Source organism: Hibiscus syriacus, unplaced genomic scaffold (assembly GCF_006381635.1).
Source record: "Hibiscus syriacus cultivar Baekdansim isolate YM2019G1 unplaced genomic scaffold, ASM638163v2 tig00111377_pilon, whole genome shotgun sequence".
NCBI classification, from domain to species: Eukaryota; Viridiplantae; Streptophyta; class Magnoliopsida; order Malvales; family Malvaceae; genus Hibiscus; species Hibiscus syriacus.
This window is the reverse complement of record NW_024063073.1, coordinates 170,612-238,257: the sequence shown is the minus strand read 5'-3', so window position 1 is coordinate 238,257 and position 67,646 is coordinate 170,612. Positions and strand designations below refer to the sequence as shown.

Sequence of the window (67,646 nt, the reverse complement as noted above, 5' to 3'; positions counted from 1 at the left end):
AGCTGAGCCTAGTTCCAGACTTGGTGCTTCCACCAAAGTTTAAAGTTCCTGAGTTTGAGAAGTTCGACGGGAACAGTTGCCCTTCAGCCCATATCACTATGTTCTGTCGAAAGATGACAGGATATGGCGGGAATGACCAACTCCTGATCCATTGCTTTCAGGAGAGCCTATCCGGTTCAGCTATTCGGTGGTACAACCAGCTTAGCCGGACTCATATCAAGACGTGGAAAGACTTAGCCAAGTCTTTCTTGGATCAGTATAAGCATATCAACGATATGAGACTAGACCGGGTCATGTTACAAAGCCTATAGAAGAAACACAATGAGAGTTTCCGACAGTACGCACAGAGATGAAGGGATTTATCTGTGCAAGTTCATCCACCCTTGGATGAAAAGGAAACTAGAAAGCTGTTTGTACAGACCCTGAGGGCACCTTACTTCAGGCATTTGGTAGCAATCACGTCGGGGAGTTTTTCAGATTTAGTCATGGCCGGTGAAATGATCGAGTTGGCCATTAAACAAGGAAATATTGAGGGAGGAGACTCCAGTAAAAAGCCTCCCATGAAAAACAAGGAGCGAGAGATCAACAATGTGAACACCTACAACGTCAACAAGGGGGTTACGATCTCAAGTTCAAATTCCACAGCAGCTGTACCATCCGGTACTTCTAGACAGAACCAGAGGGAACCAAGAAGAGAAAGGGAAAGGGAGCAGTTTGACCCCATTCCCATGACGTATAAAGAATTATACCAACAGCTCTTCGACACTCATGCAGTGTCGCCTTATCCTATGAATCCAATAAATCCCCCTTACCCGAAATGGTATGACGAGAGCACCCACTGCGAATACCATGGCGGTGTGCAGGGGCATTCGATTGAAAGTTGTCTCGCGTTCAAGAGACTTGTGCAACGAATGCGTAACAAGAATTGGATCACTTTCAACTCCGGAGCACCAAACGTCGCCCAGAATCCCTTGCCCAATCATCAGGAGACATGAATCAATGCCGTTACTACCGAAGGGGGCAGGAAAGTTAAATCGAGTGTTTCAGAGATCAAATCTCCTTTGGCTTGGGTATGGAGCCAAATGATGAATGAAGGGCTTCTTGCACCATATCCAGATACGACAGAAAATGAAGATGGTAACCATTGTTGTTACCACAACGAAGAAGGATATAAAGTACAAGATTGCCCAGAGTTCAGATCGTTAGTCCAACTTATGATGAACCAGAAAGAGCTGGAGTTTTACGAAGAAATTCAAGATTCTTTGGAAGCAGATGTTTGTGCCACCGGAGAATCATCAGATAGAAAATTTGGTAGGAGTAGTCCTTTGATAATTACCCCTAAGGCAAGCATGACAGTGACAACACCAGCCAAGGTGGTAATCTCCGCACCTCGGCCTTTTCAATATAAGGACAATCGGCAAGTGCCATGGAAGTACGAGTGTCAGGTGAGTACTTCCGGAGGAGGTAATAGTAAAGTGGGGCAAAGACCACTGGAGCCGTTCAAAGAAGATGTGCTAGTTGTCAATGAACCTATAAAGGAGGAAGAAGCTAAAGAGTTCCTCAAGATCTTGAAGCACAGCGAGTACAAAATTGTAGAACAGCTCCACAACTTACCTACACGTACTTCAATGCTAGCACTATTTTTAAGCTCGGAAGTACACCGAGAAGCGTTGTTGAATGTCCTTAATCAAACGTTCGTGCCACAAGACATACCAGTCAGCAAGATGGATCGACTGGTGAATAATATTCAAGCTGATAATCTCATCTCGTTTTCAGATGATGAGATTCCATCAGGAGCAAGAGGCCGAACGAAGGGGTTATACATTACTACCTACTGTAAGGGGCACGCTTTACCAAGTGTCTTAATCGATAATGGTTCAGCCCTGAACGTGATGCCTTCGATTACATTGAAGAGGCTACCAATAGATACCTCTCATATGAGAGCTTGTCAGAATGTGGTCCGAGCATTTGATGGGACCAAAAGAGAGGTAATCGGAAAGATCGAGGTACCATTGACCATCGGACCATCCACATATGATGTTGAGTTCCTTGTGATGGATATCATGCCGTCCTATAGCTGTCTTTTAGGAAGGCCGTGGATTCATCAAGCAGGTGCAGTACCCTCCACGTTGCACCAGAAAGTTAAATTTGTCATTGACGGGGCCTTAGTAATTATCAACGCTGAGGAAGATATCGTGGCAAGCGTGACCACGGAGGCTCCATACATCGAAGTAGACGAGGAAGCAGTAGAATGTTCGTTCCGCTCCTTAGAGTTTGTGAATGCCACATTCGTGGCGGAAGGAAAGAGAATCCCAAGACCTCGACTCTCCAAATGCACAAGGATGGAGATCAAGCAAACCCTGGGCCAAGGCGCCAGAACCGGGAAAGGTTTTGGGAAATATTTGCAAGGGATGATTAATCATGTCCTTCCTATCTCAAAATTAGACCAATTTGGGCTCGGTTTTCAGCCCAGTTATCATGAAAAGAGAAAGGAGATCCAAAAGAACCGGGAGAGAAGATTGGCCAGATTGAATGGGAACGAACTCCAATGGAAGCCTATGACATTCCCGCCGCTCTTCAGAACATTCAAGTCAGGTGGTTGTGTGTTTGAGACCACCATATCCGAGTTAGAAACGACTCTGGAAGATCTGAATGTTAATGCCGTGACCACAGAAGATGTTGACAACGGAGATAGATCCGGGATATGCCTTCTGCCACATGGGTTTGTGCCTAGCAGTTGGTCGGTGGAAGAACTACCTGTGGTTTACAAGAATCTTTCAGAGTAATATTCGAACTATCCCTATTTGCCTATACCCGGGGCAATAGGTGATCTTTTGTAAGGGTGAATAAATATTTTGTTTAAGTTTAATAAAGGATGCATTTTTCTTTTCCATGGAAAACAAAATTTTCTTTTATTCATTATCTATCTCCTTCATTCCAGTACTTCATTTCCAGTTACTCTCAAAGTTAGTTCTTGACCATTCCGTGTGGGATATTATCCTCTCACACATACACATCTTCCTCATTTCAGGTTCCCAGATAACGATAATGTGGGCACTGATGATCCTGATCCGGAGGTGGATTTTGAATCAACCATTTGTCTTGGAGAATTTGAGGAATGCGATAATGAAGAGGAGTACAACTTGCCTACCGAATTATTGAGAATGATAGAAAGAGAAGAAAAGCAAATACTGCCACATGAGGAGGCGATCGAAATCATAAATTTGGGCACTGAGGAAGATCGAAAGGAGGTTAAAATCGGCACAACTCTTTCAACTGAAGCAAGAAAAAACCTGATAGTCTTACTTCAGGAGTACGGAGATGTGTTTGCTTGGTCGTATCAAGACATGCCGGGACTAGACACAGATATGGTAGTTCACAAACTGCCAATCAAACCAGAATTCAAACCTGTGCAGCAAAAACTGAGAAGAATGCGACCAGAAATGCTCCTTAAGATCAAGGAAGAAGTCAAGAAGCAACTTGATGCCGGTTTTCTCCAAGTAGCCAAATACCCTGAGTGGGTGGCCAACATAGTACCTGTGCCGGAGAAGGACGAGAAAGTACGCATGTGTGTCGATTACCGGGACCTTAATAAGGCCAGTCCCAAAGACAACTTTCCTCTGCCACACATAGACACCTTGGTGGACAATACGGCCGGGAACGCCTACTTTTCATTCATGGATGGATTTTCGGGGTACAATCAGATCAAGATGCATCCCGAAGACATGGAGAAGACCACTTTCGTCACAATGTGGGAACTTTCTGTTACAAAGTGATGCCTTTCGGATTAAAGAATGCTGGGGCAACATATCAGAGAGCTATGGTGACCCTATTCCACGACATGATACACAAAGAGATCGAAGTTTATGTTGACGACATGATTGTTAAGGCACAAACCGAGAATGAACATGTCAAGAATCTGAGGAAGCTCTTCCAGAGATTGAGAAAGTTCCAACTGAGACTAAACCCTAGAAAGTGTACCTTCGGGGTGATATCCGGGAAACTATTAGGCTTTATAGTCAACAGAAAAGGCATTGAGGTTGATCCTGATAAGGTTAAGGCCATCCAGAGTCTACCTCCTCCGCGAACACAAAAGGAGGTCCGAGGTTTTTTTGGAAGATTGAATTACATAGCCCGATTTATATCTCAGCTAACTGACAAGTGTGATCCGATCTTTCGCCTTCTCCGAAAAAACAGCCCTGGAACATGGGATGAAAACTGTCAAATTGCATTTGAGAAGGTAAAAGAGTACCTGTCCCACGCTCCTGTCCTGATGTCCCCTATCCCAGGAAAACCTCTGTTTTTGTATCTCTCCATATTCGAGAGCTCCATGGGGTGTGTCCTGGGTCAACACGACGAGTCTGGGAAGAAGGAAAGAGCCATCTACTACTTAAGCAAGAAGTTCACCGATTGCGAGGTCCGATATCCTCCTATTGAGAAGGTTTGTTGTGCCCTGGTCTGGGCTACAAAAAGACTTCGACAATACATGTTGTATCACACCACTTGGCTGATTTCCAAGTTAGACCCACTAAAATACATGATGGGTGTACCTGCTCTATCCGGAAGGTTAGCCCGATGGCAGATGCTTTTGTCTGAATTTGACATCGAATACGTGAGACAAAAAGCGGTAAAAGGCAGCGCCATATCCGATTTTTTGGCAAGCAGAACTGATGAGAGCTATAAGCCGCTGGACTTTGATTTCCCAGACGAAGACTTAATGGCCATATCTTTAGAGGAAGCAAGCATTTCAACGGACAGTTCCTGAAGAATGCACTTCGATGGGGCATCAAATGCACTAGGACATGGCATCGGGGCAATCCTAGTCTCCCCAGAAGGGAGTCACTACCCATTTACCAGCAGACTGAACTTTGATTGTACCAATAACATGGCAGAATATGAAGCCTGTGTCTTGGGAATTCGGGCTGCACTGGGGCAAAATATAAAGACTTTGCGGGTGTATGGAGACTCAGCCTTAGTAATCTATCAGCTCCGAGGAGAGTGGGAAACCAAGGATATAAAGCTGTTAGAGTACCGAAAACTAGTGTTGGATCTGCTCGAAGAGTTCGACGAAGTTACCTTCCACTACGTGCCTAGAGAAGAAAATTAAATGGCTGACGCTTTAGCTACCTTGGCAGCCACATTCAAGGCTGGCGGGGAGTCTGAAATGATGCCAATTAACATGCAGTCGTATGAGTACCCAGCTCATTGTTACCAAATTGAAGAAGTGAAAGACACTAAGCCTTGGTACTACGACATTCTGCAGTATATCAAGCATCGGAGTTATCCAGAAAAAACCACTGAAATCGAGAAGAGAACCCTTAGAAGGTTGGAAGCTGGATACGTCCTTGACGGAGAGGTTTTATACAAGAAAAGCCATAACCAAGTTCTGTTAAGGTGCGTCGATGCTGAAGAGGCAAAAATGATAGCGGAAGAAGTACATGATGGAGTTTGTGGAGCACATGCAAATGGGCATATGATGTCAAGACAAATAATGAGATGCGGATATTTTTGGTCCACACTGGAAAGCGATTGCATCAACTATGCTAGAAGATGTCATAAATGTCAGATTTATGGAGACAAGATAAATGTTCCACCCCATCCGCTTCATGTAATAACATCACCATGGCCTTTCTCTGTGTGGGGCATGGACGTTATCGGGCAAATCCATCTGAAGGCTTCAAATGGTCACTGTTTCATTCTCGTAGCAATTGACTATTTCACGAAATGGGTATAGGCTGTGTCATATACCAGTGTCACTCAATCCACTATTTGCAAGTTTCTGAAGAAAGAAATTATATGTCGGTATGGTCTACCTGAAAGGATTATCACCGATAACGCAATAAACTTGAACAACAAGATGATGAGTGCTGCTTGCGAACAGTTCAACATAAAACATCATAATTCCACTGCTTACAGACCAAAGATGAACGGAGCAGTAGAAGCAGCAAACAAAAACATTAAGAAGATAGTAGAGAAAACGACTGAAACTTACAAAGACTGGCATGAGAAGTTACCTTTTGCTTTGTTCGCTTATCGAACCTCGGTATGAACTTCGACTGGGGCAACTCCATTTTCGTTAGCCTATGGAATGGAAGCAGTGTTACCCATTGAAGTCGAGATTCCGTCTCTCAGGGTCTTGTCAGAAGTCAAACTGGATGATGCAGAGTGGGCACAATCCAGATATGATCAGCTTAATCTGATAGATGAAAAAAGACTGAAAGCCATTCATCATGGTCAAATCTATCAGAAACGAATGATCCGAGCACATGACAAAAAGGTGCGCCCGAGAATATTCCGCGAAGGGGATCTAGTGCTAAAAAGAATTTGGCCAGTCCAGAAAGATTTCCGAGTAAAATGGACGCCAAATTGGGAAGGACCTTATGTCGTGAAAAAGGCTTTCTCCGGAGGAGCCCTCATCCTGGCTGAAATGGACGGACCTGAACTGCCACATCCCATCAACTCGGACGCAGTCAAGAAATACTTCGCTTAGGATGATAACCCGAGAGGGCGTCCTAAGTTAAAAAAAAAGAGTTAAAAAAACAACAAATAGAGAAAAACGTTTAGGGTGAAAATCTGAATGGGCGCCCTAAATTTAAAAAAAAAAGAACAACAGAAGAGAAAATAAGGGGGGTTCAAGATGAAAACCCGCAAAGGGCATCTTGCAACCAAGGATGGATCCAAGTTGAAAACCCGGAAAGGGCGATTTGGATATTAACAGTGGAAACATCCCGGCACATGAATCTTCTACGAACTCAACAAATCAGAGAAATGTTGCACTCTCCCAAACGTTATCGCATTCTCAAGGATCTTTTGGCAAAGGCTGCATTCAAAGTCATCAAACGGCTTTTCAGCTCAGAAGTGCCCACATTATCGAGATCTAAGACATTCATTTACACATCACCGTGTATTCGTTTTCTAGAATGTTTGCCATGTATTGTTTGTTCTTCTCCTCCCTTATGAATAAAGACCATCTTTCCTCTAATTCCTTTTGAGCATCTTGAATTAGATTTAAACCTAATGATTTATTTATTTTTATGAAAGATAATCGCATATTACTATACAAAGATTCATTGAAAAGTACAGGTACCCAAAAGCCGATTAAGGCTCATGCACATGCTTGAGATAGTTGAGAAGCATCTTCAAAAAAAAAATCATCAAACATTTGAAGAATTCAAGATCAGAGATCGGAACTTCAAGCTTTCAAAATCAAGAGTCAACAACGACAGGCCTCCGGAGATCGAGATTACTCTCCAGAGCTCAGAATAACATATGTTGCATATGCATTTTAGGCATACCTAAGAGCATGACATCCATAACGTCACATATATGCATATCTTTGCAGGTTTTACCCAAAGCCAATTCCAACTTCACAACGAAGGATATTGGACTCCAGACAACGCAAGTTCAACTTCACGACGAAGGGACCGCTGGTTGTCAACAAACATTTCTCAATTTCAGAGCCAATTTCAACTTCACAACGAAGGATATTGGACACCAGACAACGCATGTTCAACTTCACGACGAAGGGACCGCTGGTTGTCAATAAACATTTCTCAATTTCAGAGCCAATTTCAACTTCACAACGAAGGATATTGGACTCCAGACAACGCATGTTCAACTTCACGACGAAGGGACCGCTGGTTGTCAATAAACATTTCTCAATTTCAGAGCCAATTTCAACTTTCCAACGAAGGATATTGGACTCAAGACAGTACAAGTTCAACTTCAAGACGAAGGGACCGCTGACTGTCAACTTCTCAATTTCAGAGCCAATTTCAACTTCACAACGAAGGATATTGGACTCCAGGCAACGCAAGTTCAACTTCACGACGAAGGGACCGCTGGTTGTCAATAAACAATTTCCCAATTTCAACTTCACAACGAAGGATATTGGACTCAAGACAGTACAAGTTCAACTTCAAGACGAAGGGACCGCTGACTGTCAACTTCTCAATTTCAGATCCAATTTCAACTTCACAACAAGGATATTGGACTCCAGACAACGCAAGTTCAACTTCACGACGAAGGGACCGCTGGTTGTCAATAAACAATTTCCCAATTTCAGCTTCACAACGAAGTATCTTTGGCTAGAAGACAATCCATGAGCTACCTCCAGAACTCTGAGTTCGATTTCAACTTCACGAGTTCGATTTCAACTTCACGACGAAGGATTCAGGCTCAGGATTTTCCAATTTTTAACTCAACCTCACGACGAGGGGGTCATCTCGTGATTCATATTGGCAAACCAGTTCCCATATCGGATGTCAACTCTACGGCAGAGGATATTCGATGTGGCAGAAAAGTGTGTCTTTTAATCTTTGCCCTATCCCCGTTACACGACTATGGGCAAAGAGGGGCAGCTGTAGACACACTTTTCTTGACCGAAAGAACATATATTTATATATTATATATTATATATTACATATATATATTATATCAATATTATTATTTTAAACTAATACATTTACATTTTTTTTAACAGGTCTCTACAACAGGCCTTACAAATGGCCCGTCTTCAACAGCCCAGAAAGCCCAGTACAGGTGGCCCAAGCCCCGAATTGGGTAGGGTTTCCAGAAACTCAAACATCTGCTGCCCCAGCCGCCAAGCGCCTTGACCGTTGGATCAAGATGTGATCCAACGGTCCACAATAGGAGTCAGCTAGGGTTCCGTTTTCTTTCATGAGAGCGCCGCATCCCTTGCCTCACAAGTCCACACCGATTCTCACGCAACAACCCCGGCGAACGTGGAGCCTCTCCAACAAACGTGCAAATAACAAACACAATATTAGTGTTCTACGCGAGATCAAACTCTAGAATATTAGGCTATAAAACCCCTGTAAATAGAACACACAGGGGGAGGATTCAGATTACACGAGTTAACAAAAAATACTAGGAAACTCAAAGCAACCAAGGCGTTTTTGTAAGAATTTTTTTTGAAGTGGAAATAAAAGAAAGGTATATCTTTGCTTACCTTCTTGCTCGAGTGGTCCTTGCTTGTGTGCTTATCCGTCGCTTTTGGTTCAGATCGAACCCAAAAAAAAAACGTTTTTGGACGATGAAATTTTAGGGGAGGGATTGAGACTTTGATCTCGGATCTACCCTCTCCCGAGGCCTATTTCAAAAAACCGGTTTGAGATTTGAGTCGAGGGAGAGAAGGGCTTTCAAAAAAACTAATTTTTCAGGGTTTACCGCCGATGATCGGCGGCCGGCGCAGACCAATGGCGGCCGGCGAGGCGGCGTAAGGTTGTTTTCTGGGAATTCACGGCCAGTGTTCTTCATGACCTAAGAACAGATGAGAGAATAGAGAGAAAGGGAGGGGTTCGCTATTGAGAAAGAGAACGAATGATTTTTTTACAAAACAATTTTAAGTGATATACTAAAAATCCGCATGTTTTTTCCGTAACAATAGGGTATACCACAGTTTTGGTCCTCCGTTCTTTAGTTCTTCTATTATCGCCCCCAATTTCTCCTAAAATCGATACACACTTCTGTTTTTCATTCAATTCAGTCCCATGTATTTAAGTTTTAATTGTTATTGTTTCATCTATTTGTTTTATTTTATTTATATGTATACTTTTCTTAATATTTTATTTATTTATATTACTATTATTTTCTTTTATTTATATTCTATTTCTATTCTTTTTATATATGTCAATATATATATAAACTTTTTAAATCATTAGCTTTTCTAGTTTTATTTTATTTTAACTATACATATACATATATTTTTATTGTTTCTCTAATATCATATGTATACACGTTTTATCATTTTCATTTGCTTTGTATTAAAAAACCATATCTTATTATTATTATATACATATTATATTATATATATAACCTACCCCTCTTTTAGCTGACCAAACCTTTATCCTTTTTTCAAATCTGTATCATTTTTTTTTAAATTCGTATCCCTTTTTCTATTTTCGGTGGAGTGGCGTTTTTTTCCTATTTATTATTATTATTACTTAATAGTTATATATATTATCATTTTTAGTCTTTCATATTTTATTACTATTTTTTTATTCTATCCATTTTTTTCTGTGTTTATATTTGTATTTTTTTTACTTTCGCTTAGTTTTTCTAACTTGTTTTATTAATTTATTGATTATGTGTTTGTTTTTATTTTATTAATTTATTATCTTATTTATTTATTTATCTTAGCTTTTTTTTTTACTAATTCTATCTTCCTTCTTGCTTGGGTTTATTTATTTTATTCATTTATTCCTTACTTTTCATCTAACATTTTCTGATTTTCTTTAAAAGGCATGATTTAAATCCGTCAAAGGTAAGTTTGGGATCGCTATTTTACCTTTTAATTTAAAATGCAATTTTCTTAATCAAAGACAACTGGAAAGTGCGTAGTACCGAAAGGACGGTTCAAGGGTGCTAATCCTTCCTTAACCGTAACCGACTCCCGAACCCGACACATCTTTGGAAAGATGTAGATCAGGTAAGAAATAGGGTATCCGATCAACCCATTTATTTTTAAATAAATGATCGGTGGCGACTCCAATCCACATTTTTTAAGTCGAAGCCCAATTCCGGGGCCCACCCGAAAGACGGTTGCGACAATAATCATTGTTATTTACTTAAGATTCAATAATATTATATTTAACCTAAAAATGTGTTATATTTTTTTTGAGTAGGCCAAAGTGATTATAAGGTAGTATCTACCTTATAATTGAGGCTATTTTTTTGTACTAAAAGTTTAGGTCACGAGTGACTCCCCCAGTCCAGCTTAAGGCATACCTAAGACCCAAATTTACAGATTGCACACTAAGAGTGACGATAGTAGGATTTGAACTTTACTAAGCTCAAATTCTTGAATTCCAACCACTTGTGTCAACACTCGTTGACATTGTGGCCATTCGATGTATTTAAAAACTATGTTATATTAATATGGGTAAATACAAGACAGTATATGTTCTAAGATAACTCTCAACCTCTTAACATTGAACGCTCATACCCCTGATATTCTCGGTGCTCAAACTCGGGTCTACGATAATCGTTCCTTTTCCATGTTATATATATATATGTGTGTGTGTGTGTCATATTTTATGTTTCTTTTCCATCGTGATATATAAATTTGTGTTTTTATATTTTTTTATTTAAAAATGTCTATTTTTAATTTATTATATTCTATTTATTGTTTTTAATCAGTTCAATGGTGAATATAAAATAATATATATTAGAAAGAATTTCATTTTTACTGACTTCTTGATGTATGCTGAGGATTATTATGAGTGGTTCAACAGTAACGGGAAACCGTTTCTACTTCCCGAGGATGCACGAGGGCAGACATTTTCACGACGTCGACAGAGACGTTCACCGACACAGCACCATCATCCCCCGACTCGTGGACGAAGAGCAGGTGCTTCCGGTTCATCCTCGGCTACACAAGCATGACCTTCCCAGCAGCTACCACAGCCATATATGATGCCGCCATCGCCTTTCCGTTACCAGATGCCACCGCCGCCGCCTTCACCTGGTTTTATGACCCCGCCACCGCCACCGTCACAGATGACCCCTCCTGGAGGCTATTATGGGTCTATGTTTGCAGATCCGATATGGGGTTCATATGCTAGATATTTGGCGGGTTTAGCCTCATCACCTATGGCCGCAGCACAGACACCGCCTCATATACAGTTTTCACACTCAGCGATGTCTGGGTTTTATGAGTTTTCCCAGTTTTCGCAGGCCGGTGGGCTAGTCAGTCATACACCTCCAGGGTCTTTATTCTACGGAGGTGCTTCATCGTCATCAGCTCCTCATCAACCTAATGTACCTGCGCAAGACGACGACGACGACGACGACGATGGTGATGATGATGACAGCAAGGAGTTAGAACCAGTGATACGAAGAAATCCTCCTCGAGACCGACAACCACCGCCATGCGGAACACATTCGCGTCACAGACATCGATAGATTTTGTTTTTTATTATATTTGTATTTACTTTATTTTGTTAAATTGTAATTTTTTTATTATTTCTCATTTAATACTTACTTTATTTTGTTAAATTTGTTGGACTTTTTTAATGTATTTCAGTTCGTTTTGTTTATTACCATTTAATATCAGTTATTGTAATTTGGTTATCATTTACCATTTAATACTTATTGTTATTAGTTTGTTAAAATTTAATGATTGTGTTTGTTTTTTTAATCTTCATCGGTGATTATCAAATGACATTAACTTGAAGTAAATGCAAATTAAAGTACAAGAATTATTATTTGATAATAAAATACATCATTTCCTCATCAATTGTTACTTGATGACAACAGAAGTGGACATGTTTTTCTAGTGTGTCCTGGGTTTCTACAATGCCCACATCTTCTGTATTGTCTAGATCTTTCTCTAATATCCATATCGCAATGAATTCGATTGGATTTTGGACGACCACACTCCCTCAATAAACTCGGATTTGGTACAATCGGAAGTCAATCTTGAACCTCATCAGGGTCTTTGTCATTACCTATGGGGGGAAACTCAAATTCATATACCCTAAAAACTTCAGATAGTAGGTATACGGGATCCACAAAATGGTTATAGTCTTGACATGTATGCGAGCAAACTGCTATCACATGAGAGCATGGATACTTCAGAGCTTGAAAAAACCCGCAGTCGCACGTTCTGTCCCTTAGATTTACTCTTAACGACACAGCTTCAATCCCTTGAAGAGGTCGCGACAACTCTGTGACACGAAACATTTCATGCCTTCTAGAGAAGCTTGTTACAGACATTCCATTTGATGCATCAATTTTTTTTTCTGTAGATCTGCAACTAATCTAGGGTGATAGACATGACCGCCTTGCATCCAGGTTTGAGCTTGTCCCCCGAGGTTCGCAAAAAGTGCCCCCAAACGAAAATATGTAGTCTTTACCAAAGTCGCTACTGGTAAGTGACGTGCACCCTTTAAGGTTGAATTGATTGTCTCTGCCAAGTTGGTTGTCATGTGTCCATATCGATATCCACCATCATATGCGTTCGTCTACATTTCTTTATCGATGAGGCTGATGTAATCATATCCTTCCTCGTTCTTCGCCCGCAACTCTTGAAACATTGATTCAAACATTCGAGGAAGTAGTTCGTAACTTGATAAAAAAATGTATAACTTACTAACTTGTTGTCTTTGCAAAATTAAAATGATCGAAAGAAAATAAACTCGCTAAGTTTCACTTACCCATGCGCACAATTAATTGACGCTCATCATTCTTCTTGTACCTTCCATGGTAGTTTGCGACAATGTGTCGAAGACAATACCTATGTTGGACAAAGGGTGGTTGCCACATTGGACCCAAAGACTCCATTGCTGCTTTGATCCCAGCTCCGCGATATGAAATGACACAGATGTTTTCCCCGTAATAACATGTGCCCGTAAATTTCGGAGGAAAAAAGCCCAAGAAGCTGTATCTTCTCATTCGACAAGAGCAAAAGCAACTGGAAGAATGTTGCGATTGTCATCTTAGACAACTGCCAATAATAAAACTTGCTTGTATTTTCCATACAAGAAAGTCCCGTCGATCTGGACCATAGGCTTGCAGTATTTGACAGCATTAATGCACTGTGGGTAACTCCAAAAAACCCGATAGAATTGGCATCGATCGCGAAGAACTCAATCATTATGGTATGCATAGGAGGTTTCGAAGTCCACAATTATCCCATGATTCAACGTTCGCACCAGCCTAAACCAACCTGGAAGTTCGTTGTAAGATGCATCCCATTCGCCATGAAGTTTGACAATGGCATTTTGTTTTGCCAACCAAGCCTTTTTATAGGAGATAGTGTACCCATATTGCGATTGTATAGCTGAAATCAACACCGCAACAGCTATATGAGAGCTTGCTTTGACCATGGACATGATGGCTTGGCATATTACTTCAGAGTCCAAGTTGGGATGATCTTGGTTGACCCCTCCAGCACAACATGTGTGAGGACCGTTGTATACTGTTAGTTCCCATATGTTGTTTTTCCTCTTCCTCTTCGATACGCGAACCATCCAATTGCATCCGTTTTCACGCTGGGCACAATAGCATACATATTTTTCAGTTGTGGAGCGGTCTACTCTGGACTGAACAGAATTACGGATATTGTAATTTTTGATAGCCATCATCGCTTCTTCTTTGCTTGAAAACTCAATGCCTAAAGATAACTCACCATTATTTATTGATGAGTAATACCCATAGTCACCGAGATGAGGCATATCCGCAAATTCTGGCCCGTACATTGCACCATAATCAGCTTCATACATGTGTGCAGGAGGGTCAACTTGTGCCACATTTCCTAGAACTTCATCATCATCGGAGTTGAATTGCGGTGATTATGGGTGAATGAATAGTCCAGTCTCAGCACCATCTGCACCAGGCTCACGAAGCGGTTCTTTTGGTGGAGATGATGATTCCTCCATGCTCTCCACATTTAGGTCGCAAAATCTACTACTTGCACGCCTTCCCCTTGAAATGGAAGGCATATCGACATTGAGATTGAAAAAGCTCGCAGTCGAATGCCTCCCCCTAGAGCTTGAAGCCATCGCGTCAAATGGAAACTGCACAGATGGTTACGTCGATGGCATCTCCATATTAAAGTCAAAGGGATTTGCAGATGAATGCCTTCCCCTTGAACTGGATGCGATGTTGTCATACGGATTGTTCGTCGACCTACCTCGGTACATATTGTAAGGAGTTGCGGATGAATGTCTCCCCATTATGGCATTAAAATCATTACACATTACTGTCGTTGGGCTGTCAACTTGATCAACTTGTTCAGTCAGCCCATAGTGGGAGCTTAATGATTGACCCCTAACAACACACACTTGAACAAAATGTGCATACATCTCAATAGCGGCGTCTGAATAATTACTTTGAGCTTCAACCATCATTTCAACATCATCATTGTTCGAAAGTTCGAACGCTGTATAAGTTAATGACAACAATGATGTTGGAAATCTATATTGCAACGACGACACTCTTCTACTACTTCCAACATGAATCTTCTTCGAAATTTTCGTTATCAGCTCCTCAAGAGTTATGTTTCTCTTGAATGATATTTTAACACGCTCATTTGATACGAAAACAACGCCTGTTTCATCTTCTCGAATTTCACCATCATAATAAACAATAGCTGAAAGTCGTGCCATTATTTGAGTTTAAAAGTGTGGCACTATTATATCTGCAAAAAAAAATAAATGAAACAAACATGATTTAATAAATTATATATGAATGAACATATAACACAATAAAATTTTTATACATCAACGTAAATAAATTAAATAATATAATTTAATATTATTACCTGCACCGCAAAACTATTTCGACGTATGCTCCCGCTTTCCAATTTTACAAACACAAAAATTAATTGAAAATAATTAGTATAATATTTTTTTCAAATAATCATAATAAACAATAAATATAATAAAAAATTATAACAAAATTACCTTATAACGAAAAATTGCACGAACTTATAAATAAAATATGAGAAGATTGCTAGAATTATTGACTCGTTGACGGAATTGTTGTATTAATTTATAAGTTGAGAGGAGAGATGTGAGAAACTTAACCGGCGGAGAATTGTATTTATAGCGAGGAAAGTTATACAAAACGCGGTACCTGCCATGCGCTATATAAAATTATGTCAGGAGTAAAGGTATGTCGCGGTACCTGCCCTGCGCTATATAAAATTAAAGGTATGTCGCGGTACCTGTCCCGCGCTATACCCTATGTGGCGTATAGCGCGCTGCAGGGGCCGCGCTATACCCACTTGTATGCCAGATCATCGTATAGCGCGGTGCACGGGCGCTTTACTGCTAAGGGTGTTAGATCAGGAAATGTAATATGACTGGTGTTAGATCGGGAAATATACTGTTCACCAGTGATATATCGGGAAAATCGCCTATATTTTAAGGGTATATTTAATCAAGAGTAGTTTAGAAGGAACATAAACGGTAGATAGCAAAACTAATTTACCTATGCAACTTCAAGTGTTGACTGTCACAATCTTCTAAAAGTTATGTTAATCACTTAATTCCATAATCCAAAGCCATTATGCACTCTTCCTTTTCGGCTATGATGCTCTTTTATTATACCTAGGGATGACAGTTAAACTCGAAATAAATATGATTCGACTTGACTTGATCTTATGGAGTCGATTTTCTTAAAAAAATTGGGTTTAAATTGGGTCAGATTGGATTTTTAAGAGGTAAGGTCAGGCCGAGTCGAATTAGAGTAGAGGGTGGAAAAACTCTGATCCGAGCATGGGGCTAATAATATAAGTTTTTTAAAAAATTATTATTTTTAATTAGGTCATTCTTTTATACGGGATCGGATTGAATTGAGTTATATTTATACTCTAAAAATTCGGATTGGATCAATGTTGGATGGATGATATATATGTTTTGAGTCAGGTCTGATCGGATGGAGGATATATAATTTTGGGGTCAGATCGAGTTTGGATGAAAGATACATATTTTCAGATCGGAGAGGATTGGATCGAATTGTCCAAAAACCTGACCCGTTGCCATCCCTAATTATACCCATACAAATTGAGAAAAATGATTATTCTAGTTTTTATTTCAAAAAAGATCTTTTAAAAATATGTTTTTACTAGTATATATATAATATCAGGTTTAACAATATTTATAATCTCCATATTTATAATATTTAAACTTTTAATCATTTTTAATTTGACACTTTAACTATTATTTTTGTTTTGTTTTGGTCATCCAACTATTTTTGTTTCAAAATCATACATAACGTTATGTTTTGGTTTCACTTTGGTCACTTTCCCTTAAAAAATTAAAAGTGATGTTGATGTAACGTTATAAGATAATGTCACGTCATCATTGATAATTTTTTTAAAACGTGACATTATGTATGATTTTGAAAAAATAATAATACTTGAGTGACCAAAATAGAACAAACTCAATAGTAAATAGTTTTCCGTAATACTTGATATAAATTAAAATTTATTTAATTAATCATTAAACTAAAATACTAGAAAATAGATTAATTTCTGAAGTTGAAAAGTGAAAACTCTTAAGTCTAAATTCGAATTTTGTTCCAATTAAATCTGAACCATTAATGGTAAGCCATTTAGCCTATTCAAATTTTGAAATACCAAGGTATGGATCTTTATGTTTGAAATCTTTAAATTCGAGTTTAAATTTTGAAAGTATTTTTAAAAGTGATTTTTAATTTTTTAGAATAATTTATATTTATAGTTTGAATATCTTTGTATGATATAAAAATAAATATTAAATAATAAAGATAAACATAATGAAACGGACAGGTAGAAGGAAACTAATAACTAAATAAATAGGTGAGCTAAACCATTTTTTAAAGTTATAATTATAAGATATCTTAAGCTATTAAATATATCAAAGGATAAATTAACAAAATACATTTTAGTTTTTTTTCTTTGAATTGCCCGTCCAGCTCAGTCGGTAGAGCGCAAGGCTCTTAACCTTGTGGTTGTAGGATCGAGTCCCATGATGGGCAATTCATAATTCTGACTGCCGGATGTCTTCCACTGAAGCTGCCCTCAACCTGGCGTTGGGGGCAGCCTACTACCTTACCTCCCTCTCATCCTATTACATATGAGAATAGGGTCAACTAATTTTTTTTTGTTTTTTTTCTTTCTCAATTAAGAATCAAATCTAAAGAACGAATCAATTTACCTCGGTGGTTAAAGAAATTGTTGTTGTTCTTAGATGTCACATGTTCGAGTACCAACGACTACAACAGAGTGATTGAACGTTTATTATCAAATGGTGAACAAACATTTTGTAATCACCTTAACAAAAAAAAAAATCAAATCTAGAAAAGGGAACAAATAATAAAAATATGGGTAAATATACATTTAGCACCCCAACATTTATTTTTGTTTCTTTTAATTAGTCAACTATTATTATTATTTTTAAATCGTACCTAATTTTACATTTAACTAACGTGACTTTTTTTAAATCTTTTTAATGATGACGTGACATTAGACATGTTAGAATTACAATTAATTTTTAGGTAAATTGTATTTAGGTATATTTTGACAATTATTTATTGAGCATAAAGACTTAAAATCTAGTTTCTTTTTAAATTTTCATTGTTTCAACTTAAAAACTTTTACCTTATTCATATAAAATCATAAAAGAATATTTAATCACTGCAAACAAATCCAATTTCAGTCAGTAAGTAGGCAGTTTAGAGCTACTCATAACCATATATAACTGTCTAAATATTGCTTAATTTAAAAATTATTTAAATATAATATTTATATTATTCATTCAAAAACACGAGTAAATACTAAAATTAGTCAAAACTAAAGAAAATAATAATAGTTACTATTACATATCATTTTAAAATAAATTCAATAAAGCATACCATAAGATGTAATGTGCATGCCACTAATAAATCAAAAATTTGATGTCTTATTGAATCTGTAGGTAGTTTTGACTTCCATAAGATGCTCAGATAACTCTTCACATCACGTTCAAAATTTTCACACTCCAAGTAAAACTTAGTGAGACAGTAATATAGCTAAAATGAGATAAAACGTAAATTTCATAAAATATTATAAACATAAATCTATAGTTTAAATACAAGCATTAAAACTTTCAAACCGAACTATTCATGCTGTTTTAATCTTGAAAACCTGAAAAATCATTATCTATTGATTTTATCAAAAATCATGCAAATCAATATCAAATATCATAAACAACTTATGTTCTTTTTATTCAAATATATTTCAGAACTTTCTTTTCAATTCCATGTTCATTTCTTTCATATTATGTCATAACTTTCACATATACTTTTATAGTCCAATGTATATGTAAGATAATACAATGTACATGAGTCAGACGAGTGTGCACAGTAAGCAATTCAATGCTATCATCTCAATCAAAACATATTAGCACACACATTGCTATTATATCAGAATCATAATATGCACACAAAGTGCAATCACATATGAAATATACTAGTGTATCCACTGGTAACACCACAATTATCATAAGCAGACACAATGCTATCATATTGGAATCATAATATGCACACAAAGTGCAATCATATCGGAAATATACTAATGCACTCACCAGTAACACCACAATATATTAATCACTCCACCTCATGGCGTGCCAATTATACTTACGACTCTCAATGCAATATATAATGGGTTTTATTTTAAATTCATATAATTTATAATTCAACATTTTCGATCAATAGCATTTTTCCAATATTATTCTCATAAAAATCATAATTTGGGCAATTCATATCCTGAACATTCATAAATCATTCATGCGAACATTATATAAATAATTCGTATTTAAAATAGAAAACATACTTTAAAATAATACGAGATTAACTTATCACAAGTCGTCCTCAATCAAATTAATCAAATAAACTATTGCACTCATTTTACAATTTACTTATAAATCAAAATATAAGTCTCACCAAGCTTTAGCCTTAATCTTTTGCTTTAAATTGCTTTAATTGCATAATTTTTTAAAATTTCATATTCTGATAGTTTGCACTACTTTCAAAGAAATATTATTTTGTATTAATATACAAAATGAAAATTATTTTGTTTGTACCAATGAAAATTAGACTCGAATACAAATCTAACCATATAAGGCACTTCGTCTAGTTCTATATATAATTTATAGCGAATTTTCAAAGTTGACTAACAGAAGTTGTTTTTGGCATAATCAGCTGCCCTGTTTTCTGACCTATCACTGATTAAAAATTCATATTTTTTTGTATACTCTTTGAAATCGGTTACAATTTGTTCTAAACGAAACTAGACTGATATACGAATCCAATGATATAAGATTCATCTTTAAATTATTTTTGTATAGTTTCTGGTGATTTTCTAAATTTACTATTCATAACATAATTTCTATGCATATTTCACGAACTTGCATTCTTAACTTATTCACTAATTCTATAGCTTACCAATTGAACATATAGGTTTGAATCACACTTCGCATAAACTAGGAGTCACTTCTTAACGTAACTCCAACACTAGCTCATCGCAAGCCAATGTTTGTTCGATAACATAAATACAAGTTAAATACACTCACTTTTGCCTCATAATTGAACATTTTCCACGATATTCTTCTCGATCTCACACTTTTTCCTCCCTTTACAAACTACTTGAATCACTAGATTTAACGTGATCTGATAACTTATAATAACATAAAATATTCAAACTATATGTTAATATTAAACTAACATAATCTAAATTTAAATATAAAATTCAATAGAAATAAATATGATACTTAAATTGATATAAAACTAAATCGTAATTCAATCGAAATTTTCAAACTTCTCAAAATTCTTATTCAATCCCATGAATATTTATTTTCACTATCAAATCAACCCTTTAATTTTTTGCCAATTACACCATCAAGCCATAAATTGTGAATTATTTTTAGAATTCATATTAACTTTCAACTTAATTCATAATGACCCTTCACCATTATGATCATTTTACATTAATCACATAAAATTTCTAGCACCTTACTAAAATATTCAAATCAACACTTAAACATTCAAAAGCTTAAAATTTCATCCTAAACTTTCTTAGACTTTTCAAATTCAACCTCATAACTTGATAAACTTGCAATTAAATCTCAACTTAATAATTAAACCCAAAAATTAGCATACTAAATAAAATTTCCAGCATTTGCAATAATTACTCAAATGATACTTCTACATTTAATAAACTTGAAATTAAGTCCCTATAATATTGGGACTTTTTGAATTCCACCCTCGACTTTACCAAACTTGCAATTTGGTTCCAATCAACTTTCTAACTTAAATTTCTAGCATTTCAACTATAAAAAATCAGCATTGAACCCTTCAAATATTACATTCTTGCAATAATTTCCCACAATTCTCAAAACTTGTATATTAACCCTTTTACTAGCTCCAGGCTCCAAATTGATATCCAAATCACACATAACACTTCTAATATTAATTCTAGACCATAGGAAAAAAAATTCCTTAATTTTCCCTAATGGTTGAATCTCACTATGGTCTTAAGGCTAACTTTTCATTCAATTCCAAGCATGAATTCAACTTCCTTACTTCAAATTCATGCTATTCTAATCAACACAACATCAAATTGAACCAAAATCAATCAATCACCAAAACCCTAATTAGGCCAAATCAAACTACAAGGCTTTACACATCACTTTAATAACCACAAATGCATTAGAATTAATCTCAAACATAAAAAACATAATAATCTTTCATTAAATCTTCAAACTCTAAAAACCCTAATAAACCCTAACTTTCAATATCAACACACAAGCATCTTCACCATGAAATATTATATCAAATGATAGAGAATTTCATGTAGATTAATTCTCTATATAGTAGCTTAATCCAAAAATCAAGTATATTGCTTTAAAAATCAAAAATAAAATCTTACATCTTCATGCAATGAAGTTTTGGCCAAGAGAGTTTTGAAGCTGAAAAATTGTTGTCTCTTGATTATTATAGTATTAATTCATAATATACATGGCATTTAAACTAGTTAAATTGAATTTAAAATTCAATTCTTGAGAAATTTCATTTTTACCATTAATGAACCTTAATAATTACCAAATACCATTTCATTATATTCCATTAAAATATTTCATAGTCAAAGATGTACAATCTTGACTTTGACTTTCTATTTTGGCCATGAAATTTTCAAAAATTACATTTTAGTCACTAAAATTTCATTGTTCAACCAAATCTAAAAAATTATGTTGATCTAAGTTAAATTTCTTTGACCTAAAATATGGAAATAATATTTCCAACCATTTCTAACATCCTTCAATTTTTTTAAAATTTTGGTTCGATCCGATTATCCGATTTCAATATCGAACTTTATCACTTTATAACTTTTAATACAAATCTCGTACTGAAAATATGATTCCCATGAAAATCAGTGTTTTAAGTCAAACTGTTCATTTACGGGATAAAATATATAATTTTTCAAAATTACATTTTGGTTCCTAAACTTTTACAAACTTTATACTTTAGCCCCAAACTTTTAAAACTTACATTTTAGTCACTAGGCAATTTTTTTGTATTACATTTAGTAACTAAACTATAAGTTTTGGTTCATTTTAGAACTTAAACTATCAAGTTTTTTTCAAAGCCATACATAATGATTATTTTTTTCGTTTTAGGACATCGACATAAAAATTTCACGGCACCGTATTTTTAAGGTAAATTAATTCATTCACCACTCAACTATCTTATCACTCCTATTTTGGTACTAAAGTTTCAAATTTTCAATTTAACTAGTCAACTTTCAAATTGCTCCTATTTTAATAACTCTAATTTATTTTATTAATATTTTTTATGACATGACATTTATTATTATTTTATTAATGTAATTAAAAATAAATTTGAAAGTTAGAGTGATTAAATTAGGAGTGATTTAAAAGTTAAGTAATTAAATTTAAAAAATTAAACTTCAGTTGCCAAAATAAGAGTGAAAAGATAGTTGAGCGATGGATGATGCAATTTATCCATAAAAAAGGTGTCACATGCAAATCACCATTAAGTTTTTAACTTTGAGGTACTAAAACAAAAAAAAACTAAACTTTAGGCACAATTTTGAGAAAAATGAAATTTTAGATATTAAAACATAGAAAAATTGATAATTTAGATACTGAATACATAATTTACCTTAAATTTTAATAGCGGGTGACCAAAATAAAACCAAAATGTAACATTAGCCATGATTTTGAAAATAAAAATAATTGGTGATCATAATGAAACTAAGTGATAGTTAGGTGCTAAAAATGTAATATACTATAAAAATATTTATATATTATAACACCAAAATCCAACTGAATCCATAAAAAAGGGGGTGGGGGAGGTAATATACGGTATTTATATAGAAACAAAGAAAGGAAAAGGAAAGCTGAACTGCACGCACTGAAACTGAGTGTGCAGGAATGTGATAAACCAAAAAGCAACTTCCTTAAGTACCGTTTCTCTCATTTTCTTCTCTCCGCCTGCCTTCTTTAATACCATTACTTCACTTCCTCTTCCTCCTCCTTCTTCTTCCTCTCTCTCTTTGTCCGGAAACGGAGACCAAGACTCCGGCAGATGAGTCGTTTGGCGCCGTTATCAGAAGAACCCATTAACGAAGAAGACTCTGCGAACAATTCAAAGAAAGGCTTGTCATGGAAAAACTGGCTCAAAACCCATATCTCTCTCGTCTTCAACAAGAAGTCTGATCTTAAAATCCTCTTGATCGTTTTGGGTTGCCCTCTTTTCCCGGTTTCCGCCCTCTCTAAACCACCCATCAATGAGGTAAACCAATCTCATTTTCCTCTTTTCTTTTAACGATTTTCAATCTCATGAAATGCTGTTCGATATTTCTTGTGCATGAGGTTTTTTGGTATGCGGATCACTTGATATTAGATTCACGTTTTAAGTTTTTTTTTAAGTCTTGTTGGATTTGGAGCTTTTTTTTCTTGGGACATTTTTCCTTGTTCTTTGTAACCAAAGTTTATATTATTCTTAGGCCTTAGGTTGGTGATAAAGTGTTACGGTTGGGTTGGCTTCTATAGTTAATAGTGGCTCTCAACTTATACGGCCTCAAGTCCCCACCGGCTTCCCACCATGAAAGCACCCAAAAGGAAAAAAAGTAACATTTTTTGTGGGTCCTTTTGTTTATTTATCAAGTTGAGTTTGTGTAAAACGGTAGGAGAGATTTAATTAATTAAAAAGTCATACCCCCCCCCCCCTTTCATTTTCTTTTCCTCAAAATTAGCACTTTCAGGATGGAATTTACTTATATCAATTGCTCTGATCTTGATCCTTTCTCCTTAGAATCATTGTTGAGCAGCATCCAAAGGCCTTTAACTTGCTCTAATTAAGTGCTTTCTTTTTATGGATGGAATCCTTGAGTTGTTATTGTTAGATTTCAAATATATTTTGTTGAAGATATGGTGAAAAATAAGAATCCAGATTTGCAGGGGCAAAGAAAATGAAAAACAATAGTGTGCTGATAACCATGTCTGACTTTGATCTGTTTCCCTTTGAGGTTGGTTTTAATTCAATCCAATACTCCATACGGCAAATGCTTCATGTTTTTCAATAACTTGAAACTGAAATTGTTGAAGGGATTTTCGGATTCAACTCGAAGCAATCACTCTTCAATTAAGAATCGGAACTCTTGTGCATAACAGGTATCATCCTCAGCTCAATACATTATACAACATTTTACAGCAGCAACAGGATGCCGGAAATCGGAAGGGACGGTGAGAAACATTTTTGTGACTGGAAAAGTAACAATGGCGATGGTAGATGAGCTAGGTGCAACGGTAGGCTCGGTGGCTGGAGCTGCCGGAGTTGCCCAAAAAGGATGCTTTGTTATGTGGCAAATGGTACCTAATAAATGGCTAATTGAATTGGTTGTGGGTGGTCACAAGGTTATAGCGGGTAGCGATGGCAATGTGGCTTGGCGCCGCACGCCATGGCTAGGAACACATGCAGCCAAAGGCGGTGTTCGTCCCCTACGCCGAGCTCTTCAGGCAAGTGATCTTTGTTTGATTTAATTATCTGGGGATCATTGTTATAATTTCATTTTCTCATGGTTTCCCATTGCTATAGCAATTAGTGGTCCCTTTTGTTAGCTTAAGACTAGTACTGCGGTCCCATGTTGGTATAAACAATTATTGGGGCGCTTTTCTTTACTTTTTTAATAATTTCTGAATTAGATCTATGCGATCTTGACTTGTGATTTTTTAGGTCCAACATGACAACTGCTTTACATGTAATCATCCGATGAACTTCAAGAAAGGAATCATTTGGAATCATTTATTTATTTTCTTTCGAGGATTAATGTGCATAAGATCAATTTTTTGATGATATTTGGATGACTTAAAATGTTTCCACTGAGCTGAAAGTCTAATATCGTAGATTTCGGAATCATTCTCTCGTATGCATATCTAAGATGTTTGTGTTCTTGTACACTAGGATGTTAACTTGTGTAAACTTGTTTTTTTTTTCTGTTCTTACAACATATAAAAGAATTTGTTATCCGGACTTTTCGATTTCCTTAAAGTGTTTATGTTCGACGCGCATCCTGATATGATATGGGGGTATGATCCCCGACTATATGATATTCCGGACTATGAAAATCATAGCACATTTTGCTTTGGAAGTAGAAAAAAGTAGTTTTGAGTTTTGACCATCAACAACCACTACCTAAAATATTCATCCGTTGATGTTTGCATTTTATGATAAAAAGTATCGAATAATTCTTGTAGGGACTGGATCCTATGGCAATATCAGCTGTATTTTCCTCAGCTCAGTACATTGGAGAGAAACGGATCTCCGGAACTGATTGTTTCGTGTTGAAACTATCTGCTGATCAAGTGGACTTGGCTGATCGGAGTGATAACACTGCTGAGATGATCAAGCATGTCATATTCGGCTACTTCAGCCAAAGAAGTGGACTGCTGGTGTTTCTAGAAGACTCTTACCTGACCAGGATTCAATCACCCGGAACACACCCTACATATTGGGAAACAACAATGGCTACCAAAATTGAAGACTATAGGTTAGTGGAAGGTGTCATGGTTGCACATTCTGGTCAGTCTAATGTTATCATCACGAGATTTGGCGATAATCTAAAGGCAGGCCTCTCAGTCACTCGCATGGAAGAGATATGGACCATCGACGATGTTGCTTTCAATGTCCCCGGACTCTCCATCGATTGCTTCATCCCTCCCAAAGAAGTTCAGAGAGATTTCCCGGACGAGAACTTGGATTGGCGGTCGCCTCTGCATCGATGATGAAGGCTAAACACTACTCGGTTGCTAATCGCTTTCGATATAAAGGCATTCGATCTCGACGCTGTTTTAACTTTTGACTGGAGTAGGCCTGACACTCATCTATAAGCATATGTATATAAAATCACATTATATATATTTTTGGGTCCCAGTGTTTAGAACTATAGTAGGCTTTCGTATTGCTTTAACTGATTATGGAATCATTTTGTATAACCCTGAAAAAAGAGAGTATCTTTCAGCAATTCATAGCGGCCAGCTTTGCTGATCTTCAGATCTTTGCAGACTATTTTGTATGCTTAAAGTCTATCAGGGAACGTACATGTGTTTGTGTTGTGTATTCTGGCCATTTATCTGACGTGTAATTTTGTTGGAAAAAGCAGCAGATCGCATAAAAGAATCGAACTAAGATCCCACATCGTTTTCTGATAATTTACTTAAAAGAGTAGGTAAGAATGATTTGTTCATTGAAAATTTTAACATGTATTAGGTGAATCCACTGACAAATCCAGTGCCTAACAAATTCTATTATCGATATAAAAAAGGCTTAAGGGTAACGTATGCCGATGCCAGACAGATAGCGATTATTCTGTAAGCTAGTTTCAATAGGTGATTCACATGAGAAAATTCGTCCAAAACCAGAGAAAAAAGTCTCTAGGATTTAACAGAATATTATAAAATCAAAACCATCCAAAAATCAGCCCACAAGCCAGACTGTTATAGCAAAAATCGTGTTTATCCGAATTTTACCAAAAATAGCAAAATCCCGAAAATCACTCTAAATTGAAATTCGAAATAAAATAAGCAATCTGCAAAAAATTCGACCCAAATCGGATTTAAATTGACTTCCTAACTGACAAGCGAAATATTACCATAAATAGTAAAAAATAAATAAAACTAGTGATTCGGAGGAGAAAACGGCAAATTTTAGGTCATGGTATCTGAGCGCCATCAAGGTACAATCTTACAGCTCAGCATCATCTGTCTCGGATCCCCCTGCATCATATGCTCTTATAGTATATTAAATTTATCAATTTTACTTATATCATATTTTCACATCAATTTTATCCTCGAAGTTATTTAATTGTATTAATTTGTACCTTTAATCGTTTTGACTAACATAACCATTAGTTTATGGTTACGTGGACGTCAACAGTTTTTACAACTAAAATTGTGATGTTTCCTTTTTCAGAGGATTGAAGTTGTGATTTCTCCTTTTATTTCTTATACCACCCAAAACTACGCAGTTTTTGGAACCAAATATGTATCACCATTTTAATATTTTTTTCATTTTATTTTTTCCCCTTCTACCTGTGCTCTTCACTCTGAGGCATTGCCCTATTGGTTTCCAGGTACTTTATCGATCGATCATTGGTGACCACTGTATTGGTCACCATCGTCGGTTGCCGGTCAAGATCAAACTTCACCAATTAGCTCGTTTTGTTCTTGATCATGGATGAATTCTATTTTTAAAAAATTTAAATATACACTTAAACGACATCGTTTCGAATTCTTTATTTCTCTTATTTTTTCTCTACTTTACAATAAGGTGTACCGGTTGATGCTGCAGCCACCACGTTATTTTTTTATTCCGGCCACCGTCTATTGTGGTCGGCAATTACTGCAATGGGTCATGAGAGATGTGTAGATCGTCTAATGTTCTCCCATCAGATTGACCCATAAAATGTTCCGGTAAATGCTTTTTCGTTTATCCTCAAAAAGGGGAAACTTGGGCTCTCTTCAAAGATTGGGACGCTAAGTGGATTTCAGATCCAGAAAAGCATAAACCACCGTACGACTATGATTTTAACGAGGAAATTGACATCGGGGTTGCACATTTCTTTAAAGTGAAAGGGTTTGTCAGTATTTTCCACAAACTAAACATGACGGGGTTATCTCATTTCATATATCATCATGTGAGCTTTACAGATTTTCACATCGAGTTCCCTCGTTCAGAATGACTGGCAACGAAAGAGAAGGTATTCCTGTGGGATTTTCGAGTTAGATCCCACTTCTCTTCCTGCCTATCCTTTTCGAGCTGATCGATTCTAGCGATACGAAGCTGGTAATCACAATGCCGAAAATTGTTCTGGTCCTAATCATCCTCAAAATCAAGCAAAAGCTACGATAGATTCGGAAAGTAATCTCACTTCTGTGAATAATCAGATGGGTGACGTTGAAAAGAATCCTCTGCATCCAGAATATCTACAAGGGAACCACGTTGTATGCTTAAGGATCATGGTCAAGTTGATACAGTTCATTAAAAGTTCGATGAATAAAATAAAAGAAAATAGCAAAATTCAACGAGGAACGATGTAATTTACCTATATATATTATGTAGTGTAATATTCGGTATGTAACGGTATGAAGATCAACTTAACCTATCAATGATGTTTCCAGATAAGTTGATATCTTCTCTCTTTGAAAACTTCCGAAAAAGCACATGCTTCCCCTAAAGCATTTGCAGACTTACAATCATCACTAAGGGGTGTTTGAATTAAGGGATGTGAGATTCTCATACGAATGAAATTCACATTCTCATGTTTGGTTAGCTGAGAATTTCATTCCCGGTAATATTTTATTATTAATAGTAGGTTTTTTGGTATATTATCGGGATTGTCATTACCTCCATTTCCTTAAGTATTATTGGATTATCGACATTTTGGACTAAAATGCCCTTAATTTTTTTTCTTCAAAAATATCATTTTTCTGTCATTGAATAATAAAAATTATACGAATGTTAAATTATAAATTTATCCTTAAATTATTTTAGATTTACAAAAAAATCTATAATTAAAATTTTATATGAAGTTCATGGGTTAAAATAAAATTTTACCTTTTCATTAAACCTTTTTATATTTTCAATTTTGTAAAAACAATATATATATATATATATATAAATTTTATGAATTTAAATTTGTTAAAGAAAATAAATAAATATTTTTCAACTTGTTAAAAAAATAAATATATAATAAGGACAATTTGGTCAAATATACATTCCAATAATCTTTTATTCCTTTAACCAAATACCGTAATCTTGCATTCTAAACCAACCAAACACAAAATACAACATTCACAGTAATCCTATTCCCTGGTAATCTTACATTCCGTGAACCAAACGCACCCTAAGGGAGTTTCATAATCCTGATTAAAATATTTTAGGCTTATTTATAAATAATGTCTAAACTATTTTTTTTTAGAGTGTTTGTTGAAAAAAATAAACGAGATTGTGACGGATTTTAACAATTTACCCTTTTACTTTGGATGATGGAGGGACAAAAGAAAATGAAAGAGTAGAAGAAGATGATAGGTGGACAGTTAGATCCTCATATATAGAGACAGAATATGTCCCTATCACAATCTTGCAAGACGGTTTATATAGAGATTTTTAATATTGATGTCATCATAGGATGAAAATGTTGATTATTTATAGGTTGACAGGATAATTATATATATTGTTAATAGATATGTGGACTTATCAACGATCATGTCAAGAGATCGTAACTGGTCAGAAGATATAAAATTCTAGAGACTTTGAGAAACTCTGAAAGAATAATAACGGAGAGATGTTGACGGAGGAGGTCTGATGGAGGCATAACGATTGTCCTCCATTGATCGAATGAATGTCATTAAGTGACTTTAATCGAGAATTACGTAAAAATCATACCAGATTATTTCAAAAAAAAAGTTGAAACAAAATCAATGATCTAATCATACTATATTATATAAAAAAAAAAATTTGAGATCATCAACAGGTTTAGTAAAAAAAATTCATATCATATACCCATGTTTAGTTTGCCTCATTTTCATCGAGAAAAAAAGAATATTACTAATAATAAATTTTTTTGTTAAGATTTTGAAAATCTTATTACCATTAATTTCTTAGTTATTTGCATATATTCTTCGTATTAGCTAATTTATTTATATTTTTAACTAGATGATTAATTATTTTTGGGTAAATTTATTAAATATTTTCTTCTAAATTAGTTTAATTTTTAATAAATTAGTTTAAAATTAATTTAAATTATTAATTTAGAGTTAAATAATATTGAAGATACAATATTAACAAAAACACCATTTAAATATTAAATATTAAGCTAATTTATTTTCAATCACTAAAAAATTAATTTAGAGTTTTATTATATTTCGATGATAAAAGATGGGAAAACTTGAACTTTTAAAATTTTAGGGATTAGATTTTTAATAAAAAATTTATAGAAAATTTTAAAACATATGATAATTTTAAATTTTTAAGTACAACGATTGTCTCGCCCACCCAGCTAGATCAATCCTGCGGTCATGTCAGGAAGCATGAATTTATTTCAAAGAAATGGCATACAGAGTAGCCTTTGCATGAAAATTTAACATTAAACTGTACCTATTTCTCATATCATTCTTCCCTTAAATTCACCTCATTCTGCTTTCTCTTTAATGATATCTCAGTTTCATGATCCCAGACCCCATTATTTTTCAAATCCTTGTTGTTGTTCCTTATATTATATTATAGGGTAGGGTTAGTTTACCAGTGTTAAAGTTGTTAAGCCAAGCATTTTTCCTTTTTAAACTAAACAAAATGGTTGATCTGTTGTCACTCCTCGAAACCACCACCACCACCATCAACGACTGTAATCTCGCGCATTGCCTAGGGACGTGTTCGGCTGTGAGACGAAGGTCGAGAATCGTTAAAGGTGCTGATAGCGGTGCGGCGGACCAGTGTTAAAGTTGTTAAGCCAAGCATTTTTCCTTTTTAAACTAAACAAAAATGGTTTGATCTGTTGATTCATACTTTTCTTTCTTCTCAACTTCTCCTTTTTCTTGATGGGGGCCTTGTTCCTCGGTTGTTTCTCTGTTTCACCGAGCAAACTTTTCGATAAACGTCACTCCTCGAACCACACCACCACCACCATCAACGACTGTAATCTCGCGCATTGCCTAGGGACGTGTTCGGCTGTGAGACGAAGGTCGAGAATCGTTAAAGGTGCTGATAGCGGTGCGGCGGTTATGGATGCCGGGAGCCTTAATCATGTCGTCGCCTAATCCGAATATGAATACTCAGGCAGATCTTATTGCAGTTAAAGATTTGGTGCCTCATGGAGGAACAACTAGCTTGGTGGAGTTGCAAGAGGGCATTGGCATTGTTAAGTTTCTTAGAGGGAAGGAGTTTTTCATTTCCGGCTCAACTGGTTTTCTTGCCAGAGGTACTCGAGCTCGGTGCTGGATACGAAGTATTTGTCTTAGACTTGTTCGAGATTCGAACTACGTACCCGGATTATTATTTTCTATGTCCATGTCCAATACAAATTTGTTAAAAGTATTTCTAAGTTGTTCTATAACATTGTTTCCTATAGGTTTTTCAACTCACCAAGAAAGTATATGATATATAATATCTTTTTTTTTATATATTTTCCTTATATTAATCATATGCAGTTCTTATTGAGAAGATTTCACGAACTGTGCCTGATATTGGGAAGATATTTGTGCTAGTGAAGGCTAAAACCAAAGAAGCTGCAATGGACAGATTGAAAACTGAAGTATGTTCTGTCTTTTATTTTTCTTGCTTGATTATCGCATGTTTGAATGATTTTACTTCCTACCATTGAATCAAATTTTAGTTTCTTTTTGCTTCTTTTTTCTTCTTCTTCTTACTGTGTTTTAGATCATAAATGCTGAGATTTTCAAGTGTCTGCAACAAACATATGGGAATAGTTACCAAAGTTTCATGTTGGGCAAACTTGTCCCTGTGGTAGGGAATGTTTGACTCTGATCTTGGATTGGATGCTGATGTTTCTGATTCGATCACGAAACGAGTCGACATTATCGTGAATTCTGCAGCTAATACAACCTTTGATGAAAGTTTTGATCATTTTTCTTTTCCTTTTCGGATCCGTTCTTTAAGATTGTCGAACTGTTGAGATCAAGATCATTTTGAAATTTAATTGGAAATTGCAGATATGATGTTGCCATGGATATAAATACAAGAGGAGCATGCCGTCTCATTGGTTTTGCCCAGAAGTGCAGGAAACTTGAACTCCTTCTGCAAGTTTCAACAGGCAAGTATCCAAAATCAATACATGGAAATCTCATGGATGTATGAACATAATGTTTTTATGTGCATCATATGTTAATGACCAAAGACGAGGAAGAGTTATGGAAAAGGCATTTGACATGCCGAGATCGGTACCCGAGTTTGATATCGAGGAAGAGTTCGTATTGGCTCGAGGTACCGAGGAAGGTTGTGATGAAAGTGAAGTGGCTCAGAAAATGAAAGAATTGGGTCTAGAAAGGCGCAGGGTGTGTTATGAACATTTGGAATCTTACTCATGACTTAGAAACAGTAGTGTACAAATCATCTCGTATCTGTTCCTCTATGATTAATTTTCCGTTTACGCATCGAATCGGTGATTACTGCACGACCAGGGCTAGAAAACACGGCTGGCAAGACACATACATGTTCACGAAGGCTATGGGAGAAATGATGATCAATAACATGAGAGGAGAAATACCGGCGGTGATAATCCGACCGAGTGTCGTCGAAAGCACCTGCAGAAAACCATTTCCTGGATGGATGGAAGGAAATAGGTATCTCTTGTTTAAGTTGATATATATATATATATATATAATGCAAAGGTTTCAAAGAAAATATGGGACTAGCCTTTTGTTTCTATCATAGGATGATGAATCCTATAGTATTAAACAGGTTTCCTTGTTGACCCCAATTGCGTCTTGATGTTGTGAATTCTTGTTGTCTCTAATACATGCATCAATTCTGATACTATTGTGTTCGATGAATCAAAACGACGACAAAACGTGGCAGGTTCCGGCCGATATGGTTGTGAATGCAACCTTGGCAGCTATTGCAAGGCATGGGATGACCCCAAAACCAGATATTAACATCTACCACATTGCATCATCAGTTGTGAACCCACTGGTTTTCCAAGATCTAGCCAGCATGCTCTATGAGCAGTTGAGCACTACAACTCGAGGTCTTTCCACGACTCGAAGGGCACCCCGATCCACGTCCCGTCAATGAAGCTGTTCGGTTCCATGAACGATTTCTCGGCCCACCTCTGGCTAGACACCATGCACAGAACCGGATTCGCAGCGTCTCGGAGCGGAAAGTCGTCGCAGAAGCTCAAAGCGGTACGTTGTAAGTCGGTGGGGCAGGCAAAGTACTTGGCCAACATATACGAACCGTACACATTCTATGGGGGAAGGTAAGCAAATAGTTTGCATTGGATTGTACATTTGCACATGACCTTGAAATCGAAACCCACTGACATGGAAGAGAAAAACAACAACAATTGTTAGGTTCGACAACAGCAACACCATGAGACTAACGGAGAAGATGTCTGAAGAAGAGAAGATGAGCTTTGGATTTGATGCGGAAAGCATAGAATGGAAAGATTATACAAAGAATGTTCATATTCCTGGGCTGAGGAGGCATGTTATGAAGGGCAGAGGGATTCGTTCTTCACCTGTTAGCTAGATTTTACCAGAATCATGTATGAAATAAATGGATTTTTCATACATTTTTCTTTATGTTATAGAAAACCAAGCAAGGCAGAGAAGTTCAGCCTTCTTATTTGTGATGTAATTTAACTCTCTCGAGGGTTCTATCAATTAAAGTTAAAGGGACAATTTAATTCAAATATGATAGATTCTGACTCGATTTGATTTGATAGGGTCGATTTTTTTAAATATCGGGTTTGAGTCGGATTGTTTAAGGTGCAAGGTCAGGTCAGGTCGGGTTTGGGTGGAGAGAGAAAAAAATCCGACTCGATCCGAGGATAATAATATAATTTCCTAAAAAAATTATTATTATTTTTAATTAAATCCTTATTTTTATTGGGTCGGATCGGATTTATACTATAAAAATTTGGATTAGGTTGGAGTCGGATAGAGGATATATATTTTTCGGGTCGGTCAAGTCGAATGGAGAATAAAATATTTTCGGATCAGATTAGATTCAAGTGGGGATACATATTTTCGGATCAAATCAGATTGACAAAAACCCGATCTTAACTCGACCCATTGCATCCCTAAATCATCTTTATACGTCCAAAATTTTCATTGTTTTTGCATCTAAAGCAATCACTAAATATTTTCGGATCAGATTAGATTCAAGTGGGGATACATATTTTCGGATCAAATCAGATTGACAAAAACCCGATCTTAACTCGACCTATTACCATCCCTAAATCATCTTTATCCATCCAAAATTTTCATTGTTTTTGCATCTAAAGCAATCACTACATTTTATCCTTGCCAAAAAATATGCTCTGCTGACACGGTGAAGAAACGGCCAAATTAAATAATGCTCATTTTAAAAATAGATGTCAAAATCAATATTACATAGCATCCCTAACTGTGTCATTTATTGTTGTACTTTAGATGTTCAATGTTTTATTCCTTATAGACTAACATGTTAATGTTCCGAAATTGAATTTAACGGCCGATTCACGATTTGTTTGTTTTGAAAATTAAATTTACTGATGTTTTTTATTTTATTAATTGTGTTTATTTAAAATTTTATTTCTTTACGTTGTACAAAAATTTTGTATAATTAATTTACGTGTGTCAATCTTAAAAAATATCGATGGATTAACAAGTCATTATCTTCGTTTTTGCGGGTGATAAATATGAATAATTACGTGTCTGATTTGATGATTGATTCAATTAATGGTTGGTTTGAGATGATAGATGATAAAATATATAGTTTAACCTTAAAGGAATTAAAAACAATAGCTTTCAACCGCTTCTAATGAAGTTCAACACAAAGCATATGGGTGGTCTTGATTGAGGTTAGGTTGGTTCATTAAATGGGAACCTAAAGAGTAGAAGCAGGCAGCAGCAAGTTGGTGCAAGGCGATTGTCTTTACGAGAGATTGGATGGTTCACAATCGTTTGAATCAGTTGAAACGATGGCCTTCATGGAGGGATTACACATGATAATCGAGAATAAATGAATCATACAATCATCGAAGGAGATGCCCGAACAATCATATAATCACAATCGTTTGTTTTGAAAAATGAAATCTGCATCACCTTTTAGTATCAAAATGAAAAAGTTGATGCAAAGCAAAATGGAAAGCCCCAATTCTATGGTTCTAATCAAGTTAGAATGTGTCATTGCTGACCCTTAAGCGCGTTTGACTGCCAGCCAAAGTCTACCAAAGCCATGGACCTAAAAGATCTAGATTTTTTCAACCAGAAAAAATGATCAACAGCTCAAAGATTTATTTTTTATGTACGGAAAATCCAAAACAACGAAGCCAATTTCCTCAAACTTTCCTCCCAAACTCCTTTAAATCAATTTGAAACTGTGCAGTGGTGGTAGTTTTCTTTTATTTTCTGTTCTTTTTTCGTTTAGTTCTTCTTCTGATCCCCCGTTTGCAGGAGGGAAAAGAAGGGAATACACAAAGAAAAGAAGAGATTGAATGGAGAGTGTAGTTTGCCAAGGGTTGGTGTTATCTGCAATTTTTTCATGGATTGTAATAGCTTGTTTTTTCGATGTAACTAAAAAGTTTAGATCTCTGCTGCAACCTTGGGCCTCTCACCATGTTGTTGGAGGAACTATCACCATACTCAAGATCCAGGTTTTGACCAAAATAAACGATACCCAGATTGTCGTTTTACTTTTGGTTCGATCATTTTTGTTTTTTGTTTGATGGGATTTTGTTTTTGTTCTTCTTCGTTTTCAGAAACATCAGCATAAATTCTTGGATGCTCTCTTTTCTGGGTTGTCCTGTGTGGTTTCTGTGCCCTTCTACACCGCGTTTCTTCCGTTGCTTTTCTGGGTGTGTTTTCTACTTTTCTTTCACTTTTTGGATAATTTTGATTTGTAGTTTTTCTCATGGGCTGTTTCCTTTTATGATGTTTCCAGAGTGGGCATGGGAAATTGGCCAGGCAAATGACACTGCTGATGGCCTTCTGTGATTATCTAGGAAACTGCATAAAGGTACTTTTTTTACATGGTTTTATCGTTTCTTTTATGATAATGTGTTGAATGAAGTAAATTTTAATATTGATTTGCTTTTTGCTTGATGGTCTGTGTTTTTAGGATGTGGTATCAGCTCCTAGACCAAATTCTCCGCCTGTTAGAAGAATAACGGCCACAAAAGATGAGGAAGACAATGCTTTGGAATACGGGTTGCCTTCTTCGCATACTCTCAACACAGTATGCTTATCTGGGTATGGAGGTTCCCTACTTACATAAACCTTTTGATTTGGCAGCTGTGCGAGCATTTGCGGTTCACATTTTATCAATAAGTTGTTCTCTAAATGACTTTGAGAAAATGGTTATGTATACACCATAAAACTTTGATGGAAGTACTTTGAGGGTATCTAAAGAGGGATGATTGTGTTGCTTATTGTCCTTCAATATTTTCCGAAACACCTAGAACAGAATATATATATATATATATATATGATGGAAACTTTATAGTTCCACATGTCGGTAGGATGAGAAAACAAAGGAAAACTAAAATAAGAGCTTTGGAGGTTTGATAGATTGTCAGTCCTTTACAATAAAGTAAGCACTATACCATATTTACTTGTCAAGCAACTTATCAGCTGATATTTTCCAGATTCCTTGTATACTACGTTCTATCCTATATACAGAGCGAAGATGCTTGTGTGAAACTTGGTGTGGTCACCCTTGCTTGCTTGCTTGTGAGCCTAGTCGGTTTTGGTAGGTTGATTTTCTTCAGAAGTTCTTGGTGTTGCTCTCGGCTTTCCTTTTTGCAATATTCAGCCGAATTTTGTTTCATTGGTAGGAAGGGTCTACCTCGGCATGCACAGCTTAATTGATATCGTTGGTGGTCTCATCATCGGGTTTGTCATTCTTGCGATGTGGTTAACAGTCCACGAATATGTGGATGCCTTTATTATCTCTGGACAAAATGGTAAGTAAATCTACATTCAACACACTTGTGTTTTCATAGGCCGGAAGAATCTGTCTGAGCAGGTTGAATTTTCACCAATCCAATGAGGTGATTAGGGATCTAAACCGGGGGTTTGACATTTCTGTATAAAGAGGGTACATGCTAGCTTGTAGTTCCTGTAAAGATGGGAACTTTTAGGGATAGTGAAGTTAGTCTTCTATCTCCCCGGCCTTGGTTCCGTTGATTAAAATGACCATCGACCTTTTTAACTTACAAAATATGATTGGTAATCTAAATGCTTGAAACAAAATTATTCTCATGGTTATAGTTGAATAATTGAATGTTGAAACATAATACATTTTTTTTATATTGTTTATGCCTACTTTTCATGTTGTAGTTACATCATTTTGGGCTGCTCTGAGCTTCCTCTTACTTTTTGCGTATCCCACTCCCGAGTTTCCAACTCCAAGTTTCGAGTATCATACTGCCTTCGACGGCGTTGCATTTGGAATTGTAAGTAATTGATCACCCGTATAGCATTGATGCTATACAAGTCTTAGCTACTTTCTGTTATCACCGGATTTATTGTAGGAATGCATTTTCGATGAATTATTGCCTTTAAAGTTAATTAACATCCTTGAATGCAAAAAAGTTAAGATCATAAGCACATAGAAACAACAAATTAGTATTCGTGAGAACTGCGATCCGTTGCTTTCAGTTAAGAAGAGGAAATTCTGTGGGGCAAACACCATATCATCCTGTTTTGATAAGATAGCTGACGATGTTCGTGCCTTGAAAATTTTGAAATTGGCGGTGTCACAGCATTTGCTCTTGTGAACTTCATGGTTGACAAACCACTATGTTTATGGTTAGAATTATTTAGAGCTGAAATTATGTTACACAATAGCTTATAGAATTACCCCATTAGAGTCTTATCTATTCTGTACAGTAAAAATTAGCTTTGGTTTGTCAAGTTCTTTCGGAAACTTTGGATTTTTATAGTTTAGTACACCAAAGAGAAATGCCCCTTCTTTCCCTCCAAAAAGCCTATGGTTAGTTAGCAAATCAACTCCTGATGGCATTAGGGAGTGACGGTTGCTGCGGCAAGTTATTTTCTGTAGCCGTTGGATCATTTAGAAATTGCATCAAGAGTAATTATAAGCCTGGTGTTCTGCATTTTGACAAATATTATTGGCATGAATAAATGGATATCGACACATGCCAAAACAGAAAGGATGAAGCAAATTCAAGTAGGTGAAATGACGTGGTTAGTGTTATTCAACCATGCTGGCATGGTATTTGGTACCATTATAACAGTAAACGTCCTAATCTTGGGAATGTACCGAGAAACAATTCTGTATCTTGTTATTGGCATATAGAATATGGTTACAGATCGTGATTAGTAATGTGCTTATCATCCAAGTGATGATGTTGGGTTTGTTCTATTGCATTGGCTGTTCATCTCCCTACCTACCCTACAGATGAAGCAGATAAAAAGGAAGTCACTTTGCTTTAAGCCCTGTGTTTATAGGAACCCGAAATTATACATAGGCGTGCATGTTACTTAGTATCATTCATTGGACGAAACAAGTAGGGTACAATATTTGCATTTGCATCATGAAAATCGATCGATCGATCCTCCCATTCGACTGCATCCACCAACAGATATACCAGGTTTTGAATTTACATTCATCAATGTAACTTTAAAAGTGTTAATGTTGAGCAGGTGGCCGGGATTCAGCAGACATACCACCAGTTCCACCACGAAGCAGTTCCACAAATATTTACCTCTGAACTCACGATTCCCGCTTTTCTGGGAAGAATGCTTGTTGGGATACCAACAATCCTGATGGTCAAGTTCTGCAGCAAGGCTCTCGCAAAATGGATTCTCCCGGTAGTCTCGAACACGTTGGGTATCCCAATAAAATCAACCAGCTATATCCCAATGCTTAATGGTTCAACTGCAGAGAAGAAATCCAGTGAGATTAAGCAATCAAGTTATATCCACAAGATGTTATTTTTCTCCGACCAGGATTTATTTGATGTCGACACCGGTATCCGCTTCCTTCAGTATGCAGGCCTTGCGTGGTCGGTCGTAGATCTTGTCCCGTCTCTCTTCTCTCACCTGAGGCTGTAACCTGTTTTAGTGGCAGCCTGCAGATGATTTGTAAATTCATTTGTTATGTTTGTTCGGTACTGAATTTGTCCATTTTCTTTTTTGTTAATGAAATGGTCCCCAAGAGTACGTTGGCAGCTTTGTACTCCCCTTGGCTTTAAAAAATGTTAGCATCTTCCTCCCATTTGGAAGTATTTTTGGTCCTCAGTTTCTTTTCAACTTGCTGATATTAGTACTCCATTGCTGGTCATTTGCAAAGCAATTCCTTGACCATCCTTTTATTATTGAAAGGATAAAATTTTCTTCAATTTCTAAGGATATTTTGCCTCGCCAAATCCTTTAGGGTGCGTTTGGTTCATTGAATGTAAAATTACCAGTGAGAATAAAAGATTACCAGTGTGAATAAAAGATTACCAGAGAATAAGATTACTGAGAATGTTGTATTTTGTGTTTGGTTATTTTAGCAGAAATGTAAGATTACCGTGTTTGGTTAAAGGAATAAAAGATTATTGGAATGTATATTTGACCAAATTATCCTTATTATATTTGTATAATATTAATTATAAAATATTTATATATTTTCTTTAAAAAATTAAATTATAATATTTATATAATTTTTCTACAAAATTAAAAATATAAAAAAGGTTTAATAAAAGGGTAAAAAAAATTTAACCCATGAACTTCATATAAAATTTTAATTATAGTTTTTTTTTGTAAATCTAAAATAATTTAAGGATAAATTTGTAATTTAACCTTCTTAGAATTTTTATTATTCAACGACAAAAAAAGAATATTTTTGAAAAAAAATAAAAATTTAAGGGCATTTTAGTCCAAAACGCAGGTAATGTTACAATACCTAAGGGAAATGAGGTAATGACATTCCCAGTAATATACCCCAAAAAATCTACTATTAGTAATAAAACATTGTCGGGAATAAGATTTCCGGCCAACCAAACATGAAAATGTGGGATTCTCATCCCCATAATCCTTGAACCAAACACTCCCTTAGGGTAAACTATTTATTGAGTACCTAAACTATTAGTTTTGATATGTTTTAGTACATGAACTTTCAATTTTTTCAAAAACATACCAATTGGACTTTATATTAAATTAATTCAAAATTAGAATATAAAACTTCATGCACTTAAAAGTAATTATTTTTATGTGTTTGGGTGTTTCTTCTAAAATGTAAAAGGAGGTAGTCTCTTCTCTTGTAATCACAATTTGAATAATTTTTCTTCTCGATTACACATGCTTTTAGAGTATATTTCTACAAGTGTTGATATATGTGCCTTTAAAGTTGTTCACCAACAATTTCTCTTCGTAGTTTTTGCGGTGAATTTCATCTTCACACTTTGGATTACCAAGAATCTATTCTCGGATGCTCGATTAGAGCCTTTGACGGAGTCTGCTTGAACGACCACTCTCGAGATTTATTAAGATAAAACAACATCAACATCAGTAGCAAATATACGAAGCCGTATAGGGTACAATTGCATGCTCATTATTTTTTTAAAAAAAATTATTAAATCTAGTTCAATGTGTTAATAAAAAAGAGAAAAAAAATTACATACTTTTGTTTATAATATTGTATTGTTTTAAATAGGTAAAGTACTCATTTAGTCCCTAAACTATCAGTTTTTTTGGATAAATCATAATTTTATTATCCAAATAGCAAAAGCTACAAATACAATCAGGGTTCAATACAAAACATTTACAATACAAAAATCAGTGGTCATCGATACCCCAATGTTTGTAGAGGGTAAGATTCGCATTATCTACTCTATTGTATTTCCTGCCATTAAGTTGAAGACAAACAATAGATTTGATATTCTTTAGAAGTTCATTTACAGGTCTAGTTCGGCCTTGGTACAGTCTTTTGTTCCTTTCTTCCCAGAGCAAGTAAACCAATGCATTCAAAGCATTCCTCATTACAGTAGATAACAATGATTTTCCTTTCCAGTTTGAGCTCGCCATTTCCAAGAATTCTTCCCAAAGGTATCCTGTAAAATGCAAACCAGAAAAAGAGAAGATGCGTTCCCATAGAAAAACAGCAGTAGGGCATAATAAGAAAAGGTGATCCCTAGTTTCCACATCAGAGTTACATAAAAGACAAGAGCAGTCATTAGTAATACCGATTTGGTGAAGACGATCCTTGGTGGGTAGTCTGTCAAGTAGAGCCATCCAGGTTATCATACTATGTTTTGGAATGTGCAGGGAAAACCAAACGAGTTTTTGCCAAGGGACCTTCTGATTTTTAGACCGAATAGAGTCCCATATCGAGCTTGCATTGATAGGACCCGGATGAAGGAAATTTTGCACCTCTGATCTCAATTTAAGAAGTCTTCTGAGACACCAGTTTGTGTTGAGCTTAAAACTATCAGTTTTGGTCCGTTTTAGTACATAAACTTTCAATTTTTTTCAAAATTGTACCTAGTGTTTAATTTTTATTTCATTTTAATATCCCATTATTAAAAACTTAACGCATTTAGTACCTAAACTATTAATTTTAAACTATTTTAATACCTAAAGTTTTATTTTTTTCAAAACTTAACGTTTAATTGCTTTACTTCCTTCCTTGTATTAATCATCATCGTCATATTTTCTCGATTTTCTAAATTTTAAATACCATTATCATCTACATAGGCGTGAAAGTTGTGTCAACAGATGCCTAATCATCGAAATTAAAAAAGATGAACCGATTATAATCGTTGTCGCCTATTTATTCTATGAACAATGAGACAATTTTAACTACGAATATGAAATCTGTAATAGCCGAGCCACTGAAATTCACAAGCTTATGAACCTATAATTTGACAGAGAGTTGACTCCATCAATTGCAATAGCAGGGGCCATGGAGGGAAGGACCAGGCCTTGTCGTTGTCCACACCAACTTATTATTAGACATCAAACAGTAAAAAACAATGTCTATAAATGTTGTCAGCAGAGGGCAATCATTAATAAGGAAGAAAGCCCCCCCCTACTGCTCACTTACAAAATTGTACATCTTTCGTTTGGCACTGAATTTAACAACATTGACCTTTCGGTTTTAATTTTTAAAAAAATTATACCATACAAGTTATTAATTTGTATTTTTTATTTTAATTATAACGTATAAAAATATATGAATTTAAGTGATTTGAGAACCCTTTCCAAGCATTATAATAATTTATGCAATACATTGAGAATAAAATGATAACATTTGCATTAACTAATTTATTTTAGTGAGTTAAAGGAGTTGTTGTTCCTAAAAATTATGGGTCCTAGCACCAACGACTGTAGAGTGATTGAGAGTCGAGAGTATATATATATATTGTGCAAACAAAAAAAAGAAAAAAAAGTCGTAATAGATAATTATTATTACCAAGTACAACATTATGTGGACAAAAAAACTAGATTGTCTTCTTTGAAACATCCTCATTTCCCCATCTTTATAAGCTCTTGGGCTGTAGAAAATTGAAACCATGGTCAGGAGATAATGTAGAACGGAAGGGAAGAGGAATTTGGTGGCATACATGGGAAGTTCAGGCATCTGCTACTATTTTTTTTCTCGGGTTTTTTTTTTGGTTGCCCCTCCAGTTCCAAAGACTCGAAGTTGATACATTGCTTAAGCGATAACAAACTTCTTACTACTTGAACCAACCCTATTGGTAATTTTTTTCTGGTTTTTAATCTATATGTATCTAGACCATGAAATGTAAACAATGTAATTCAGTTTCTTGGAACTGAATATTATGTTGCTGCAAATTTTCTTTTCCTTTTTTAAGTAGATGATATTGAGAAAGATGTGGTTATGGTAAGGCTCAAGCACACTTTTCCCCAAGCCACCCCTCCCCCACCAAAAAAAAATCTGCTACCATTTGTATGGAATTCTTTTGATGCAGAGACCAAACTTAGTCGGTTTCCTTGTGTTTGATGGTATAGAAACGTTGTTTTGTCTTTAATATTAGAAATGCATAGCATTTGTTCGTGTTGGACAACAAACATTTGAATCAGCATGGTTGGTCTGTTTACATATTAATCACTATAGACTGATACAAGTAGTCAGTCTTGCTCACTGCATAACGCTGCTGCTTGAACTTGTAAGAGTACCTCCCTCCAATAGGGGTGCTTATCGAGAGAGTCGATAGTGAATTGGGTTAAAATTTTGCTAGACTTAACTCATTGCTTGTTAATCTCGTTAAAATTTTGCTCGACTCGTGTTTGTCAAGAAAGCTTGTTGCTCGAGTCGTTGCTCGTTAAGCTCGATGCCCGTTGCTCATTAAGCTTATCGAAATTTTTACCTTATTTCTTAACTATAGGTAAAATCTAGTAATACTATAAAGAGACTAATATAAACATAAATTAATAAATTTAACCAAAAAAAATATTAAAATAGTGTATGAAGTAATTTCAAAGTCTAAACTCTAAAGTAACAATTCATAATCAAACTTATCGAGTCAAGTTGAACTTTGCTCGACTCAACTCATTAAGGTATCGAGTCAAACTCGAGTTCGAGTCAACCCGAGTTGAGTTTTTATCAAGCTTTAAGCTAGTCGAATTCGAACAACTCAACTCATTAAGCATAACCTCCAAAGCAAAACAAAATAATTGTCATAAACCATGTTCAATTATATTACTAGTTGTCCCAAAAGGCTTAAAACTGATTAATAAAAGATGACAGATTTTCCTTGCCAAATGCAGTAGTTTCGTAGAGATAAAGGAGAGTGAAGAATACAAATTGTTCATGTAAGCCAGTCCAGTCCTTCCATGAAAAACTTGACCCAAAGTCTCGGCTCAAAAGCTGGATTGATTGTTCATACTGACAATTAATTGACCAAATTTTCAAACTCCATTCAGAGTGGAAATTAAAATAAAAGAGGAACAGTCATTTCTCTATGATGAGATGAGATGGGAAGGCATGCCACTGATTGAAAACAAAAATGAATGAGGAACAGTCATTTCTCTATGAAACAAAAGGACAATTCGCTGAAATTATGCTGAGCCGGTGGACATTTCTATTGCCAAAAACAAAAATGGAAGAGGAATAATCATTTTTTCTATGAAACAAAGGTTGGACATATTACAAAGCAGATAGATCAAAGTAAGGATCCTTCCATCATAGAGATTACCATAAAGCACAGGGACCATGATCTACCGTTCTTTCAAATGCCTTTTATCTGTATCCATCGGCTTCTTGGGGGTGTCATTTTTTCGCCATCTCCATGACCTAAACAACAGGTAAACCTTGTTATTTTATTCATACAATCTTTTCAGATTGAGGGTTATTGCACGTGTATGCATAAATGGAAACTCGTGTATTTTTATCTTTATCGCTACTGATAATTTGGTTGTATATGTCGTGTCAATTAAAATTGAGGATGCATCATTGCATACCTTAAAGTGTTAGCGTCTAGGCCTTGGCTGGAACCGGAATTCAGCTAATAGTGCTATATGATCGGATGACCACTCAGGAGAAGGAAGTGCTGTGTCTTTCCTCAAGCTATCCTCATCCAAGAGTTCCAGTAAGGACTCCACTGTTAAAGAGTCCGCTGAAAGCACAAGACAGACATGCAACCGCATTAGATAAAAAATCAAGCATCTAAGTAGACAAGAATCTCATAGATGAGACGTCAAGATAAGTTATAATTTGTATATGCACTATCCTATCATTCAAGTGTTTTAAAAGAATTACCCACCTGTGTAAAATATGTAATCCAGGGTGCCGATAAAATCTCTTGTGCAGTTTGTGAATAAAGGTTCATTAGTTGTCATGTCCATTTTTCTTCTCTGATGTTCCAAACCAAGACCAGCACCTCTTGCAAAGGGTGAGTAGGCACTAACCTGTTCAGAGACACAAACTTTGTCAAACACAGCCCTTTAATGATGTATAATCCTATCCTCTTTCTCCATTGAAGCCTGTTTCCATTATTTTCTTAAAAAACCTATCAAAACATTGCAATCAATGATGATTTATAGGCAAAAAAACATAAGCTTTCTATAGAAGCAGGAGAGAGTTTACCAGTGGTAACTGATGAGTCAACTTGCTGTGAGGACGCAAAATTGCAAGAGGGTCTACCAATAATTCTGGATGCAGTGGATCTACCTTTCCCATGGCAAGGAGTGAATGGGGAGCACTGTACAAAAATATATTTAACTTGGTGAAAGCTTAAGACAACAAAATGGATCTCAAGCACTAAATAATCTAACATTGGGTAAAGGATAATAGGGTTACCTCCCAGGAACTGAATTAAAATCGCCACACACCAACATTGGAATGTCTGCACTAGCAGCTATTTTCTCTAATCCCTTTAAGAGAGTGTGCACCTAAAACATTAAAAAGAAAACAAAAAATGAGTGAATATTCTGAAAACACATGTATGTATAAATAGACATACAAATTAAAGAAAAAACTAAAACCTGCCAGATTTTGACATCCTTCAACTCTGGTGGAACATTTACATGTGTGTTTGCCTGCATTCCAAAACCAGGAATAGAAGGAAATAGTTATACATAAAATGGAAGAGTTGCAAACAATATAATAAATATGTAAACTGTATTTAGATAAGTCAACTTTCATGAATGTAAAGAACAGCCCAACTTTGAGAAGAAATGAGTATGGCTAACATTTCCATGCCACATTTGAAAAAAATAAAAATTGAAAAGTAATTAAAGAGACTAAAAGAACCAAAATGCATATCAAATACAGTACAATACAATACAATAGAGAGAGCACATAATCTATCTAATCCAATTGGCATTTGGTTAGTCATAATATAACTTGCAAAAGTTTCATGGGATTTTGTTACTTCTAATCTATGTTAGTCAGAGGGTGTGTGTCAAATACAAATGTGTCAAACACAGGTATGGTAAGATTTTTCCAAGATTTGGGATTAATTTGAAGGATCCTTAAAAGTCATCCCCATATCTATATGTCAGACAGTGTCGCACATGGGCACTCTAACAAAAAATAAAGATTCGGAGCAACATAGCTTCTAATTGCTAGAATGTGCTTATTTTCACAATAAAACTTTCTAGCTGCAAAACTAAAGGATTAAAAATACTATTTATCGAAATATAGGTACACTCCTTAACCATTTAGTACATTACACCAGTTTTCTGCAGCACAACCAGCTTCACATCTGCAGCTTACAGAGCGATTCACACCTGTACTCGGATCTAGAGCCTGCATACAGACCAACTGCAGGACTATGTAGCAACAAATCATGCACTTCCATTTCTATGAAACCATCTATATATTCCCCTCTTACAACAAGACCAAAAAGTTGTGCTAAAGGTTCAGTTAGAATAGCATAAGACAAAACCCAGGTAACATAAACCATTAGTTGAATTTTTTTTTTTTTTTGATAGGAATAGGAAGCCTCGTTAAAAACCTCCCTCATAGTTGACCCTTTCCTAATAGAAAGGATCAAGTAGTGGAGGGAGGAAAAGAGTGCCTCATTTTATTACCAAACCAGATTACATAAGACTTAACAATACAGCAGATGCTTTTACATTAGACTTAACAACTTCTGCTACTTCAAGAACCTACAGCCATAGGAAAATGAACTATAACTAAAACATACAATCAACCGATCCCCTGCTTTGCTAAACATTAGTTGAATTCAAGCCAGCCAGGTTAAACATACTCCTAAACTACCATTCTTCAAAACAGATGCGGCATGAAACCATGTTCAACTTGCCAACAGCCCAATAAAAAAACTTGATCAAGCTTATCAATCATCACTACTCACTAGTCATGTGATGTCATGTTTTGACCATTAATAAATCATGGAACTAAAATCATGTAAAATTAGAGAACATGTAATAGAGAGGACCAGCAAGTAGCATAGAAGAATAAAATCAACAATTTTTTACCACACAGAGAAGCTGTCGTTTCCCAGGATTGTCAGCTCCTTGATTGCTAAACTTTGCTTCCAAAACCACAATTAAAGCAACATTATCCTGCAGATAGAAAATTTTACATGATATTATTATAGAAGTATGTACTGTAAGAGAAAGGATACAGATCCAAATTAGTTATAATCGATTTATTACTTTAACCAAACGATTTAAAGCAGCTTTTTTCTGAGTAGTTTGAACTGCAACCTCAGTCAAGGATTGAGCTGCCTTATTAAATTCAACCTGCAAAAGACATTATTTACTTTAGCATAGGAAAATATGCATAAATCCATATAGAACATTAGAAATACTTCCAAACCTCATATTTTTTGACATGGGAAAATCTATCTCTACGGAAAAAAGTAGCACAACCATCAATTGTTTGGATATTTCCACCATAAACCTGCAGTATAGACAACATATATTATTCATAAGTGTAATACCACGAAATCATTGAGATGAGAACCTTGGGAGTTCTTATGCAACCTCATTTGTCTTCCTCTTATACAAAGCTTGATACCCATGTTTGTCCAGCTCAGGGGCAAAAAAATCCTCAAAATGATCATTTTGCACCTAAAAAGAAGATAACAGTTGGTATTTAGCGACACACGGTGTTCATCTAGATGACCAAAGACTGAAGCTGCTTTCTTGCTAATGATGAGTTGAATGCACCTAAAGAAATTCTGGCCTACAAAATTATTTCTCATTTAACTGTTGTCTCTTCTTTTGTTTTGGGAAAACTCCTTACTTTCTTAACAAAGATGGAGCAAGAGTGAAATAATTTCCATATTAGCATCACTCATCACCACTTTCACTCTTATATCAACTAGTTGAAGGAAATACACTCCTTTAGTATACACACACATATAATGATGCTTTGTATCTAAAAGGAAAAAACGGGATACAATTTAACATAAACCCACATCTATATTTAAAATTGAAAAAAGTGCACAAGCTCTATATCTCCACCCAAAATGTAACAGCAAACACTAAACATAGAAGCGATTTTTATCATGCAAAAAAACTTCAAAGCTGTTTTCCAGTTCAAAACGGTTCTAAAATGTTGCTATCACCATTCATCAGATATTAACTGAAAGTATTACCTCTTGAAGACAGACTATGTCTGCACGATAACCAACAATTTCCCGCAACAAGTTCTGCCTGCGATATGGCCAAGAAAGAGCCCACGAAGGACAATAACTGTATAACTCACTGCTGGCATAAGAGTCGGACAAAATGTTGTACGACAGAACTGTAAAAGTTCCAGAGGATGAAATACGGCCATCTGAATCAAGCGGACCCATCATATCAGTTCCACTTAATGGGATCAAACGCCGAGGAATAGGGGAAGGAGCAGGAATAACACGAGATGTCAAGATAGTATTGGGATGTCCAACAGGTAGTTTCGTTTCTGCAACAACGACGACACACTCAAACTTGAGAACATGGCCAATATCATCTGCTGAGGGTGTATATGTTTTAGAGCGTCCAACTTCAAACCAGGTTTCACCACCACTCCTCTGTGTAACTGCACCAGGATACAGAGGTGTAGAACCATTTGTCAAGCTAGCACTTGATGCTGAACCAGATAAGCTAGAATTAATTACTCCAGACCCTGTGCTATTGAAACGGCCAAATATTTCTTCCTCTTCATTTCCATTTTCATTTACAGCACTTGCAGCATGGTCATGCAGAACACGGTGATGCTGCCACGCATCTGAGAAGCACTTAGGAGAGCAATGGTAACTTTTAGCAACAGGTATTTTAGCCTTAAGACAACCTAGGCACTGCAATGTGGCTTGCTCAGACGGATGTACACTACAGACAGCAACTTTTTTATCACTTTGTATGCGATACCTGCGAAACAGAACCAAGAGAGGACCATTTTTCATTAGACAGGTAATATAAATGGAAAAATTGAAACAGTCAACCTTTTATATAAGTTTCCAATTAATTCCCAGACAAATGAAAAGATCTTACACCATAACAAAAAGTGCACAAGATATAGTCAACATAATCTCTTTTCCAGAACAAGAATCCAGCAATTACACTAAGAATGCAAAATATCCTGCTCAAAATTGTTCAGTGAAACTACAAGGGTCCCAGAGTGTCTCTCTCATTAGCATAGTGGTTAAAGATTTTTGTGCAAGGAATAATCAATCAATTCAACTTTATTACTACTTGCTACATGTAAACTGATGTAATTGCCTAATGGGAAATAAATTGTTCTAGGATCTTTCGAGATGAAACATATGGAAATCACTGCAATATCCTATTACCTTCCAATGGACCAGAGCATCTCTGATAATTTCCAGAATGTAACTAGACTTACTTTCAAATAGAAAAGGTTGACATAGGCAATAAAATATTAAGGCTTAATTATAAAATAAGTGTCCAAATTATACCGCTTTTCCTAAATAGGTGCTCAAACTTTTTTTTGAATCATCCAGGTGTCTAATGTTACAAACGTTACCATTTAAGGTGCCTGGGACATAACGACCATTAAAAATACCGTTAAGTGACGTTTCATTCTCTGATAATTTTGGGGAAAAAATGAAAAAATATATAAAATTCTTAAAATTACCAGAAAGTGACATGTGTCACTTAACGGTGGAATTTAACGGCCATTACAGCCCGAACACCTAAAGTGGTAACGTTTGCAACATTAGGCACCTGGATGATTCAAAAAAAAAGTTTGGGACCTATTTGGGGAAAGCAGTATAGTTTGGGCACTTATTTTATAATTAAGCCAAATATTAAATGCCTTATTACCACCTTTTTAGCTGTTAATGGGTTATCACTATACATCCACTCTTGTAGCTGAATGATTCCTCCTTTGTATAATCAACATTTTATATGCAGCACTTTCCAAACCAACATTTTATATGTAGTACTTCTCAATGTAAGTTGAAACATTCTAGCAAACTTCACAGAGAAAAAAATGCCAGGGTGGTCACAATAATAATAACACCCATACCAATTATCATTAGCCACAGAACATTCTAACTTGAAGACCCTATTTATCATGGCATATTTTGCAACTATGAAGTGTCATTCCAATCCAAGCAGAGACAGCAGATAACAACAGAGAGGTGGATAGCAACAAGCCAACAACTTAAAAACCGAACTATACATTCCCCAAAGTAATTATTCATAAACACCTAACAAAGAAGTTCCATACACTGTATTTACTAAAAACAAATAACAATCAAATAAAATCAAAAACAAAAAACTAGATCAAACCCAATTGGTCAAAATGAGAAGCTTCCTTAATGCTAACATAAAAATGGTTTCTTTAATTTTTATTCAAGCTCATTCTGGTAAAAACATAGTTAGTGTAAGATTAAATCAAACCCCAATTCGCTCCCTCCCCCAACAAATAATACACAATGCTATTGAGGGATTTAAGAACACTTACCACTTATACCTCAGGAAGTGACCATCGAGAGGGGATGACTCAGGCACGTCATCGGTAGTAACAGTCTTGTCAGGTCGGCGTAAGAGCAGGTAAGGCGTGAGCTCGCAGCCAACAATTGGTATATCAGAAGGGAGGTGCACCCGTAGCACGCTCAGCATGCTTCAACTTCCTCGTCTTCCTTTGTCACAGTTAACAACGATCACCGCTGTTTAAGCCTGTCAAAACCAATCCCACACTAACAGTATCAGCAGAACAAGATATGACCTCGAAAATATGAGCAATCCTATTGGGGCGGAGTCCAGGCGGATCAACCATTTACTTGAACCAAGCACCCGCCAGCCTTGACCCAAAATCACCCTTTCTTTTCCTTCGATCAAACTAACCTAATTCAATATTGAAATAAAATGCGAAGTTAACAACGGATCTTGTAACAAACTTTAGGGTTCCGAAAAGAACCTATCCACGGAATGGGCAAAGGGGGAAACGAGAGATGGAATGGTAATTAGGGTTTTACATACGAACTGAATAGAATATTCAGAAGTGGGAGGTGTCGCGGCGGAGCGATGGCGGAGGTATGGCTGCGCAGCGCAAGGGTGGTTTTGTTTGGGTTTTCCCCTCGTTTATTGGGAGCTTAGCTCTTTATAAAGATCGAAGGCAAGGGGACTCGCAGTTTTTTTCCTGATTTTCCTTAATATTATTTTTGGATAAACTACGCTTCTAGCCACTAAACTTTAGCATGTTCTTCTTTTGCTTATCCAAATTAGAGGTAAATAAAGAAATTGAGTAAACTAGAATGTCTGGACGATTTACAAAATAGTTAGTTGAATCAAATTTTTATTTTATTTATAATTAAATTTCAATTTTTATAATATTAAATAATTATTTTATACTTAGAATAGTGAAAATAATTTTAAAATACTAATAAATTATTTTTAAAACAGAAACTAAATAACATTCCTAATTGTTTGATCTATCGTTTGTAATCATTAAAATGGGCCTACGTGTCAGCACATTTACCGACGTAGCATGTTCCATGTAAAATATAAATTATGTTCATATTTCAGGTGATCTGTTACATAAATAAGGACACTTCTTTAAGAAATAATCTTTTAAAAGGCGTTGTTACGTAAATTAACTCCGTCCTGTACTAAAAGTTGATGTCATTTTAAGAAATAAAACTTTTTTAATACTATTTTGATAAATAAAAAATTAAAAGAGTATTATTTCAATAATTTAACCATTAACAAATCAATAATCTTTGACCGAGGGATAAGGCACTGGACTTGTAATGAACCTACATTCTATAGAAATAGTTCAGAATACTCTTTGTTGCCTCACTAGACCATTGGTATTCATCGTCTTCTTTTTTATTTTCTTATCTCGTGAATTTTTTTAAAATTTTAATAATTTTATCTTTATGACACGTTTTTCCTCTATTTTTACGATATTTTTTTTTGACATGATTTTGGTATTTGTATCGATCGTTTTGGCCTTTATATTTGATTAATTTCCTCAGGGTTAAATTTAACATTGTATAGATTGATTAAGATAATGCTTATTTATTATCATGATAATCTTCTCTATTTATGACCCTCGAATTAAATTTGGATGCACGGTTTGTATTCGAAAATAATTTTCTTAGGATGCTCTATTCTTATTTGCTATTGTCGGTGGTCATTCACTAATTCAATCCATTATTGTGTTTCGTTTGCTGATGTAGTTAGATTTATCTGTATCTATATTCTTATTTGCGATTGTCACTGCTTATCTCGTGAAAAAAGGCACTACATAACCTTATATTTTTGTTTTAACAAATACAGCCAAGTGTATCGACTGTGAACATCAAACGACACATAATACATAAAATAATAGGATAAATTATGTGTTCAGTGCTTAAATTATCAGTTTTAGTTCGTTTTAATACTCAAACTTTTAATTTTTTTAAAACCATACCTAACAGTTAGTTTTTGTTTCATTTTAGTATCTATCGTTAAAAACTTAATAGAACTGTTACACATTGACACTTTTTTATGGATAAATTACATTATTCATCCCTTAACTATCTTCTCACATATTCTGGTCATTGAAGTTTAATTTTTTAATTTAATTTTTTAAATGTCATATTATTCCTAATTTAATTACTCTAACTTTCAAATTTAATTTTTATTTTAATTATATATTAATAAAATAAAGGAAATCATGTCACAAAATATTATCAATTAAATAAATTAAAGTGATTAAAACATTAGCGATTTGAAAGTTGAGAATTTAAATTGAAAATGTTTAAACCTTAATGACCAAAAAAGGAGTGAGAAGATAGATAATGGATGAATATGTAATTTACCCAAAAAATATCACGTGCAGAAGTTTCGTTAAATTTTTAACGATAGTACTAAAATGAAACAAAAAAACGTTAGGTATGGTTTTGAAAAAATTAAAAGTTTAGGTATTAAAATGAATAAAAATTAATAATTTAATTACTAAATATGTAAGTTATCCTAAATAATAATAGGGATTGGTCCCCATGCATCAGGGACAATAAGTTGGTAATGAGCTTTATGTTGGGTCAAAAATGTTGAAAATAAAGCAGCTTGATATCGCTTTAGCTATATCTCAGGTTAGAATCATTATCTATGCAGAAAATCCCTGTCGGAAGACTTACCCTCTAAAACTATGTGTGCGACGTAGGTCAGTTCGGATTAGTTAGAGTAAAACCTTATCAACAAGTTGAAAATGAAGCCTATTAACTTCTCCTTGTGAACAAGTAAGACAAACGTTGGGTATATTATCCTTACCTACAATTATACTACATAACTAAAAAATGATCTTAAGGTCATTTTGTGAAGGGTGTCTAAGGCACTAATGCCACAATTCAAAGTCACTTGGAGATTTGGGATACTGGTAGTAGATTTTCTTTTTTATTTCTGGAATTATTATTCAAAAAAACCTTATGTTAAATTGATGTTTCAAATTATTTATTGATACCAACAATGGCATATACAAAAATATTTTTTAAAGTGACCCACGTATATTAATTTACTGATTCATATTCTATTACGTAGATCTTTAAAACAGTATCTCATATGCTCAAAGTGGTTGAGTGATGAATAAGAAATTGATGCTAAAAGTAGTGTACATGCGAATTGTGTTATGTAAGAAAAATGAAAAAACATATATCTCACATTGGTAGAATATTAAGCATTAGAATTATTTATATTCACCAACCTGCTTATTAATCATTGAATGACTTGGGTTAAAATTGTGTCTCGTGTGCGGGGCTTGCAAAACCAAGCTTGCCAAACCCTTTGAGATTTGGGGTGCATGATGTGGGCGACGCGAATGTTCGATTGGTTGTGTCCTTCAGGTTCTCTGGATATTTTAATGAAGCTTATATTTTTTTAATATTAAATAGGATATTACTTGCAATTCACGAATATATTTGATATGATACGGTGTTAATTGATTATTTCTGATTTTATTCGAATACTAATTAACAGTTGAAATATTTTTAAGGCGGTATTAATTGATTATATCTGATTTTATTCAAATACTAATTAATAATTTGAATATATTATTTCCAATTTGTATCCGTTGTGAAACACTATAAATACCGTGCTAACCTTATGATCTCGCAAGTTGTGCTGCCGTTCGCTGATCATATCGTTGTTGTATCCTGGGAGACAAGTGACCAAGATATCTCGAGAGCCAAGGAGTGACCAGAAATCTGTCTTAAAAAAACTGCGTATTTACAGGCCTCAACCAACTCTTGGGGTGCCTTTATTAAATAACCTTTCTTTGGATTCGGAAACAATCCAAAAGAGTATCTCGCCTCCTTTCCTTTCATCATTACTCGGTGATATGGGGGTTGCAACCTGCCATTTAACCATGCCTGCAACAAACAACACACTTAAATTAACCATTTCAACTTGGAATCTCAGTCATTATAATGTATGCTAGTAATGCAAATAAGATTATCTTTAGGGACTTGCGTTATTCATATTCAGAGTTTGGTCGAAACAGTAGTTGTCATTTGATGATTTTACTCGGCTAATATTCTAATAAAAGGATCTCTTGGAACGTACAGTTGGATGATTACTTTTTTTTTCTTCGGAAATTTCTTGTTGTAAGAGAGCAATACAAGCATATTTTACTTCCTCAATTTGGGTGTACGAAGTTTGAAAAGTTATGTTAACCCTGAGTGACAACGTGCATTCTCGAGATTACATCAATTTAGACAAAATCGCTTCAAGACAATGATTTCTATCACGATACGGTAAATTACCATATTTCTCTTATTGCTTTATTATTATTATTAGGATAAATTATACATTTAGTACTTAAACTATAAGTTTTGATTTGTTTTATTACCTAAACTTTTAATTTTTTTTCAAAATCATATTTAAAGTTTAGTTTTTGTTTCGTTTTAGCACCCCTTTAAAATTTAACGTTACTTTTTGATTTTTTTTTTGAAAATTTAGGTACTAAAACATATCAAAATTGATAGTTTAGTTACTAAACGCATTAAATTTTTAACGACGATATACTAAAATGAAATAAAAATTAAACTCTGAGTATGATTTTAAAAAATAAAAAGTTCAAATATTAAAATAGACCAAAATTAATAGTTTAGGTACTAAATGCATAGTTTATTCTTAGTTTTAATTGTGTTGCTCTCTCCAAAAAGAATTTTTTGAAAAAAACAATTCAATTGTATGTTTCAATTACGGGGAGAGTCAGATACTGTCCTTTTTATAGGGATAATAGAGGGGTAAAATTATCGAACGACAACTATTCACTTCGATCGCTCCTAAATAACTCGATCCCAAAATTAGTTTCTCACTTTTTTATTACTAACTATGTAAACAATTATCGAACCAAAGTGATCTCCGTGGTAAATGAATTATTAGTCCTTGAGGATTAGGGTTCGACACTAAGAATTTCAAGGGTCTTAGCATTCAATATCAAGAGGTTGAGAATTATCATTGAACAGATACTGCCATGCACTTACCCTATATTAATAAAAAAAAACAATGTAAACAACTTACGTGGACAGAATCGCCGAAGAAGACAGTCGAAGAATGAGGTTTAGCAGCGACCCATTCTCCATTTTTCAGCTGAATTTCCAGCCCTTGGATGCCTTGGCATAGGACAGTGACTATGTTCTTATCCGTGTGATCTCTTGACTGAAGCTTCTTCTCACTTGTGTTTGGTGCTTTGTATTTCATTGCCCAAAACTCTCCAATACCATCCTCATTACCATTCGATCGACCTCGGGCATTCGCTCCACCATCCATCCCATGCTTTTGCTGCAAAATATCACGAAAATTGACATCAAAATTTTCACAAAAATGGACCAAAAAAACCGATGGAGTTATGAAATGGGACATGAAATTAGTGTTTCCATGGGGCCAAAAGCTATTGGGAAGGGACTCGACGTTTTGAGCGACGTTTGGATCTTCAATCCCTATGCTTTCGTAAAGTAGTGCATTAGCATGGGGTGCGATATAGGCATGAGAGGGATTGTCCGACACATTTTTCATCTTGGTTTCCAGTGGCAACTCGAAAAGGTTGAGACCTTCGAACTCCGCCTTCCGAAGCTCCGACGAAGATTTCTCGTACGATGCCTCGAAGCAACCGTACTCTTCAAGTGCTTGTTGGACTCGGGTCCTTACGGAATCCCATTCCGGAGATCCTGGCTTGAGGTGTTGATCGGAGAAATCAATGACCGGAAGTTCACCCATTTCCCCTCTTTTGGATGTGGATTACTCGAGTGTTTAATTATGCATGTATTTGTATTTTACTGCACGAATTAAGTGACTTTTATAATAAAGAAATTGTTGTTATTCTTTAAGGATTCAGGTTTAAGCATCATAGATGTTAAAGATATGAGTATTTAATGTCGAAAAGTTGAGAGATATTTAAACAAATATTACCTTGTATTTATCCTTAATTTATCTTTATTATCCATTTAGGCTGTTGTAGGGTGTAGAATATATTCATGATTCGGCAAGGTGGGGTTTTGTGTTAATAAGTTCGATCCAATTTGATCAATGATTTATTGTCTTATTCAATGGTTGACTTTGGCATATATAGTTCGGCAAGCTTAATATTTGGTTTCGAGTCGAGTTATTTAATTTTTTTTAAAATTTAATTATAATTAATTATATGATTAATCATTTATGTTTGTGTTTTGTCTATCTTTCTTTATTTCAAAAAAAAATAATACATAGTCATTTGTGTTTTTATTTAATTAAAATATGATCACTTTCGTTTTTATTTAATTAAATATGGTAATCACGAGATTATTTGTCATGAACAATAGACAGATTAAGTAACATGACAATTAAACATTATGGTATAATCACACATTTTGTCAATGTTATTTGCATGAACCATCACATCAACACTATAGACCGCCACGTCAGCATCATGAACTGACACGTAAGTACTATAACGGTTAACGTAAAAAAAAACGTTGGTCAAAGGGCATATTATACCGATATTAATATAGAAAAAATATTATATTATCATTTTTTAATAATTATTTGAGTTTGATGTCCAATCTAGATTAACCCATTCAACTACATTAATAGAATATTTGAAATCATGGCAAGAATATAATTTTCTCTGTGGATTTAAAAAAAAAAAAATCATGCATGCAACTGAAGATGATAACTTCCCAACTTTTCATGCCAAACAAAATATCTGAACTTCGTTATTATCATAATAAAACCTCAAGAAAATATTGTATTTATTTGTTTTGCCAGTTCCCCCTTGGAGATTATATTATTCTTTGATATTATGGCTTCATTCGTATAATTAAACATTACACGTATAACTATAAATCTTCGTTGATCAATAATTTTTAGAGCAGACGATTAAAAGCTCTCCTTTCGGTTGACGTTTTTTTTCTCCATTAAGTTATGGGTTCAACACTCATTAGCAATTAAATTCTCATCCCCTCCCTATAGTAGAAATTGTTCGAAAACAACCATCACCTTAATTCATTTTTTTGAGAATAACGAATGCAAGCGATGACATCTATAATACCCTAAAATCGACATAAAACTTACGACGAGTCTATGATACCATAAAGGGTTAGGTCTCTTAAGAGTGGCGGATGAGGAGAAAAAAAAAAGAAAATAAAGGAAAATACATACATGACATCTCATGTATCCCAGAATTCGGTATGTATATCAAAACCCAATAAATCTCAAAATTCAGTGTCTACAAAGGGAAATGAGAAGGGTTGTTAATATCAATATAGTATGCATATTGTAAGATTAAAATGCACAAGGAAAAAGCTACGACACCCAAATTAGTAATTGGCATTAGTAGATACATTCTAGGATTAGCTGATTATTATTTTTTTGATTATGCTAAAGTGATTACAAAGTACATCTACTCTAAATAACCTCAACTATTTGTCAATTAACGTTCAATCACTTTGCTACAGTCGCTGGTGCTCGAACCTATGATCTCTAAGAACAACAACAATTCCTTTAACCACTTAGATAAATTAGTTCGTGCGGATGAACAGATTATTAACACAAAATACATGGTCCATGAGCTAAATATAGATGACAGAGTTGGCTATGAAAATTAACAACTTCCCCATGTCTTTTACAAAACAATGAACAAAAAGGGGGGAAAGCATCGTGGAAGTAAAAATTATCAGACACAGTGAGCTTGCATTGTTTATGTAAATGGAGAATAAAGATGGGTCTTCTTTCAAGGTCACCTGCACATTTGTTTTGCCAAGCGAATGATGATAACATTTCGATTCACATCATGTCGACACAATGGATTCGAAAACTTTATGATCATCCTCTTAGAATCAAAAATGTCGAAGCCCGACTTCTTTGTAAACGAAATGCAGTTAAAACTATTATTGAGCTGTTCCTTGACATGATCTCCTAATTCAGTCGTCTCCTTCTATGCACTCGAGAGTCGCTGCTGTCGACATCTGAAACCCTAAAATTATCATTTCTTCTTCTGGAAGATGAAGCTGAAAGTGATATCACAGAGTCTATTTCGGCAGCAGTGTCCATTTGACTTTCCGAGTTTATTACAGCAGCAATGCTTGATAACGAATCTCTATCATCGACTGGAAGTGGCTGCTCCTGGTTTCTTCCCACCAGATTGCTTCGAAAATACGCTTCGACTATCCTTCCTGTTGAACTCAATGAAGATGACAGAGAAGTAAATCTTGCAACTCTACGCGACTGTCTTTGACGGAACAAAGAATGAATCCGGGATGACATGACATCAGTGCCACTTGTGCTGCTAGGCCTCAAGTCAGCATCATCAAGTGATGCAACTGTAGTTTGCTCTCCACGCAACCTGCCAGACGTCAAGATCCTATTTAGGACAGAATCAGCTATCTCCGTCTTCCCTGGGCACCACTGGCCTCTCGTGCAGTAGTCAGGTCTTGGCTCAAATCAAATCTGCTTCCAAGGCGACGAATCATCTCCTCCACGGGGAGATTTAAAGCCGTCCTTTGAATAGTTTGCCTCCAACTCTCCACCCGCCGTGCAGTGGGCCGAGGAGGGACCTTCAGACCCGAGTTATCTTCTGGCTCAAGGTCAATTTTCCCCCTACCATAAATCGGGGTCAGAGTTTTAACTGTCACCTCTTCTTTACAAACAGGACATTCCATTGCATCTGAATTCACATCTAACAATTGGTAGAGGCAACACCAACAAAACAAGTGACCGCAACAAGTTACGACAGGTTCCCGGGCCAAACCCATGCATATGTTACAATTAAAGAAATTCCCATCATTTCTAACTCCCTTTTCCACATCATCCTTGCTTTCCGAAACATCATCTTCCATGAATCCATCGGAATTCTCACACGGGTTGGGTACATCACTCACTCTTTCTTCCACAATGGCACTGCCCTCACCTGTCTGTGCCGTATCCGCATTGTCTGAATTCTCCATAAACTGATTCAATTCCACAGATAGGTACTGAGTTGCAGCAGGAAACTGAACCTGTTGCCATCTCCACCGCCGACGTCGAACCGCTTCCCTAATCCGATTAAACCGGGTATCGACCGAATTATCCGAACCCAAACCTTCATTAGACACTGATCCTGACCCTGTCTCAGGAGTAGGACCCAGATTCAAATCAAGATTCATTGCATCATATGTTTCCTCACCCATAACGAATGCTCCAAAACCCCCTTATTCGCGATCCCATATAAAAGACCTTTAATTTACTCTAAGATAGAAGAAACTCATACCACAGAATCACAAATGCAAGCCCAAACCATAAAAAATACTAAATTTTACCCTAAAACACAATAAAACCCAAATTCAAGAACCCTTTCTTGATCGCTAATTCAACAAACCTCAAAGTATACGATTATCGCAAATATCATGAACCCAAATCTAAAATCCAGACTCGAAACCTCCAAAATTAAAAGAAACCTAGCTTTAGGCCATCAAGCTGGTGATTATAAGTACAAAGATGTATGGAAATATTATAGTAAAAACGAGACTTACAAAGGAAAAAGAGAGACTTGACTTACAGCTGCCAATCTTGACCACCAAACTAGGAGCTTTAAGTGCTGTGAGTCAATAAGTTAGATTGAGCAAGCCCGTTTCTGAGAAAATTTGGCTGAAACCCGAGTCGCCATAGATTGTTATCTTCTTGGGTCAGCGAAATTGTCTTTTTTATAGAGTAAAAAAGGGACACTATTGAAAGAGGGCAAAACTACCGAGATAATGCATGCGGAAACGTTAATTCCCAAAATAATCTACTAAGACTATTATTTTCCAAATGGATGTTTGCTACAGATAACATGCAAAGGTTAGGATCTCTCGACGTCATTAGGGAAAGGATTTAGGTTGTCTCAGCGTCTTCAACTTACATTGGTTCAAAGGATCTCTGGCGTCTTCAACATAAGAATTTCCATGCATGAAATGGATTGCTCGGCGTCTTATATGCAAATTATACGTTGTTTGGCAGCCATGGCTTGTATTCATTCAAAGGATTTGTCGGCGTCTTTAACACAGAATGTCCATGCATGAAATGAATTGCTCGGCGTCTTCTAGGTTCGTTCAAAGGATGTCTCAGCGTCCTCATTAATAAAAATTCCAATCAAACTTGGATTGTCTCGGCCTCGACGTGAGCTGTTGCTGCTGCTGAAGCTGGTGCATGTGGGGCATGTCGACGTGAGCAGAGAAGGCGCAAAATCTTGCATGCATTAGGATCTCTCGGCGTCTTCTTCATATTTAATGGGAGATGTCTCGGCGTCTTGTGCATGCAGGATCTCTCGAACGTCTTCTTCAGCCTTCGGGGTGGAATTCTCGGCGTCTTCTTCATCAGTATTGCATGCACGGGCCGCCAATAATTCAATGCAATGGACGTTTATAAGAGGGGTCGGTTATGGAATTCATATGAGTTAGTTTGAACACCAATAATTAAATGTCAATAATTAATCGAATTAATCATAATGTCAAAGAAAATTTTATATAAAAGCGTATATTTTATTAATGCAAAAACATTAGGGCCCAAGATAACATTAAACAAAAGTATACATAAAAGCATTAATTTTATAAAGTAGCACTACTAAACAAAAGCATTAAGAAAGGTGACAGGAACTATATTTATTATATAAAAGTGAATCATGCACGCAATAATGTAAAAGAAAATTTTGCATGGTGTGGGGGATGAATCGGAAATCACTCCATGATATGCGGCATGTGAAGCAATAATGGTGTTGTTAATGCACCGAATATGATTTATAAATAGGAGTTAGTGGTGTCTGGGAGAGTGAGTGTGAGTTCGAGGAGAAGTTAGAAGAGAATAGAAGAAAAACTTATATGTTCGAGAGTTATTTCGGGAAAAAAGGAGAAAAAAAGTTCGAGCAAAGGAAGAAATAAATTGAATATTTAGTAAGTTTTATTTATTGCTCCATTATTTTTATTTTTAAATATAAATTAATTAGATAAATTTTTTTATTTTAAAGAATGAACTATATTTATGATTTTGTTATTGAGTAATAACTCGAGTATGTTAGTGGTTGGTGATTATTAATTATCCATTAACATCTCGATAAGTTTGTGGTTGCAGGTTATTAATTATCCATTATAATTATGAATATAATTTATTCTGAATATCTATATTTTTACGTGTAGATAAAATGAGCAACCAATTTTTCACGATTGTCCATTATAATGGACATATGATGGAAAATGAGGTCGGAGTTATTTTTCAGTCTGAAGCACTTATAAATATGATGTTTAAAAGGGACATCACATTTGTAGAGATGAAGGCGAGGATAGAAAGAAAAATTTGTGCTACTGTTGATGGTTTGAGGTACAGATTTATGATATGTCTCAATCCGGTCAGGTATTGTAACATCCCAAATCAGGGTCAGTGACTAAATTACAAATTTTGAAAGTTTTGTGTTCAATTTAGAAATGAAATTTAAAAGTCTTGGGATTTAAGTAAAGAATTTTAATATTGGATTAAATAGCAAAGATAGATGAACTAAAGGGGCAAAATGGTCTTTTCATGGGAAAGATTTTTATCTTCCCTTTTTGAGTATTATAAACGTGGGAAAATGAGAGAGTTCCAGACTTTTCTTCTTCGTTCTCTCCTTTTCCACCGTGAAGCCATAAGCAAAGGTAAGATCTCTTGTTAGTTGATATTTAGCTGAATTTAGGATTTTGTTATGATTATTGGATGATAATTAAGCTTTAGGAAAGCTTAAATCATCTTAAAAACAAAGGATGGTGGAATTAGGAGAGATTAAAGATTAAGAGTTTTTGAATGAAATTCTGGAATAGAGTTCTTTACTCAAATTGGAAGATAAATTTGACTTGTCAATGGTTGAATTAAGAGATATGAAGTGATGGAATTGAATTTAGAACAAGAAGAAAAATTAGAGTGATTCTTGAATTCTATGTAGAGAATTAGATTTTGAAGTTAAAGATGTATTAAATGAGTAGTAATGAGTTTAAGCATGTATATGTAAGTTAAGAAAAAGAAAGGGGATGATATATGAAGTGTTTGAGAGGAAATGAAGTAATTTTCGTGCTAAAAAATGATTTATGGGTTAGGGGGAATCGATACCCATTCAAAGGGGTACCGATACCCTCTCAAACGAGCAGAATTCCAGAATGTCATGAGGGTATCGATACCCCCAGTAGGGAATCGATACCCCTTAAAGGAAAATTGAAAATATGGGTTTAATAAGTTCGTTTAAGTTGATAGTATCTAACTACAAGGTGTAAGTATCTAATAATTGCCTTAAAATATACATTTATGTAGATTCTGAGCATAAGGCAATTCTGGAACATTTGACAAGTAAGATCGATCAGGGGAAAGATTAGAGATCGAGATTGACTAGTGAGACCAGGTGAGTGCATATTCAATAGTATATGGTGTGTGATGGGAATAAGACTTGCGATGAGTCTATTTCCTGAAGTGTTACATATGAATTCATGATTAAAGGCATGAGTTGAATATGAGTGTATGTATGTTTGATTATCTGAATTGATATGTTTTGTATGTGCCATGTGGTTTATGTAAAAACACGATTAAGTGTTATTAAGAGAATATAAAATAAGTTATGAAATTATAGGAATATAGAAGATAAGTCGAGAGATGTAGGGAAATAGAAATAGATGTTTATAAAGAGTCATAGGAGAACAAATATAAGTAATATGATAATGAAATATAAGTCTATGTGAATACATGGTTATGAGATAAAATATGTAATAATAGGAAAATATGATGAAAGTGAGTTTATGAGAAGTGATATGAACTAGGTAAACATGGTAACAGTATATGCATAATGGAAACATGAGCTGGACAAGTACATAGTGGTATGATTTATTATGAGAATTAGTATAATGGAGCTATATGAAAAGATTATAATGAATATATGAAATTGAATTAAGTAAAGAGATTAAATTAGTACCTAAATAAAAATACTATTAAATGATATATGTTTAGAAATACGACATAATTTATAATCTAATGGAATACAAAGAAATGGAACATAAGGTAGATAATATGATATCAGTTATTATATATCTATATGATATATGTCATCAAGTAATATGAAAGGACTCTGAAAATTGATATAAGCTATGAGAAAGTGTTCTAGGTGTTTTTATGTGTTATATGAAGCATATATGATCATATGTGAACAAGATATGATATGTATGTTTATATGAATATCTGAGAAATGATCTAAGCTATATGATATGATATATGTGATTATATGCACTTTGGGATATATGTTATATGACATGGATCTATGTAACTACGTGAGAAAGTATATAAGCTATGTGACATGTAAATGTGAATCATATGAAAATGTTCTATGAGTAATTGAACTATGCGTTATGTGAAATGATAAGTATAAAAGAAAATGCCCATGTTATGTGTCTTGAGAGCTAGGGGTATAGTTGGCATGCCAATAGTCGAGGGTCTACGCGGTCCTTCGGGACATATATGTATTCTTTGGAACATGTGTAAAGTCTGGTGAGACACATACTTGATCCTTGGCATATGTATATGATTCTTAAGGAATGATATGTTGTCATTCGGGACGTATATGTATTCTTTGGAACATGTGTGAAGTCTGGTAAGACACATACTTGATCCCTAGTATATGTATATGATTCTTAAGGAATGATATGTGGTCCTTATGGACATTATTATATGGCACTACGGTGCAATTCTACGCGGCACTCCGGTGCAATTCTACGCGGCACTCCGGTGCAATTCTACGCGGCACTCCGGTGCAATTCTACGTGGCACTTCGGTGCAATTATACGAGCTGTGGTGACAGCATAGTGCACAACCTCTATAGACTCACATATCTATAGTTCTCACATATGTACATGGGCTTTGAAAAGAGAACATAATTTGATATAATGATATGTGTGTTTCTCGTGACATGGTAGAAGTGCATATATGTCATGGTGATATGAGATGCTATGCGTTTATGTATTACATGATTATAGAAATTAGTAATGTATTGTGGCATATTAAATTATATATAATATGTTTATATTCACTATATGCTCATATGACGGATTGAAGTAATGACAAGGGAATTAGTAAGGATAAACAGGTTGGTGATATGAGAATAATGTATGTGATATATGTATATGATGTGTGATATGAATTGCATGATATGATATATGTGTGATAGGGGTTATGGTATTTGTTACATAATATACATGAATATATGTTGATGTATATGTAAATGAGTTGTATAATTTGATAGCATAAAATAGTCATGCATGATTAGTGGGTATGAATTCCATTAGATGTGTTTTCTTTATGTCTCACTAAGTCATCGACTTAGCGTGTGAGTGTTTCACACGTAGGTTCCGGAAAGCTATAAGAAAAGTGAAGAGGAGCAAGATCGGTCAGTTACTTCTTACCGAAGATCAGATCAGAAAAGATGTCTTGAATTAGATGTATTTTGTATTTTGAAAATAGTTGGCATGTAATTAATGTTTTGAATTGTATATACTCTGATTGATTTTGCAAAAACATTTAAGCTCTGAATAGTTCTGGAAATCTTTTGAATAAGTTACATGTATAAAAGTTTTAAATTACTCACTATTTTATACAAGTAAACGTTTTGAAAAATCAATGTGACACCTCGGACTCGTATCCGGGTCGGGTACGGGTTGGGGGTGTTATAGGTATGTTGCAGTACCAGTTGAAGAAGATGATGATATAATAACTATGGTTGAATTACATGACTCAACAAATATTCCAATTATTGGGTTATTTGTTGAGTTGTGTAATATATCTAATGTGCTTGGGTCATCGAGAAATGCAACTGGAACTTCATCTCAAATGGGTTTCGAGAGACAGTTCGATAACCCGACATATAGGTCGATGAACAGCTTTGTGGCGATGTTGGAAAGTGCAAATGAAGTTGGTGGAACATTTGGAGCCACACAATATGACGCTGAAAATCGATGGGAAGAAATACTTGAAGATTCCAGTGAAGATGAAGAAATTGAGGAACCTCATTTGGCTGAGGATGATGTCATGTTTGATGGTGATGAAGCTGATATCAATATTGGTGAATATCTGACACCGTATCAACCTACCCCTCACATACAGGAGATTGATTATGAAGCAATGAGGGCACCTGAATTCCTGGAGATGTCACATTTAACTTCAGGCTACATGATTGAATCGTCCGATAACTCTGGTGAATTATCAGTTGGGAAGCAATATAGAGGGGAAAAAAGAAGATACATTAGCTATTAAAGAGTATTGCATAAGAGGCCATGTAGATTACAAGGTTGTAGAGTCCAACCAGAAAATGTTGTACGCGAAGTGTGTTAAATATGGGTCTGAGTGTAAGTGGCTGATCAGAGTGTCCAAAATACAGAGGCATGATGCTTGGGTCATCACAAGGTACAATGGTCCATACACATGTTTGCAAAACTCTATCGAACAAGACCACCGACTACTGGACTCTGATGTAATTTGTTAATATGTAAAGGTTTTGGTTGAACAAAATCCAAGGATCCCTTGCTCGGTGTTAGCTACATCTATTCGAGACCAGTTCGGATACAATGTAAAATACAAACCCGTTTGGCATGCGAAGGAGAAGGTAAGGATGTTGATATATGGTGATTGGGATACATCATACAATGAGTTACCTTATTTGTTACGAGCTATGAAACAATTCATACCTGGAACCATTGTGAAGTCTCAGACCATGCCTGCATGCAACCAAGAAGGTCAACTTGTTGTAGGGAAGAGAATATTCCATAGACTCTTTTGGGCATTCAAGTCATGCATAAAAGGTTTTCCATTTTGCAAACGTATGGTCCAAGTAGATGACACGTGGTTATACGGTAAATACAGACATATATTATTGATAGCAGTTGCGCATGATGGTCAACGAAATATATTCCCAATTGCATTCGCCATCGTTGAAGGAGAGACGACAGAGGCTTGAGACTTGTTTTTGACTAATCTACGTAAGTATGTCGTCCGAGAAGAAGGAGTTTCCTTGATATTCGGTCGAGGAACATGCATTTTGGCAATAATTGAACGACCGGGTAGTCGTTGGACACCTCCGCACGCATATCCCGTATATTGTATCCTTCATATTGGTAAGAACTGTATTGAGAAGTTTCATAACGGCCGTATTCGTAGAGAGATAGTCAGCATGGGTAAGTTTTATTTTCAGCATTTGTACCAATTTATATGTTTGTTTATAAATTGACTTTAACACAATATCTATTTTGAAACAGGATATGAACTACGCCAACAAAATTTCGACAAGAGATTGGAGGATTTGAAGGCCATAGATGAGCGCGTTTGGAACTGGGCGTCAAAAATCGAGCGGGAGAAGTGGTCGCAAGCATACGATGGAGCGCATCATGATTCTCTGGAATGACTGGAATAGGTTGGTGGAAGACGCACTGCCTCAACACTCTATCGGCAAATTGGAACTCCACAAACATGAAATGGATCAATGGTGTAACAACACAACAAACCAATATTCACAACCCTCCCAGACATGTTGTGGTACGCACGACATAATTTCTTGATCATTGTACGACCTCCAAATAAACTATAAAACAAAATTATATAGTTATTATTTAATTAAATAATTATGAAAATCTACAAAATAAATAAATAACAATATTATAATATAAACATAATAAAAAATAAATTCGCTAATTAATTTTATACAAACCTCAACTTTTCATTTGATATCAATTTTAAACCTAAACTCTTTCACGTTATTGTACGTGAACCCCGTTCTTTCTATTTTATGCCTCCATCTGTATACCAATCAAAATAAAATTCTGTAATTATTTTTCATTTACAAAATATTCTTTATTTAATTTAAGATAAAATTACCTTCCGACAAGAGGAAAGTCAACTGCAGTTTGGCTAATCGGTGTTAACCATGGAATTATGTACCACGCCCACAATTGTAATAACATCGTGCATCCACCGATTTCATTCGTATACGCATTATTTACAAGTAATGATGCCTTGCACATCTCGCGATACAATAACGCCAATATTGTTGATCCCCAGCTATACTAACGGGTCATAAAGAAGTTCTCAAAAAATGGAAGATATTGTATATGGACAAGATTACTGGATTTATCCGGCATCAAGATTCCGCCGATCAACCGTAATATATATGCTCGAGTTGCATATATAATGTCTTGTTCACTATAATGAGGATCGAGCTTAAACTTATTTGCCAACCAGGATAATCTCAATCACGACCCTTTTGCTATATCTTTGTCTGGTACATTCCCAAGGTAACGCTCACATATTGCAAACACGTCAAGATCGGTATTTCCCACCACTACCATTCCATTTATAGAACCCCAAGTTATAAAGCCACATCCTCCAAAGTGATCGTACATTCACCACATGGAAGATGAAAAGTATAAGTTTCTGGTCTCCACCGTTCAATTAATGCACTTATCAAACCGAGGATCAACCAAAATTCTCTTACAAAAGCAACATCATAAAAACAACTATTTTCAAATTATCAACAATACGTTGATCTGGCATCTCACAGTT

General features: G+C 35.4%; 5 protein-coding genes and 2 pseudogenes across 6 annotated transcripts; 3 read left to right on the top strand and 4 right to left on the bottom strand.

Moving 5' to 3' along the window:
• The first annotated feature begins 23,008 nt into the window (after positions 1-23,008).
• Positions 23,009-26,018, top strand: LOC120159801. Its single transcript, XM_039170344.1, has 3 exons — positions 23,009-23,301; positions 24,183-24,527; positions 25,266-26,018. The coding sequence occupies exons 1-3, from the start codon at positions 23,095-23,097 to the stop codon at positions 25,791-25,793; spliced, it is 1,080 nt and encodes a 359-aa protein (XP_039026275.1). The 5' UTR covers positions 23,009-23,094; the 3' UTR covers positions 25,794-26,018.
• Positions 26,019-30,605: 4,587 nt separating this feature from the next.
• Positions 30,606-33,407, top strand: LOC120159817 (annotated as a pseudogene).
• Positions 33,408-35,026: 1,619 nt separating this feature from the next.
• LOC120159793 (lipid phosphate phosphatase delta-like) lies at positions 35,027-38,977 on the top strand. Its single transcript, XM_039170341.1, has 8 exons — positions 35,027-35,383; positions 35,489-35,584; positions 35,671-35,745; positions 35,848-35,978; positions 36,374-36,477; positions 36,563-36,691; positions 37,068-37,183; positions 38,397-38,977. The coding sequence occupies exons 1-8, from the start codon at positions 35,225-35,227 to the stop codon at positions 38,805-38,807; spliced, it is 1,221 nt and encodes a 406-aa protein (XP_039026272.1). The 5' UTR covers positions 35,027-35,224; the 3' UTR covers positions 38,808-38,977.
• Positions 38,978-40,514: 1,537 nt separating this feature from the next.
• On the bottom strand, positions 40,515-40,970 carry LOC120159816. Its single transcript, XM_039170354.1, has one exon. The coding sequence runs from the start codon at positions 40,968-40,970 to the stop codon at positions 40,515-40,517; it is 456 nt and encodes a 151-aa protein (XP_039026285.1).
• Positions 40,971-43,750: 2,780 nt separating this feature from the next.
• LOC120159791 (carbon catabolite repressor protein 4 homolog 1-like) lies at positions 43,751-50,687 on the bottom strand. 2 transcript variants are annotated; one of them, XM_039170339.1, is made up of 12 exons: positions 50,086-50,687; positions 47,771-48,524; positions 47,154-47,240; positions 46,987-47,070; positions 46,824-46,910; positions 46,644-46,730; positions 45,186-45,239; positions 45,001-45,092; positions 44,788-44,902; positions 44,465-44,609; positions 44,160-44,317; positions 43,751-43,995 (listed from the first exon to the last, which is right to left on the bottom strand). In XM_039170339.1, the coding sequence occupies exons 1-11, from the start codon at positions 50,241-50,243 to the stop codon at positions 44,172-44,174; spliced, it is 1,809 nt and encodes a 602-aa protein (XP_039026270.1). In that variant the 5' UTR covers positions 50,244-50,687; the 3' UTR covers positions 43,751-43,995; positions 44,160-44,171. The 2 variants fall into 2 exon arrangements, with proteins under 2 accessions (XP_039026270.1, XP_039026269.1); XM_039170338.1 differs by having other exon boundaries at positions 44,163-44,317.
• A 3,053-nt stretch (positions 50,688-53,740) lies between these two features.
• LOC120159815 (probable 2-oxoglutarate-dependent dioxygenase AOP1) lies at positions 53,741-55,826 on the bottom strand. Its single transcript, XM_039170353.1, has 2 exons — positions 55,131-55,826; positions 53,741-53,974 (listed from the first exon to the last, which is right to left on the bottom strand). The coding sequence occupies exons 1-2, from the start codon at positions 55,824-55,826 to the stop codon at positions 53,741-53,743; spliced, it is 930 nt and encodes a 309-aa protein (XP_039026284.1).
• Positions 55,827-57,663: 1,837 nt separating this feature from the next.
• Positions 57,664-59,712, bottom strand: LOC120159800 (annotated as a pseudogene).
• Positions 59,713-67,646: the final 7,934 nt, after the last annotated feature.

Coding starts and splice junctions, on each gene's coding strand:
- LOC120159816 (XM_039170354.1), bottom strand. CDS start 40,970: ATGGCTCTACTTGACAGACTACCCACCAAGGATCGTCTTCACCAAATC.
- LOC120159815 (XM_039170353.1), bottom strand. CDS start 55,826: ATGGGTGAACTTCCGGTCATTGATTTCTCCGATCAACACCTCAAGCCA. Junction 53,975..55,130: donor TCTTCGGCGATTCTGTCCAC/GTAAGTTGTTTA, acceptor TGTTTGTTGCAG/GCATGGTTAAATGGCAGGTT.
- LOC120159801 (XM_039170344.1), top strand. CDS start 23,095: ATGAGTCGTTTGGCGCCGTTATCAGAAGAACCCATTAACGAAGAAGAC. Junction 23,302..24,182: donor CTAAACCACCCATCAATGAG/GTAAACCAATCT, acceptor TGTGCATAACAG/GTATCATCCTCAGCTCAATA. Junction 24,528..25,265: donor CCCTACGCCGAGCTCTTCAG/GCAAGTGATCTT, acceptor TAATTCTTGTAG/GGACTGGATCCTATGGCAAT.
- LOC120159791 (XM_039170339.1), bottom strand. CDS start 50,243: ATGCTGAGCGTGCTACGGGTGCACCTCCCTTCTGATATACCAATTGTT. Junction 48,525..50,085: donor CACTTCCTGAGGTATAAGTG/GTAAGTGTTCTT, acceptor TCTGTTTCGCAG/GTATCGCATACAAAGTGATA. Junction 45,093..45,185: donor AGGATGTCAAAATCTGGCAG/GTTTTAGTTTTT, acceptor TTAATGTTTTAG/GTGCACACTCTCTTAAAGGG.
- LOC120159793 (XM_039170341.1), top strand. CDS start 35,225: ATGGAGAGTGTAGTTTGCCAAGGGTTGGTGTTATCTGCAATTTTTTCA. Junction 35,585..35,670: donor TTCTTCCGTTGCTTTTCTGG/GTGTGTTTTCTA, acceptor TGATGTTTCCAG/AGTGGGCATGGGAAATTGGC. Junction 35,746..35,847: donor ATCTAGGAAACTGCATAAAG/GTACTTTTTTTA, acceptor CTGTGTTTTTAG/GATGTGGTATCAGCTCCTAG.